The sequence below is a fragment of the Panicum virgatum genome, chromosome 2K (assembly GCF_016808335.1).
Source record: "Panicum virgatum strain AP13 chromosome 2K, P.virgatum_v5, whole genome shotgun sequence".
Lineage (NCBI taxonomy): Eukaryota > Viridiplantae > Streptophyta > Magnoliopsida > Poales > Poaceae > Panicum > Panicum virgatum.
The window spans coordinates 38,573,937-38,644,411 of record NC_053137.1 but is presented as its reverse complement, the minus strand read 5'-3'; the positions used below and the strand labels follow the sequence as shown (position 1 = coordinate 38,644,411).

The following is a 70,475-nucleotide window of genomic DNA, read 5'->3' as shown; positions in this document are numbered from 1 at the left end:
TCTATCTCATAATTATTTAAAACAAAAGGAGTGGACGAACCCAGCACAAAAAAAATAACTCCAGGTGATCATCCACAGCTAGAGATCAAATCAAGGAAAATATATCAGAGGGTTACATCCAGGCAAGGATCATCTTTCAAGCGCGAAACCCTAAAATAAAATCAGTTTTCCTCAATAGAAAAATTAAGAAGCGAAGCGCTAGAATTAATACAAGAAGAGAGCAGCATCGTCCTTGTTCCGCTGCGTGTCCACGCCAAGAACGGGATCGATCTGATGCAAAAGCGGAAGGATCGATCGGAGGAGCGATTGATCGAGCCAGAAAAAGGAAAGCGTGTGAAACACCATCTGAAAACTGCTAAATATCATCCTTTCTCAGAGGAAATCCAGAAGCAAAGGCAAGGAGAGAAGAAATGGCGACAAGACAAGCTGCTGTTATGCGAGACCGTGGAAGAAAGGTATGCACGCAGACAAACACGCGTGAGCTGTGTGCATTTATTGTCATCTGGCGGCGCGCGCGTGCTTACCCTCCCCGCTCGGACGTTTCCAGGCGGCGGGGTCGTCGCATCACTACTGCCGCCGGCGTCGGCCGCCGCTGGCCCGTTGTTGTTCGCCGCCATCACGAACTCGGGCGCGTCGACCGAGAGGGCCTTCTTCACGATCACGGCGGCGCTCCCCATGCGCCACCACGGGACGAACTCCCTGGCGCCAGGGTTGAGCCGCACGACCACAGCGGCGGCGGCGGCGCCGGCCCCCGCCTGCTCCGCCGCCGCAGCCTCGCTCCGCGCCGCCGTCACGATGCTCACCTGCGCCATGGATCCGTACGTCGGTGGTGGGCGTCGGCTGCCGCGCGCGCTCGCGAATCGACCGCGCGACGGCGATCTTTCGGCCGGCAGGAAATGGAGATGGAAAGCAGGCAGGCAGGCAATAAAACGGCCGGAGTGTGTTCAGTAGTAGCCTTCGATTGATCACTGCCAAAGAGGCCTGCGGCCAGTAGTGCGCCGGCCAATGTTTAGACTCTCTCACTGACAGTGGGGTAGGGCCACAGGTGGGACCGGATGTCAGTGGAGGCGGCGGTTGGCAGATCGGTGGGAGAGCCAGAAGTGACTGGTAACGGTCTTCCAGAACCGGGGCATCCGTTCGACCGGGGCCCACTGGTCGGTGACATAGGTAGGGGTATTGTCCTGGCATGGTTTAATTGCCTGCCTAAGAACAAGACGCTCCTCCGTTAGTATGGTAAGATAAGATGATGAGCATACCAAATTTTGAGCCCGTTACAATAATGATTGAAATACGGTACTCTGCAGTCAAGTGTGCATATATGTAGAGCTTTTATGTACTGCTTGTTTTCTAATATATATCATTTAGAATAAGCTAATTAGTTCAAATGAGATGATTATCTTGTCGTATATATATACCATGTATTACGTTTAAAAACAGATGGAGTATTATATATCTCTTTCGAAGTGAGTTTTTTTTTTTGCAAAAGGGAGAGAGCTATATTAACTAGCATGAGAGTTTACATCTCGAGCAACAAGCTGCTCCACACAAAAAGGAAAACGATTGCACCAGACAGTGGTGGAGCCACCACTAGGGCGAGCCAGGGCGGCCGCCCTAGGTCAATTTAGGTGAGATCTAGAGTAGGTAGCGGGGAAGGAGAAGAAGGATGGATCTGAAAAACATAGGAAGAACATAAGATAATAGGGAATTGGCTTCCGCAGAACAGATTACTTAAGAAAGGAGTAAGAGTCCATACAAGTTGTTCGATACCCTTCCTCCTCGCACGCACTCAATATTTAACTAGCGACTCTCTTGTGTTTATATGGGATGTGCCTGATACGTGCGGGCAGACACATGTAGCAAATTCATTCGCGCCAAGACAGATACTATGTTTCCTATTGCAGCGACCACAGATACTATGCTTCCTGGTGCGGCGGCCCATAGTATAGTAGATGCTTCCTCTAGTTTGTGGGTGCTGACAATATCCCCCGTTCTCAACTCTGGCATGAGCTCATGACGGTGCGGCGGCGCCCCCCGAACGCGAGGTCGAGTGGGCTGCGGAGTGGTTCAACCTAGCGCCCCAGCCCAGCACTGCATCTTCTTGCCACCAGATGCCGCTGCCAATTTCGGCAGTTCACCATCTACCCCCCGCAGTCCCACTCAGGCGTTCATGTTGGCGCGTCGCTACCGTTGCGTGACGCCACTCCGCAGCTGTCCGTCTTGCTGCCCCATGTCGGCGCCCGTCGGTGGCGACAGCGGATTTTGTGCGCCGCCGGCGCGAGCGCCTGCAGCCCTACAGCAAGCCTCGGCGTCTCGCTTTGGCCATGCAAAAATTTTATCGTAGAAGTCCACCCTAGGTCATTTTCAAGGCTGACTTCGCCACTGGCACCAGACCGCACTATGAGATAAACGTCTGGCGAGCTGCGCAAGCGTATGAGCGACCAAATTAAACTCTCTCCCAGTATGGAGAAACACTACACTTGTAGTTTCCTCGCTTCTTCCAGCGCCTCCTGGATCGTAAACGCAGATGCTGAGCGTTGATGTTCCGGGTGGTGCAGATACTTGATGATGTTGGCGCAGTCACTCTCAAGGATCGAAGGGGACGCCGTCCACTCAGCCGCCAACGTCAGTCCTTCTTTGCATGCAAGCGCCTCCACCTCCTCCGCCGAACCTGCATCAGAGATAAATTTCCAAGCGGTTAACAGGACCGAGCCCGAACTGTCACGGATCACCACACTAATACTAGCTTCTCTCGAGCTTTCCATGTAGGCACCATCCACATTGATCTTGATCCACCCCTCCTTCGGGGATTTCCATCTCTCGTCAGCATTCGGCAGTTTTGCAATGCTTCTAACTCTGATGTCCCCCACCGGGCACTTGCCCTTCTCGTCCACAACGCCTAAGGCACCGGGTACAAGAACCGGTGCCTAAGGCACTCTTTGATACCAGGTGAAGGTTCCACCTGGTACCAAAATATTTTGGCCAGTTTACTAAACTACTTGCCACGTAGGGGCGTCAGTGCAGCAGATAGTACCGGTTGGTGCTACCACCCAGTACTAATTTCTTTCTTTTATTGTTTTGTTTACTTATGTTTCTTTTCTTTCTCCCTTTTTAGTTTTAACTAATTCATATTCGTAGCTGTTTGCATATTCGTATTCGTATCTAGCATTTGTATTTGTATCTAGCAATATATTTACACACACACATGCGAAATATTATAATTACTTCTAATAATATTTATATACATTCAAATCGAAATTTATCTATCGTATACATGTATAAAACCAAAATCGTTCCATAATCTCTCATTCCAAAAATCATAAATTTGTCTACGTACAAAGCATACCAACTACCAAACTAACCATGTCACTTGAAAATAATTAAAAAATCACTAGAAATTAGCCACATTCGAACTATCCAATAAACCTTCTCTTAAATTCAAGTCCTCGGTTCTATACATCTCAAATCAAAAAAAATTGTGCTCATTCTCAATCTTTCTAAAAATCACACATTTCTCTCACTATGAAGCAAGAAACAAAGCATAAAGATTATAAAAAAAGAGAGCGTGAAGTTACTAACCTTTAGCGCACTTGGGATGGGTGAAATCCCAACAAACTTGAGAAAAATGGCAGCACCTTCTCTCTAAAACGTCATGGAGAAGAGGCAGCCCGAGCTTGGTCAAATGCTTGGCTTGGGCTCGAGGATCAAGAAGGGCCCCTGATATAGAAGGCGCATTAGTACCCTCTGAGCCATTTATAAAGTACGTTTTCCTAGGGTACTAGATGCTCAAGATTTTTAAAGTGTGTTTTTTCATAGGGGTGAATGTATATTTGTGCATGTCAGTCTCTAGAAGATACTCAGTTTTCATGTATTGCTATTAGTAAAGACCACGGAACAAATTTGCTAATAAGCTTTTATGTCAGCATATACAAAATGTACAATGGATGCTGGATGCATACTGATAAACAGCTATATGATATGGTTTGAGATATGATGGACAAACCAATTAGGAGCAGAAGTTGCATGGTAATATCTACGTCCAAGCTATTTCTACCCTTGTTTGCAAAATCTCTTTTTTGATATCTATCCCTTTTCTACATATCTTTATCTCTAGTACTTAATCTTTAATGTATATCTATATGTATCTGTCTTTCGATGATAGCTCCAACCCTTCTTTACCAAATATATATCACTCTATGCTATCTCTAATTAACTCAACTAGTATATTTATTTATTTTGATGACACACCCATCTGGCAAATATTTAAACCAATTTATGAATGCTATTGCCAAAAAAAATGTTTCATTACGTGGAAAATACCGAATTTATTGCAACAAATTAAACCAAAAAATTATGGCCTAAAGTTTAGACCACGCAAGTACTTTCCACGGCTCCCAATGACCATGTCGTGGCAATTGAGGAAAAATCGCAATGATTTGGCCCCTATTGCCACAATTATTTAGCATTGCAAAAGCCCAAATTTCTAGTATAACAAAAAATATTTCATCACGTGGCAATAACATTCATATGTTGCACCCCTACTTCACTCGTGGCAATAATAACTTTTTTGTTGCAACCGTTTTTTTTTTTTGAAATATTACCACCTTAGTTTACCGTGGCAAAACAAACACATCAATGCAACAACATAAGCTAATATTGCAATAGACGCTAATCCTATTGCAACAGAAGTTGAACATATGGCAATGCAAAAAAATTTGTGGCAATATAATAGATATATTGCCAAGAAATTTTAAATTGTGGTAATATCTCCTACTTATTGCAACAATTTATATGGTGTTGCAATATTTTTTGTGGCAAAAGACTATTTTTGTAGTAGTAAGTCACTTGGGGTACTGGAACAACTGATAGAATGTATCTAGAATGTTCTAGATATGGAATTAAATCATTTGTTACTGTAATCAAATCGCTTCGAACGAATAAGGTATAAACTACAAAGTTATAGATATCATGTAAAGCTGCAATTTTCATATTGACTTATCTTCATACAAGTTCATATAAACGTTAAAATTCTAAAACTATCTTGCCCCAATGTAAAAAATAGCTGACGATGCCAAAAGTCAAATGCAGAAGTTTGCGACATGGGATGGGAGGACGACAATGGTAGGGAACCCACCTTCTCACTCTTTTAGATGGCGATTTTTTTAATAAAAACGCTCACTAGATTTTGCTATTTTTATAATTTTTTAGGACCGGCATATAAATTTTGATAAATTACAAAATATAGAAATCTGTTTCTCTTGCTGTGAGACTGGTTGGACCGGAGTACCGGACTGGGCCTTGCGGAAACGCAGCTACGAAAATGATGGAGCCCAGCCCAGTTTGATCTTGCGGATTGATTGGGGGACGACGGCACCGGGACATATTTCCTTCCCGGCGGCGACGGCTGGGCGAGCGGCGGCGCCCTTCGCCAGTTCTTCGTCGGACCCTTCTCTGGCGAGGAGTTCCACCAGGTACGCCCCTTCGCTTCCCTTCCCCTCCCCTCCCCTCCCCTCCCCTCCCTTTCTTCCGCTGTGCGCTAACTCAGATTTAGCTTAGTGTTGAGGTGGTCAAGCCCTACTACTTCGGCTTGTAATAGTTTATTGTTGAAACTTCTTTAGCCCGTACTCCCGTCCAAGGTGCGGCTCTGTATTATGTAATTGGACCAAACTCTCACTCTCTTAATACAAAGATACGCAACTCTCCTGCGTGTTCGAGAAAAAAGAGAACCACGAACCCTAACGTAAGCTATATGTATTCGGATCTGACCCAATTTACATGGACATATATATGTAAGTATTGCACCCGCTAACATTGATTTTTTGCAAAATGATTATTTGGTGTACATTTTGTACCATGCCCATACCGATCCGCCCCTGTCTGCTGCTTGTTGCAGTTAATTTATTTTCCAAAAAAATGAGTTCGGAAATTTTAGAGTTTTGGAACCTCACTAAATCCTCCCTCTTTAGATTTTAGGCTCTTTAATCACCATGGATCATCAAAAGCGTGAAGGCAGCTCCGCCGACGATGATTGTGCATCCAAGCGCCTGAAAGGCGCCGACACTGCTTCTGAAATGAGGGGCAGTGTAGAAGCTAGTGTTTCACAAGAAACGGGTTCTGAAGCAACGAGAACCTGCCAAAAGGAAAGCGAGGTGCCATCGGAAAAATGTGTTTCGGATGGGAAAGCCGCTGCGAACTCTAAGGTTTCAGGTGAGCAAAACATGGTACTAACTGCAGTCGAGGTAGATGCCGCGGAAGACAAGGGTTGCAGGCACACTATGGAGGACGCCTGGGTGCTGCTCCCCAGTGCTGGTGCAGAATCTCCAGGAAGTTTGAGGTGATTGTCTTTCTGTTCATGTTAAGTACACACTGTGTGATGCATGTAGTTTGAGGTGTGCTGCGTGCTGTGTGCTGTGTGCTGCAGGTGCGCACATTTTGCGATTTATGATGGGCATGGTGGTCGTTTGGCAGCAGATTTTGCACAGAAGCATTTGCATCAGAATGTCATCGCTGCAGGATTACCACGTGAGTTGGTCTGTTTACATTTTTCTTCTTCTTTTCAGTGTTTCAGTTAGTTGTTATGATGTTCCTCTTCTGTATTTAGTTTCTCTTATGGCTGATCTTTTTGCTAAGTTTTCATTGCTTATGAACAAGTTCCTTTATGTTCACACATTTTTTTTTGAGTAAAATGCACCATGGGTTCCTAAACTTGTCCCGCTGTATGAATTAGGTAACCAAACTCTCAAAATGCATATTTAGATTTGGGACCCAAATGTGCATTTTGAGAGTTTGGGGACCTAGCTGATACAGATCGACAAGTTTAGGGACCAGTGGTGCATTTTAGTTTTTTTTCTTTTTTTCTAGTAACTTGTTCTGTTTACACCTTTTTTCCTTTGCCTTTTGCTTTGATGTGCGAACTTTCCATCATATAATTGTTGGTTTTCCCATAACGTTCACAATTATGATTTTCCCAGTTCATTTCTAGATTCACCTGTTCTTAAAAGAATTGGAAAATTATGTTGTCAGTAGTTACCTAAATACTTCTCAATTGTTTTGCAGATGGATGTTAAAGCTGCAAAGAAGGCCATAATTGAAGGTGTTCAGTGCCTCAAATTTAATTACTTGCCTCTTGCTTTTTTAGACACTAATAGGCTCAGACTAGTATGAGATAAGATCCCCCTACTGTTTTCACCATCTTACTTTGCAAGTTTACATATGCAGTCTGACAGGTCCAGCTTTATGTTTAATTCATTCTCTTTTTATTCTGCCATACTTCAGATTTAAACTTTTATGCTTCTGTAGTGTTGAGCTTGCAATAGAATCGAGAAGTTATTTCACTAGCTAGCCTTCTAGTATATAATGCATCATTTCTGAAAAACTGCAATGGACATTTCCGTCTTGTATGCTGTGTTAAGGTTTCAAGAGGGACACAATCTAACTTGAAATATTCTCTCTATGTAAGCATTTTGAATCTGTAACCAATGCCTCTCCTGTGCATCTTTGATGCTTGTTTCTCTTCCGTTATTCTTCATATTGTGGGAATCCAATGTTCTGTATTTGTTGGTTGTAACTTTTCCTAATGTTTATTTCTATCTGCAGGTTTCCGTCGAACTGATGAATCCTTACTACAAGAAAGTACTAAAGGCAAGAAAGAGTAGTCTCCACTTACTATTTAGTATATAGCTTTGCTGTTCCATGAGAACTCGGGTGTAGTGTGGTCATGATGGTATACCTGGCAAGGCTTGTATGTTTGATGAAGTGTTTGGCATTGGCCAAAATTATTGCTGTCTATATTTCATTAACTCATTCTGTTGTTGTATCTGTAGGGAATTGGCAAGATGGTGCAACTGCTGTATGTGTTTGGATCTTGGGACAGATGGTTAGTATACGATCACTAGGAAAAAAAATTGTACTCATAACTGTTCCACATTTCAGTGCATTGGGCCAGGGGATTTTTTTTTTGTCTTTCTTGAAGAATATTTGGGACATGTCTTATGGCATAATTTTTAATCTTAAGTAAAGATGTGTGTTTAATTTCCATTCTCTTATTCAGTGAAGCTAGAATTTTTTTCAGGAGGGCATGCTGTTATTTTTAGCACCCATGTTAAAGTTTGCCATCTCAAATGTTATCTATTATAAAATTATTTGCCGACATCATAATCCACGTGTTGATTTCTCATGTGTAAGAAACTAGATCGCTTGTGAAATCCAATCAGTAATTGAATACTAGGTTATTTAAATTGGAAGTGGAAAATTAAAGTGAAAGTGTGAAACCCATGGTGTATAATAAGTTCGCTGTTGTCCTAAACAAATCCAGGTTGTAGTTGCGAATGCTGGAGATGCTAAAGCAGTATTGGCTCATTCCACTTCAACTGATGGTGAAGGTGGGGTTGATGACACCAAAAGCCAGCTAAAGGCTATTGTTTTAACAAGAGAACACAAAGCCATCTTTCCACAGGAGCGTTCCCGAATCCAGAAGGTAATATGTGTTATGTGTTTTAACGTGACTACCTGTAGCTGGACAGAAAGACCTATCTTTACTGTAACCTAGGATTGGCTTTGGGCCTTTCCTGCGCAGCTTCTGTTTGAACCACTGTTGCCAACTTAACTTCTGTTTCATAAGGATTCTTTTTTTAACACTTCTTGCCAACTTAACTTCTGTTTCATAAGGAACTTCCATATACAGCTTCTGTTTTACATACTGTCGTCTGTTGCAGCCAACTCCCTACTAGGTCTAAGGTTGCCAATGTAATTATGCTGTATCCATTTTATGTTATCATATCATATATATCTAATTTGGCTATTGTAAGTTTTATGAAATGAGTCTGGAGCCCTTAGTCTTCTTATTGTGTTTATAATCTTTATTGATTTTCAAAAGATTGTTAAATGACTAGTGAGATTAACATTTATAGGTCCATCCTATGCATATTCTATCTGTCAGTTTTAGTGCTAGGACTTGTGTAGTACATGCTTCGTAAAGAGTTGCCCCTTCATTATTTTTCTGTGTCCTCATTTTGTTCCCTCTATTATGGTTACAATATTGGTATGTAATATCTGAGATTTGTTGAACTTTTTAGCTCTGGGACTTAGATTTCAATTTGTATACTGATGTTGACTTATGGTACTGTTAACCTCGCGCTCTAACAAAGGCCGGAGGTTCTGTTGGTTCAAATGGAAGATTACAAGGTCGTATTGAAGTATCAAGAGCTTTGGGTGATCGCCAGTTTAAGAAGGTTTGCTGATACAAGCTTATTTGGCTACGACTTGAGTCTGCTGTTTAATCTGTATTTGGAAAGAAATGTTGTTTGGTTACTTTTCAGCATTAATAATTAATGGAGGTATAGTTTATGCTGAAAACAATGTATTTTTTAGTGCCAAGTATAGACCTGATCATAAATTTTTTTCTGCTAATAAAAGAAAATTATTGCAGCTCTGTGTCTTAGTATGTTGACCTAGATCAATCAGTGAAGTGACCCATGAGCTTTACTGTGCCTTTGCAAAAAATGTGAATAAATAAGTTACTTCATCAGCACAGTAGTGTGGAAACACAACAAATCTTTGACATTGATGAAAATCTGTTGTATTGTCACAATTTAATATCTTTCCTGTAGTTGGGACATGCACAACTCATATATTAGTACAAGAGGTCCATATCTTGACTTAGCAAAAAAGAAAACTTTTCCTTTTTTTGAAGAAAATGTTTTCCTTTTTGTACTGAATGATTTTTCGCACTTGTAAAAGGCCCATACTGGACAGAGGAAAATGCTGCCATTCATATTTTTTTCCATCAATGTGCATTTCAGTTTACACTTGAAAATAATATAGGTGGGGTTGATTGCAACACCAGACGTCCACTCCTTTGAACTTACAAAGAAAGATCATTTCATCATTCTAGGTTGCGATGGCTTATGGGGAGTATGTTCATTTCCCTCCATTTAATTTGTTCGGTACCAATTGTTGTTTCTGAACTGCTTCAGCCAAATGTTTATCGCAATTCTGACATTTGCATTATACCTGTGTACCCAGGTATTTGGACCAAGTGATGCTGTTGAATTTGTTCAGAATCAGTTGAAGGTTCTTTCTTTTTCAATATAGGCGAATCCAAAGTCTAGATTTAGTTGTTTCATTTCCCCAGTATTTGCCAGCTAATAGTTCTCTACTACTATGTTAAAAACCAGATAGACTATAATCAGAAAGACACTGATAGTAAATCTGTAGCCATATTTAGAGAACCTGATTATTAATTCACTTGAAACTAGATGTTTATCCAGTTTACATAACCTGTGTTTTACATTCTGGTTTTACCGATCTTGAACACTATGCTTTAGGCCCTCTTTTATTCAATATAGTTATTTTTCTGTTTTTAATCCATAGCTTTTCGTTAGTCGCAAAAAAAATAATATCCATAGCTTTTTGTTCTGTTTCCCCGCATTTAATTCGAATAACAAAAACTGCAGGAGACATCTTCAGCCTCACATGCAGTGCGCCGCCTCGTGAAGGAAGCTGTTCGTGAGAGGTGATGCAAGGACAACTGCACTGCTGTTTTGATCGTCTTCAAACACTAGAGATCTACCTAGTCCTCTTCCTGTTGACTCAAAACTATTAGCTGACGATGGCAATGTTCGAACTGAAGCTAGTTGAACAAGGAACTCTTGTTTTATTTGTTTTTATATGACCTATTAAAACACTATATCAACTTGATCTCCGCAGTAATATGGGTCTGGGGTTGAGAATTCCTGGTTTCTAGAAATTGTAGCGGATTCCATGCAAATACCGGAATTTCAGACCCTGCTCTTCTTTCTGTGTGTGTGGTTATGTTGCTATTTTTCTCTGTAGTAAAGCTCCTTTGCATACTGTCCTGATAAAATGATAGAAGATATCAACTTTTGTTTTTATTTTTTATTTTCCCTGCTAAGCGATCGTTTATAGCGCAACGAGAAATGGGCATGCTGATGCCATAAATTAAGTTATAAGCGAACTTTTATACAGTGAAGAGAAAACCTTGTGGTCATGATATATTTTTCATTAAGTAAAATCCACTGTAGGTCCTTGAACTTGTCCTGAGGTCTCGTTCAGGTCCATGTATTTAGAAAACCAGCTAAGCAGGTCCTTGAACTTGTGTAATGGTTCATTTAGGTCCAAAACCAAATTGGCCAAGCTGTTTTGTCCAGCCTGGACTCCATCGTGGCCTACAGGTGGCAAGGGTGGGAAATCTCCCGCCATGTTTTTGGTTGTTTTGCAAGCCCCCTGGACATATTGCTCTCTCGTCTCTCCCTCCTTCCCCATTTCCTCTCTTTCCTCAGCCCCACTCATTATTCTCCACCAGGCACAGGACGCCATGGCTGCTGCCCCTTCGACAGCCTTAATGGCTATGAAATGAATGTACTAAATCCCAGTACTATGTATGAATATTAGTGCTATAAATAAGATTTGTTGAAATGTCACTGATCATTACTTTCAAATAGCATTAAGCATCCATATAGAGGCCCATGATCAATTGACAAGTTAATATGATCTGTACCCTATCACAAAATGAAGACAATGGTGGGATACACTATTCATAATGCAAGTATAAAAAGACAATGATCAGCTACAAGTTATTCACCTATGATAACATCTGGGACAACATACTTTCTTGGACTATCAATGGTTGCACTGTGGGCTGTAGGTGTTCTGTCATCACTTCCACTACAGCCTGCTGTTCAGTTCCTTCTTCCTCCTCTCCTGTTGTTTGGGCCTGATGCCTGCCTTCTTGAGTGGACAACCCTTGCAGTTGTGGTTAGGCTCATGGCACCAAGAACAGTGAATAATGATGCCATGCCTGGACATTGTAAATCCATTTTTGCCCTGAATCTCATGTGGTTGCTTCCTCCTAGATTTGGGTGGCCTTCCTATCTTCTTCTCATATATTGGAGGCTCAATTTTAGGACCATCCATCTTCATCCAGTTGGTCTTGTCAGCACATGGCATCACATTGAATCCATACACAGCACTATAGGTTTCAGTAGTGTAGTATTGAGGTATGATAACTTCAGCCGGGATCCTCTCATGTCTCAGGCAAGAGATGGCATGACTACAAGGAATGTCAGTCAAGTTCCACCTCCTGCAGTCACAGTGCTTGTCATAGATGTTAACTGTGTAATGGTAATCTCTATCATTCACCTCAAAAACACCTTTGCCAGCAGGAGAAACATAACAAGTGTTGGCCCACTCTGAGTTTTGGAGAATTTTTTTTCCTAATCTTGGGACAAATAGGGCCTGGCCACTTGTTATGAACATTTTGCTGCTTGTTGTACATCCTATTCATTAGTTGGTCTTTGATCCTCACAATCATGCTGAGGATGGGCATTTCTCTTGCATTCAATATGTATTTGTTGAATACCTCACATGAGTTATTGAGCAACAGATCACACTTAGGAAACTCACTAAAATAAGCTCTGACCCAAGTATTGGGTGGCATTTGTTCTAACCATCTATGTGCATTTGCATGTAATGTCTTCATTTTCTCCATGTTCCTATCAAAGGCTGCCACAGTAGTGGACCTAGCACAAGCCCATAGTGCATTTTTGAGGATCTCACCTTTGAAGTGCCCTTGAAAGTTGGAAATATGCTCTTTGACTCCACTTCCACATAGCCCATTGCTATAGGAAATATGCAATTGTTTGGGTCTACTCCAACTGCAGTCAGCAAACATCCTCCAAACTTGGTCTTAATGTGACATCCATCCAAGCAAATGACAGGCCTGCAGCCAGCTAGGAACCCCCTTTTGCATGCATCAAGTGAGAAATACATGTGACTGAAATGTCCATCATTGAGACCAACATAGAAAGTGCTTCCTGGGTTTGACCTTCTCAGTTCATTACCATAATCCCACAACAGGTTGAACTGCTCAAGCTCATCACCATATATCCAATCCATAGCCAATCTCCTTGCCCTACCTAACTTGCTCCTAGAGGGTGTCAGGTTCCAGTCCTTCTGCACAATCCTTGCAAAATTAGGCAGTGTCATCTTACTATCTGCTCTAAAGGTCTCAGTGTATTTCTCTGCTAGCCACTTGGCTGTGCACGTCTTGAGATCCCATTCCTTCCTACAGTTGTGCTCTCCCACATAAGTTTTGACCATGAATGTCTTAGTTCTGCTGTCTAAAGATGCATACAATTTCCAAGGGCAGCCAACAGCACAATGAGCCCCAACCCTGCTCCTGTCATTCCTAGGCACCTTAATGTCAACTCTGTGCTTTAGGTTGTACTCTGTGATGGCTTTTCTTAGTAGCTCCACACTAGAGAATATCATGCCTACCTTAAAGGTTGGATTGACTAGATCCTCAGGGTTGAATGACTTGAACTTCAACTTCACTTGGCCTTCTCCATCTGAGTCATCAGGCAAATCCAAGTCACTATCTGAACCACTAGATGCCTCATACTTGGGACCAGATGAATCTCCTTGTGATGGGCCAGCTAGTGACTTCGCCTTCTTAGCCTTTTTTGAACCCACCTCTTCATCTACATTCTCCTCAAATAAGTCATCATCACCATCTTCAAAGTCATAATCACTGTCAGCATAATCCGATCCTTCTGTGTCAACTCCCTGATCTTCTTCCATCCTCGGCAACTGGTTGTCAAAGTCTGATATCTTCTCTTTTGGGTTCTCATCGACAGCAAAAAACTTCATTCAATACAACATCATCCCAAAGGTTGTTGTCACCTGCTATCTGGTTGTACTGATCAAGATACATCACAAAATTGTTCACCCTACGAACCATTTATTTCATGACTAAGGTTTCAACATCAGATTCAAGGATTCTAAGGCCGTCATGCAACTGTTTGTCCGGCAAAAGCCAATACACCTTAACCTTGCCAATCACATAATCAAGCTGCAATAGGAGGTCTTCTATCCAGAGATAGCACCACAATTCAGCTTCTATGTCATCTTCATAAGTGACTTTGCCATCAACATATGTTTTGTTCACACCTTGACCGCAGAAAAAATCGCCATGATGGACTTCTAGAGTGAACTTGTTCGAATTAGGACCTAAATTACAAAGAGCTTCAGTGAACTGTACAATTCTAACCAAACAACAACTCCATTGGAACCCTAAAAATTTCTTCTCAACATACTAAAAATCACTAATTTATCCAACAATCCAACCACATGACGATAACCATAGACAATAACATGAGTTAACATTGACAAAGAATCACCCAATCTAGCTAGGGGATTAGGGTTCGGACGAACTTACCATAGTCCGGCGCCGGCTCTCCAGGAAGGCGAAACCTGGCGACCATGGCTCCTGCAGCGCCGAAGACAGCCGCCTGTGGAGGGCGTGCCCTCTCCCGCCGTCGCCGGTCTTCAGGGCCGTCGCCGCAGCAGCACCAGTCGCCTCCGCCAGCAGCGCCGAAGGCAACCGCCAGCGGGGGTCCCATCCTCTCCCGTGGAAGCCGCTGCAGAACCAGCCGCCGGCGGGGGTCGCGCCCTCTCCCGTCGCCGCCGCGGAGCTTCGCCTCGTCGCGCGTCGCGAATTGCGACTCGGCCGCGTCCGTCCTCTCCACTCTCCAGTACTCTGGAAGGAAGCCCACTAAATGAAACACAGCACACACACGGGGGGCCTTTCTGCATATTTTGCTTGGGTCCAATTTGGTCACAGCGAGTCAACTAGGCCAGCATGGAGTCCAGGCTGGACAAAACAGCTTGGCAAATCTGATTTTGGACCTAAATGAACCATTACACAAGTTCATGGACCTGCTTAGCTGGTTTTCTAAGTACATGGACCTGAATGAGATCTCAGTACAAGTTCAAGGACCTACAGTGGATTTTACTCTTTTCCATTGATACAGCTTTGCCCTGGATCTGACTTGCTTTAAAAGTTCTCATGTGCCGGAGTCTTAGTCTCGCATGGAAGCAAAGTTAACCATTGTTTTCTCTGCACAAATTGCGTGTTCTATATGTATCTGAGATTACCCTTAGCTTCGATTTCGACGCTGCCAGATCGTGTATTACGAGTACATGGAGTTCTTTGGCCGAGAAGTTCAAATAATGGCGTAGTATTTTATTTTGAGGCTCACAGGTACCGAGGTCATTGCGATCTACTGTATGCAATAGTCAGTGACTTCGCTCAAGCAACGGCGGAACCAGGGGGGCTAGCAGGGGCCACGGCCCCCCCTAAGGCTGAAAAAAAAAATTGAACCTCCCTCTTTTTTGCAGTATATAACAAATAATTAGATAAGTGATTCTACAACAAATTCAATATCTAGTAGCTCACGTTGTATTTTCAATTAAAATCAAGTACATAGTCTAAGAGGCAATAACTACAAGCAAAAAGTAGTCTGTTTTGCATAGCTTCCTCACCGACTTTTGATGAAAGCTCTATCAAAATATCATTTTCAAAATGATTTTATCATGGGAGCCGTGAATAAAGCCATAAAACGGCTTTGCCTGCGAGCAAAAAATTGTGGCTTCTCGCGGCTACCATGATCCTAGGCGACTGAAGCCATTTTAGGAAACAATTTTTTAACACAACTTCAGTTTCTACTTCATCAAAAAACTGTACCAGAGCTATTTTAGGAGGAGCCGCAGCGGCGCAGCCAGGGTTAACGCTACATACAGTTTGCCTGGTACCGATGCACCAGGGTAATGAAAAATTTAGCACTAGCTAGACTTGCATTTACCATGTATTGTTAATTTTTTTATGGTCTTTAACGGTTGCACCATGATAATTTTAGAGGTAGCTTCGCCCCTAGCCGCAGACATGGCACATAGACTCTGAATCGTTTTTGCAATGGTATAACAAACTAACGGACGCCTCAGCCGAACTGAAGACGTACATACGTCGCAGTAACGCCACCGGCCGCCGCCATGGCCATATGTTGGCTTAGCCTCTTGGCCCCCCTTCAAAAATTTTCTGGTTCCGCCGCTGCGCTCAAGAACTGCGGAGGGCGTGGTTCGTCCTTAAAATAACAGACAGATTGGGAAGACAGTGTTGTGTTTCTTGATGTGGCATGAGGGAGGATGTGATTCCTCTTCCTCAGCCAGCATACTCTTTCCATTTAATAGTCAAGTGTGTTCAGGAAAAGCGTTTTTACTTTTTAGCATAATTTTGTTGCGTGAAATGCCAAGTCGCCGACTAAACATGACTGGAGGTAGTACGATTTCCAGCTACAAAACCTAATACAGTGTAAAACCATTTGACATATGGATCAAGTTGTTTGGTAAACGTACAAGTTTGACATTTCCAAAAGGATACTTTGACCGAGTACTTCATCATGTATGCTAGGGGAAAAAAATACATAGCAGAGACTGCAGTACTATTCTGACATAATGTGTTTCGTGCAAGTGAGCTCTAAACAATTTTGTTTCACCCTGTTCGTTGAAATATGCTAAGCCATTGTTGAAGAATATTACTTTAGTGTTGGAACCGGTGCAAAAACAGACACCATCGTGTTCTTAAAAAAAAGACACCGTTGTCAAACTTTTAACACCTTCCCTCTCCAGTATTTAGTCAGGGTGCTAGTCCCAAAAGATTTCCTAGACACCCTTAAAAGATACACCGGACAAAATATTCTCTCCGTTCTAAATTATAAGACATTCCAACAATTTTGGAGAGTCAATTTTTTTTATATTTGACCAAATTTATATAATAGAATAATGACATTTATTATATAAACTAAGTACCATTAGATTCTTTATTAGTTATATTTTCATAGTACATCAATTTAATATCATAAATTTTTATATTTTTTTTATAATTTTGGTCAAATTTAAGATTGATTTGACTCTTCAAGATTCTTAGGATGTCTTATAATTTAGAACGGAGGGAGTTGAATGACTAAATATATTAGACCGTGTTTGATCGTCCGGTAAAGTCGGACAGTCCGATTTTAGTTTGGACAGAAAGTGAAAGGAGTAATTGCAGACAAAGACCCGGCGCGTGGAATTGTGGATAGATCCATATCCCACTGCTACACAGGCATCGCTTTCATGACGTGCTAGTAATTTAGACCTATATACCCTGTGGCTGTGTGGCCCCGTATCACCGTCGTCGGATTTGAAGCTTCTTCTTCTTCTTCCGTCTTCCCACGCACGGTAATTAAACCAATCGATCGGCTGTCACTCTGTCAACCACACACACATTCCGGCATTGCACTTGCCTTGCAGTTGCAGAGGCCCCGGAGCCGGAGGCGAACTGGAATGCCGCTGCGCCTGCCTCTCCTCTCCCTGTACGCCGCAACTCCCTCCTCCCTCCCCCCACTCCCCACCCCGTTCTCCAGATAGTTTCTTCCTTTTTTTTTGGTAGAGATAGTTTCTTATTTTTTGAAACGAACCATTCAGATAGTTTCTTGGGACGGGCGGGCGCACTCGGTCTCTCTCTGATCTGGAAGGCGCCGCCTGCCTTCTCCCGGTCCGTTTCTTTCCTTTTCTTTTTTTTTGGACGGGCATTTCTTTTCTTTCCCTGGCGACGCGCATCCAAGAATTCCGCAGCAGTCAGGCAAATTTGGATTTTGGGGCCACGAATCTTTCCTGATACTAAGTCGGGAGGCGATTACCCCGAGCGCCGTTCTTCGCCGCCGCTTCTGCAAATCTTAGTCCGGCGTGGAGTGGAGGTTGGTACTTGGTAGCTAATGTTATGTGAAGCGGCGAATTGCTCGTCAAAATTTGGAGGTTTTACTGCCCGGTGAGTGAGATCGGACTAGCTCTGTCTCCGTCCATCGTATATCCTAGTGATTGATTTTCTGGTCAGGAACTAAGGATGTCCCCCAATTTGGACTTTTAGCCACTTGCGTGAGGTTTTTCCATTAGAGGATTGGATTTGTCTACACACAAAAAAATTGCTGCTACAAAATCGTGGCCTCAGCTCTGCAGTCACCAAGGTGCTCTCAAATTATTTCTCTTGCCAGTGTAAATTGGAGCACAATGCCTTCCTCCTGTGCCTTTGTTTAAGTAGTTCTACTCTTAGGAGCAAGTAGAACACCCTGGATCGATCATCCAGCCTAATGCAGCATGAGCCATACCTTATGTTACAAGTAGCGGCAATTAAATTTGTTTTTGTAGATTCCTGGTTATATGAAATCTCAGGAAGTGACCTGGAAACTGTTTTCTGTTCATCATTTCTAGTAGCCAGTTAGCAGTTCAAGAAAATGTTTTCATTGTTATGTGGCTAATCTTTTGAAGCAGACTGTTGAGTAGTTGGAAATTCTAGTATTATTTTTAATAATTTAGGTACTATTATTCTATTTGAATGTTTTCCTAACACTGAACCTGTTGCAGGTGAACATTCTATTCTCATGGCAAAGCAGTACTATGCAACTAGCAGCCTTGTAGTAGGGTATGCTCTGTGCTCAAGTTTGCTTTCGATCATCAATAAATATGCCGTCACAAAGTTCAGTTACCCTGGCCTCTTGACTGCTCTGCAATACTTCACATCTGCTGCTGGTGTTTGGATCCTTGGAAAGCTAGGGCTTCTCAGCCATGACCCCTTCAAGTTGGAGACCGCAAAGAAATTTGCACCTGCTGCTCTCGTCTTCTACCTTGCCATATTCACAAACACAAATCTCCTCTGCCATGCCAATGTTGATACCTTCATAGTTTTCAGATCCTTGACGCCACTTTTGGTTGCTATTGCTGACACAACTTTCCGGAAGCAACCATGTCCTTCCAAGTTCACATTCTTATCCCTTGTGGTCATCTTGGGAGGAGCAGTTGGTTATGTGATGACAGATTCAGCATTCAGCCTCACAGCATACTCATGGGCACTTGCATATCTGGTGACCATAACAACTGAAATGGTGTACATCAAGCACATAGTGACAAACCTGGGGCTGAATACTTGGGGCTTTGTGCTCTACAACAACCTTCTGTCATTGATGATGGCACCCATCTTTTGGTTCGTTACAGGAGAGCATAAGTTGGTCTTTGCAGCCATTGAATCAAGGGGTGATGGCTGGTTTCAACTGGATGCCTTTGTGGCAGTGGCATTGTCATGCGTGTTTGGGCTCCTCATCAGTTTCTTTGGTTTTGCAGCAAGGAAAGCAGTCTCAGCCACTGCGTTTACCGTTACCGGGGTCGTGAATAAGTTCCTCACCGTGGCTATCAATGTCATGATCTGGGACAAACATGCAACTGCATTTGGTTTGGTTTGCTTGCTCTTCACTATTGTTGGTGGGATACTCTATCAACAATCGGTTACGGCAAAAGGAAATTCTGCGGGTCAGCATGGGCCAGTATCTGAGCAACCTAAAGAGGACAATGATAGCAAAGAGCTTGATGAGGAGACGCAAGGCTTAGTTGCATCTGCTAAGTAGTCCAGTGCGTGAATTACTCGCACCCATAGTATTAGTCTATTAGATTTTGCAGATTTATTCTTTGGCCTTGAATTGGCTCTTTTGTCTTTCACCCTTGAAACAAATGACAAATCAAACACGAGGGAATACTAGAGGAAGTAGTAAAATTATAAGTTAGTTTCTCTGTTGAAAATTTTAATGTTTTGTTTTCGTTTTAAATTCAATATGTATTCCACACTGCTTGATGCAGTTCTGTGCCAAAAACATATGCTATATCCTATATGGTTATGATCCGTCTCATTGTCATATACATTAGAATGTGAATGCCTATTTCGGTGTAAATATTTTTTCCTTTACAATTAGATAGTACGTTGTCTGATTTGATGTTTTACATGAAAATAGGATATTGGAGGTATGCGGTACTATACAGGAATTTATGTACAAATTGTACAAAAGGAAATATAAAAGAGATAAAAGCTGTACAAGATTACTTTTGTGGCGGCAGCACGAGAAAAGCAGACAGGGATGTTTGCTTTTTATATATGTGTGCCTGATCTTCGCAGCAATTTGATATCAAGGAATAATACATCTGTGGAATTAGCCATTCTGCCTAAGTAAATATTGATCAAAGTTCACATAAAAGAAAGAAACATTTGCTGAAATTCATGAATGAACTATAAGAAATATTATTTCACATCGCACAAATGCCACCACACTACGAGCCCGATAATATACTTCATCACCACAAATAATAGTCATATTGCAGAAATCCAGTTTATTCAAACAAGATTTGCTCGCCCCAGAAACGAGACTCAACTGTGCTAAAATATTGGCCGTGTTTGGTTCACGAAAAGAGAATCTCGCATGCATGGAGTACTAAATGAAGTCTATTTGTGAAATCTTTTCAGGGATGGATGTAACTTTTCGTGACGAAGCTAATGATGGTAATTAATTGATAACTGACTACAGTAATGCTACAGTAACCATCATCTAATCACGTGGTCAAAAGCCTCATTAGATTCTTCAGGGTTCCTAGCGCAGGGTTCTGGAGTTGGTTTTGCAAAATGACTTTGTTTGACACCATAGTTAGCGGTCAAAATTACTACATTTCTTAGTCTTGTCCAAACCAAACAAGGACATTCACATGTCACCAAACAAAAAGGCACAACTGAGTAGAAATTTATACATTAACCATTTGACCAGTAAAACATCTGCAACAATTATCATCGTGTAAGCTTCCAAAAATATATCAAAATAGCAGAAACAGAGTGTGGGGATCCTAAATAGACACGTACAACCCAGACTTTGAAGAAAGAAAGAATCCAGATGGAAGGAACTCCACTCAGTTACTTCATGTTAGTAAAAGCGGAATATCTCAGCATATACTGCGCAGAAATGAGCATTGTGTCTCTTCATGTTTCTTGGTTCCCAGATTTGCAGAATGTTCGGCATCCACATACCGCCAGACCATTGGAGCCACAATTCAGAAGGAAGTGTTCTTTTCACATCAATGTACAGATCATGTTTCTGGTGGCATGTTTGCATAGAGGAATGTGTAGAAGAGTTCCACTTCAGGCATACTTCGGATAATTTGAATGTATTTGTTCTTGTTTGGCTCCTCAAGCAATGGTGAGCTCAAATGAGCAACTCTGGGCAAGAGCGTCGCTAAGGGCAATCCTGACGGAGCACTTGGAATTCCAGCCTGCGCAGTCAGGTCCTCTATCACCATTTCAGCTATCTCCCTCAATGACCTCTCCATGATATTTCTGAAATCCTCACTGCAATACCACAGTTGCAAATGGTTAAGTAGATACTGATAGGGGCTACTTTGTCGACGTTACCAAAAGAGTCAACCACAGTCAACAGACATACCATTAGATTGACAGACATAGGGAAAAAGTGATTCCACGCATAATATCCTTACACTAAAAAATTGTCCTCCCTGAGTTGCAACATATTAACCGTATTAAAAGAGGTTCATTGTATATTTGTATGCGACTGTTCTCATGCATGCATGAAAATGATATTCTTCAAACCATCATTTCATTCAATACTCTGAAAGGAAATGTAGTGCACACCAACCTAAATACAGAGCACCCTTTTTGCTCCATAACAGACTATATAATCTAATAATGGTAAATGCTACCAAATGAAGTTCAAAGTAGTGAGTTAATGCTACCAAATGAAGCTCAAAGTAGTGAGTTAATGCTACCAAGAAAGTTGCTTTGTCTCCTTAAAATTTGGATCCCCATATATAGTACAAAGATAATTAACAAACTAGGTCAATACAAATCACATGTCATATGAAATGGATTGCTAAGTGTTACAATGCAATTTATTAGATAATAATTGAAATAGTTAATCAATTCCGAGTTAATTCATGAAAGATAAAAGAAATGAAGACCAATCATACAACACACAGAGCAAAGAAGAATGCATTATGATGCAAGTTATCTCTTGCTATAACTGAACATAACACAAAATTACCTTGCCAGTACTACTCGTGTCTCGGCCATTAGTTGTTCGAGCTTTCTGAAATCATTTAGGAGTGATGAATCGTCAAAGCCACTAGTGGACACAGCCATCAACTGTGCTTGAACACTGGCATCGTCAGGCACAAGGTATTTTATCCATGAGTTATCTTCACACAGATTCATGAACAAGTCCAATATTTGTAATACTGTTTGCAATACTTCGTCCGTGCTCATAAGGTCTTTCAGTTGCTTCCTGCAAATTTTCACATGCAAGTACTGAGTATCGCTAAGGGGAAAGACAACTAGGAACCAATTTCTCAGTGGAAACCAGACCGTTACTGCTGAGAACCAACCATAGTGGCCATGTACAGTATCATTGATATTAGACGGATTTTAAGATACCCTTGAGCATTGGACTAAGAATCATAAGGTTTTAGGAGACAAGTTGTATATAATGGACCGAAATCTAAACTAAGAAATGAAGTAACTGGAAAGGCACCTCGTTAACAGACGATTAGAGGTATAACGTTCAACGTTGGATTTCCAAAAAAAAGGAAACAAGGCAGTGTGTACAACACTAGTTAACTAGTTGCTCTTGATGACTCAGTGCACAAGAATTTCAGCATGTAACATAAACAAGCATTTTGCTAGAACAATTTAGATGCATCTTCCTTGATTTGTTGGGCGGCGAACATGCTAGTAATAACTATCGTAAGGGCATAAGAAGAAATATTTACTCTTTTAGGACTTCTGTTGCAGCATGTTGCATATGCATTATGTATGCATTGATTTTGCCAGTGGGAAGATAATCAGCCGTTGTAAGGAAGCTCTTGTGTCCATTTTCACTGAAGGTATCAGATTCTTCCTACAATAGAAGTGAGATATTTCATGTCAGGAGCAGCTTGACCCCAAGTCATGTCAGTGTACTAAAATAATTTCATCAACTGTCTAGAGTGCAAGCATCAATGACTGGAGCAAGAAATAAATGAAACAGTCATTTGTATGGAAATGCTTGAGCATAGAATGTGGAGCCTGGAGCACAGATCTACCTGTAACTGTGCACCATGTGTAGCTCGGGCAAAATCTAAGTAGAGATGTCTGCCTAATATGGTGACCTGAACTCTAGTGTACAAGCTGAGCAACGTCATAGCCCACATTGAAGAAACTGTCTTTGTGAAACCTAAGAAATGGAGGTGCCGCAAAGACAAACAAAAACATGGTTACAAATGCATATTTATGATTAGACATGGAAAAGAAGAGAAAAGGCCATGCAATAGTTACGACAAAAAAATTATCGTACTCTTAATTTTAATCTCCTCCCAAGTATCATACTTTTCTTTTGGTGTCAGTGCCCTTGATTCTGCCTTCCCTTGCCGTAACTTGTCAGTCAATTTTGAAATATCCAGCTGACTCGTTATGTTTTCACAGAGCTGATGCATGGCCAAAGGCAATGTGGTAGTGTCACAAATGCTCTGCACCTTCTCAAAGTGTTCCTGTAGCCTACAATAAAATAGAAACAGCCAAATAATTATGAGGTAAGCTCCTTTACTAAATATAGTGCTTGTTTAATCTAAAACAACTACCTATTCGAATGATTATAAGTTTATAACTAGTACTGACAAACAAAAACTGGGCTAGATCTTTCTCCAGCATATTTTCACCCTGTCCAGTTAATATTAGAATTACGTGTAATGATGTCAAGTATGACCATGTGCAGCACTGATGGTCTGTATAACCTGAATAAGGTGGAACACACATCTCTCTGAGTTGGTCTATATTTAGGATGTGTAAAACATCTGAATTTGCTAAAGCAACAAAGTTATCTTCTTTCTTCCACAGTTTAGCTGCGCATTGAATCAACCCTCAACCCAATTGAGCGCAACCAATACGCTAGAAAGAAAATTCAATGCGGAGCACCAGTTTGAGCTTGGGAAGAATTCCCCTGTCAGGCATGGAAGAGACAGGCAGCTAAAGAAGACTAGAGCAATCAAGAAGAGGAGCACGCAGCCCCCCCAAGGCAAATGCAACAAGCAATCAGTAGTAGAACAAAGAAACCCGTGTAGTCCGCCGCCATGTAGGGTGCGGGAACGGGGACCCAGAACTATCTTACTGGTTCTTGACGAGGTCGTCGGCGGCCTGCTCCTCCCGGGCGCGCAGCTGCTCCACCCGCAGGAGCTGGGCGCGGTGCGCGTCGTATAGGCGGTAGGCGGCGTAGCCTGCCCCCGCGACGCCCAGCGAGACGAGGATCTTCCGGCGGTGCCGCGCCCAGAACCCCCTGCACGGAGAAAGAGAAGTCTCCGTCACGCGCGCAATCCGCCGAACGCCTCGCTGGCATGCCCAATCCACGGACCACCCCCGGCAGAACCACTCACCTCGCCGAGGCCAGCATGGCGGCGCGGCAGGGGGCGGAGCTTGCGCGGGTTGGTTAGCGGGCGAATCCGGCAGCAGCGGCGACCGGGATTGGATGGATCAGTGTGCTTGGTGGGCGGTGGGGATCAAGAAGGCATGGAAGGAGAGCCCCGGTTGGGGAGTGGGAGACTCTCAGGAGCCCTGGTATGATTACGAATGCGATTGCGGGGGGTAAACGCAAAAGAAGCGGAGGAGACCGTGGTCTTCCATGTGGGTCCAACCTGGACTCCCGGCCCTAGAAAGAGAGATTTGTACGTATGTGGCGTGGATTTATTTTTCGTGATACTGGTATGAAAGTTTCTAAGAACGAAGTTCGATGAACATCCAATGATCCAAACAGTAAAATTGAATCGAATCTATTTCTAAGAAATTTATTTCTTATTTAATCTAATTACTAGAATATGATTCCTATAATTAATTTCAACTCGTTTTCTTGATGGAAGAAGTCTTGGAGTGGGGCGACAAGCTCCCGGAGATAGCAGAACGGCACAGCAAATGAGCTCGTACAATTGGCCACGGCAAATGCGGCACTCAGCGGTTTGGCGGTTCGCGGCACCTACTTGTGTAGAGCATATAATTACTCAGGATTGTAATTCACTTTCTGAGTAATATAAGCCTCTCTTTTGCTCGGAAAAAAAAATCAACTCTAGGAAAAGGTCCCAAGGAAAAGAAACAACGAACACGGATTACTTAAAAACTGGTGTCCCTCCGGCCTTCTCCGTATTTCACGGCGCACGCTGCTCTCTACATCACCCCACATCATCTAGGTGAGCTCGTGACCTCTGGATGCTGCGCAGCAGGCTCCGGGCGGAGGGAAAGGGTAGGGTGTAATACAACCGTCTAAATTAAACTAGTTTAAGTGTGTTAATTATCATCTTAATAGTTAATCAAGCTACCATACACTTAAAACGGTGTAATCCGGTCGTCTGTCGGGATAAGGATCGAAGAACACTGAAAGTCTCGCACGAAGACGAGCACAAATGATTACAAGCAGACAAAAGTTCTCAAATTTAATTTACAACGTGGAGTTTTACAAACAAATTTACGTAAAATATCAGAGTTCGAAATGCAGCATAAATTAAATAGAAGTTTAGTTTAGAAAAACAACGATGACTACGATGACGCGAGGACGTCACATCTAGCCCACCGATATGAATCCTGGTTAGCTCCAACCAGCAGCAGTTACCTGAAAACAGGGTGACAACAAACCCTAAGTATACTAATACTCAGCAAGGCTTATCCGACATGACTATACTGAGCCCACTATCTAGACATGTAAGCTTTTTGGCTCTGGAGTTTATTTTTGCTGGAAAGCGACTAATAATGCATCTTTACTTTCAATATTTTAGCTCAAATTTAATGTACAAATAACAACTAGGTTTGCATAAACATCTAGAGCAAATATGGTTCATCACATTATATTTTCCAAGAGTACAATAAATATATATTCCATCCTCACCTTTCAATTCTTATTCTACTTCTTTACTACAATGTGACGCAGTGACCAAGGTTCTCTTAACCGAGAGAGACGGCGAATCGATCCGATTTAACCTTGTAAGGTGGACCTAACTCACACGACACATGCAAACCACGCCGGGCCACACGCGTCAACTGTTCTCATCATCACCCCGACGTCTGAATCACGCCTGCTGCAAACCTGGGTGAAGGGCCCCTCACAGCGAACTCCCAGAGAACCCGGAGGCGACATACACTCCAACACCCGCCATCATTCCGCTCCCAAAGTAGCAGGTCGCGATTCAAAGTATCGTTGCAAATCAGGTAATTAGCTTACCGGTTTCGACTACCTCCTACTTCCGGCATGTGGTTAGTACTGTTCAAACTCAGTCAGCAGGGCCAACAACAGTACAGTCCTCAATCGACACTGGCGGAGGCTTACTTTCCATCCCTTCCATATCCAAAACCAAAATCATCTCCGCCCGGTCTCCATTTCTCTTTTCTCATTGATTCATTCTCAAGCCACATTGTCATAAGTAACAAAAACCTATACCTCGCGAGTGACAGCAATCACTCGACTTCTACCGGATTCTAATTAAGCATGGCAATACTAACGACAACTGTGTACTAGTATAGACTCATAGATACCTAGGGAGAAACATGCATACTAGGGTTCCATACAACTCCTAAAAACGTAAATGCACAAATACTTAAATAAATATTGAATACTCAAATTAGGGGTTATGCTCCGGGGCTTGTCTGGTGTAATGCTAAATCAGTGTTTAGTTAGATGATACTTGTTGGCGAGCATCTTCCTTCGATCATGCACATCGGGATCCATCCATCTGTCTTCTGGATATGTCCACCAGCATCGTCTTCGGGTTCGGCTCCAATAGCACGTCCTTTATACGGTTCATCTATCACACCTAAATGAGATGCGACAATGCATATGTATGAATGCATGGAAGTGCAACACGCAAGACATTCATAAAAGTACAACATATTAGCATAAGCACCTAGAGCTATTTAACTTAACTATCACTCAAGCATCTCATAGGAGATGACAAACACATCAAGCATGCCACACAAATTAACTTAAATTAAATCATGGTAAGCATCCACCATTCAGAAATTATCCAAACCTTCTAGCTAACAAAATTTAACATGATTCACCCAAAAATGATATACTTGATGTATCGAACCATGCAGAAAAGAATGGCTTAGCAATATTTTTAGAAAGTGAAAGATATAGCTAGAAACTAAACAAATGCAAAAACTTAACTTGAGGACATGATCTAGCAACCAAAATTTACCAGCATGATGAGCTATTGATAAAGCGTGCAACAATATTTTGCTAACAGTTATTGACAACAGAAAACATTTAATTTAGCCCTAGCAAGACAAACAGAACAAAAATAGATTTACAAATATGCACATAGCTTCCGGTTCTGAAATTTTTACAGTGAACTAAACATGCAAAGAGTAAGCTACTGCATAAGTTTCATAATTTTTGAACATCCATAACTGCAGATATTAAATAGACAAGTGTAAACAAGTATTAACCATGATTAAATCAATAAATCATGAAAACATAAACAAACAGTAGGTTAAATATTTTTCCTAAGTTCTACATGCCAAAACAAAGCTAACCCAACAGGTTTTACATTTTTACCATTTTTCTACTATTTACTATGCATTTTCAAAGCTTGCAACCACTTAAACTAATATTTAAACTAGAGCAAAAACTATTTAAAAACTGAAGATCAACCTGTAAGGAAAGTTGTAGATCTTAGGACAAGGAATCCAACAAATTTTAATTTGCATTTTTCTGATTTTCTACTATTTACTATAATTTTCCAAAGTTTGCAGCTAAAATTTCAAAAAGGTCCAGCGCGACACTATTCATCTGAGTCACAGACTTCGCAGAAAACCCCCTGGAGGCTGGTGGTGTGGGGTGTCGATTCCGGCCGGGGTGAGCGCAGCCGGGCTCGGGAAGGGGCGGAGGAGCTCCGGGACGAGGCAATGAGGGTTGGGACGCGCTGAATCGAGGCGGGGAGAAGCTGGCGCGGCGCCGGCGACGGCTCTGCTCGCCTAGCTCAGTCCGAGCTCGAGGAAGAAGGAGAGAATGGGAAAGGATAGGACTTTCGCGAGCAGATAAGAGCGGCGCACGCGGAGCACGAGGTTAGCTGGCGCGCGACGCATGGAGTCGCCGGCGCTGTGCGTGGTCGACGGCATGGGCGGCGTACGATGAACAGGAGAGCACAGTAACCGCGGTTGACTGATTTTGATTCATTTTTGTACCCGATTTGACCAGCCAAAACTCAAAATTTCATATAGAAACTCGAAATTTGGCCAAAATAGAAGTTGTAGAGTTAGAGAAAATGTACAACTTTTGTTTTGGGCAAAAGTTGATTTGAGGCTTAGATTAGGGAGAAAAACGAGATCGAACTCAGCTAAACAGAAGTATACTATGCAAACTTAATTAACACTAATGACAAAAATAGGATCATGATTAGCAAATTAAGCACAAAATTAACACCGGGGTGTTACATAGGGTTCTCATTTGTCTTGATCTCCGTGCATCCCAAACTAAAAAATACTCTACTTTACGAACCGATTATCCAAATTAAATTTCAATTGCACCGTTGTGTTTTTTACGACAAAATCTTCAAAACTAAACCACATTTTTGACTCATCCTTAGGGCGCTCTGCCATGTCGTGGGCCTTGAGGGCCGCCGCCGGCTCCACGGCCTCTAGCAGGCGTGCCAGACCTCCTCGATTCCCCCTAGGTGCCACCTGTTCATGAACATCTGGGAGCGGTGGCGGCTGGGCACCTCCACTGATGCCGCCGAGCACAGTACGGAGCTTGTACGTGACTGGTAGGGATGGATCTAAACATCCGAATTCTTAAAACAAATTTGATATTTTAAAATAGATATGCTTAAAATTTTATACTAATCTTTTTTTTATATTATCAAGCATATTATTGCACATAAGAATAAAATTTTGTATAAATTTTTTTATGTATTATTTGCTCCCTACAATTAAAAAGGTGAAAAAAGATTCGTATCCGTATCCGATCCGTATTCGAATTTTTATATCTATTATTTGAGAATATATATGATAAATTTGAGGTTTAGTTTTTATGAATCTTTACAAGATCAATGTTAAATACAAGGCTATGAATTTACTATGTAAATTCTATATCTTATTTGTCCATAATCGAAGAAAAATGATCAAAAATCTGAGATTCGAATAGACATCCGAATCCATCCTTAGTGACTGGCGTGCATCGTCCATCGACAGGCCGTCCACATTGTAGCGCGTTGCCGCCCGCTCGTCGCCAGCCTGGTGTACTTTGACAAATTGATGACTTCTAGCACTTCATTCCACACACTTATAAATGTGCAAGTTGGGCCCTGTTTGGTTTGTTGTAGCATGAGTAGTACAAAAAATTTGACCAATAATTAGAGGTACTAAATAAAGGCAATTTGCAAAACTAACTCCACAATCCTGCACTACTTTGCGAGACGAACCTAATGAGGCATTTGACCGCACGATTAGAGCATGGTTACTGTAGCATCACTGTAGCCAAACATCGATTAATTAATGTCATTAGATTCGTCGTGAAAAGTTACGCCCATCCGTGAAAAGGTTTTACAAATAAACTTCGTTTAATACTCCATGCATTAAAGATTCTTTTTTCGGAAATTGTACGTGCTACCGTGCTAATGCAACCAAACAGAGCCTTGGTGAATGCATGCCCAGCATAGCTAGCTAGCCAGCATTGGTACACCAGCCTCCAAGATGTGGTGCAGGTACACCGGCATTGAGGCTGTGTTTAGATTCGGAAAAAGTAGTAAAAAGAGTCGCATTAGATACTGTAGCATATTGTAGTATTTTTCGTTTGTTTGTGGTAAATATTATCGTACCATAGGCTAATTAGGCTCAAAAAATTCGTCTCGCAACATACATCAAAACTATGCAATTAATTTTTTTATTTACCTACATTTAGTATTTCATGCATAAGGCAAAAGATTTGATGTGATAAGTAAATAGTGAAGTTTGGAGAGAAAGATTTTGCAGCTAAACACAGTCTGACTCTCGTTTGACTCCAAATTCCACGCGTGCAATTAATTTGATGATTTGATGTGAATGAAAGGGCAGTTTTCACGACCACTTCTATATTGGCTGTGTTTAGTTCCAAAATTTTTGTCTCCAAACTTCACAATTTACCTATCACATCAAATCTCTTGCCTCATGCATGGAGCATTAAATGTAAATAAATAAAAAAACTAATTGTATAGTTTTGATGTACACGACGAGACGAATCTTTTGAGCCTGGTTAGGTTTTGGTATGACAACAATTAACACAAATAAACGAAAAGTGCTACAATATGTTACAGTGTCCGATGTGACTCTTTTTATCACGGATCTAAACACAGCCATGGACAAAGTGACTCCCGACTCCACGGCATGCAGTTAATTTGATTGGACGTGAATGAAAGCGCATGCAATTCTACGACCACTCGTCCATGCATTGACCAAAAATCCAAAATGAACTAGGCAGCTACTAAATTAATTTTGCCGTGCAAGCTGGTGTACTTTGACAAATTGATGACGTCTGGCACTTCATTCCACACTTAGAGCAATTCTAATAATCGACGAGTAGCCGGCGAAAGCCAATGGAGAAGAGAGAGAAACGGAGAGAGAGAGCGGGATGGGCGTCCCGCGAGTCCGCGACGCGGCTGCGCTCAGCCGGCGAAGACGAAATAGAACGCTGCGATTGGATGAGCTCTCTCCTATCCATTAAATACCAGCAGGGTCCACCATCCTCACGCGCTCGATCACCGCGCCAGACGCCCGCAGGCAGGCGTGGTCATTCGACCTGCTCTTATAAATGTGCAAGTTGGTGAATGCCCAGACAGTCAGCATAGCTAGCCAGCATTGGTACACGGTACACCTACCTCCAAGTATGCCCGCCGCCGCAATCCGGCACGCGGTCGGCGCCATGACCTCTGTGCACTGCCTGTTCGCCGCACTGGAGACTACACCGGCGGCAGAGGCTTCCGGTGTTGCGAGAAGGCAAGAAGGGAGCACTGGTGACAGGGCGCCCTCTATCACTCAGGGTTCACCTTTTCATTTTTCTATCGAATCCCGCCAACTTCCGAAAACGAAATTTCGGCCGAAATTTCGCCGAATTTCGCTAATTCCGAACGAAAAGAGAATTCAAATTCAAAAAACGAAATTTCGGTGATTTCGACCGAAATTTTGGTGATTTCGACAGGAAAATAATGTCCGTTGTGATTTTCGTACTGTTTCGGAGGTCAAATGAAAAACTTTTGAATACCAACTTTGTTCAGTTTTTCGAGATCTACAACTTTTGTTTCAGGAACTTTTTCATTTGAGCAATGGTTTGAAAGTTATTTAATTATTTCAAAAACTACCAATTAAAAGTCTTGTCATTTCATGTGACAACTTCCATTTTCTCTCTTAGGTCTCAACTAGACTTTTATTATTCTTGTTATTGCGGATATGCCTATTAAATTTCAGGGACATTGGTTGATCCAATTGAAAGTTGTTTTAAATCCAGGACAAACATGATTTGAATTGGTTATCAATTCATGTGACAATGTTTGAATTTTTTTTGATTCAATTTATATAGAGAATTCCTAAAATGTAATTTGTATAGAGCGAAGAGGGGTCTGGAGAAATGCCAAGCTGCGTCGGATACTAAAAAGCTATAAATTCTACCTCATTAGACTACAAATAACCTTGTTTTTCAACTAAAATGCAATTTTAGCCTAGCAAATGATCTTAGATTTGAGTGTGTTCTAGTCCTATTTGCTCAGAAGAACACCTAGTTTTTTATCATATTTTTTTCGAATTTTTTATAAATATTTTTGAATTTTTAAATTTGAAAACGAAAAATAGCGAAAAATACTGGAATTTCACTTCCTGGTAACTAGCAAAAACGAAAAAAACACCGAAATTTCGGCGAAATTCGACCGAAAAGTTGAACCCTGCTATCACCCCTGCCGCCGGTTGCCCGAACAGATGCGGCGATGTGACCTTCGACTTCCCCTTCGGCATCGGCCCCGACTGCGAGCTCACCTGCGACAACACCACTTAGGCCCTGTTTGGAACCCAACTTTTTTCAGAAGTCCCTATCACATTAAAAAAAAATCTTACTATTTTATAGTATTAAATAAAATCTGTTTATAAATGTTTTTTAACAGCTCAGTGCTTTTTCGCGAGACGAATCTAATGAGCCTAATTAATTCATAATTTGCTACAGTGATACTACAGTAACCATTCGCTAATCATAGATTAAGATACCTCATTAGATTCGTCTCGCAATTTAATCACAGGGTTCTGCAGTTAGTTTTATAATTAATATTTATTTAATACTTCTAAATGCTAAAAAGTCCATGTGACTTTTTTTAAGTCCCTGTTCCAAAACACCCCCTCAGCCTCCCAAGCTCTTCATGTGTGATGGCACCACCCAGCTCATCAGCAATATCACAATTGTTACCACGGAGAATACGGACACCAGCTCAGAGCATTTGGTTAGCATGAACTTCGCCCATACCATCCCCATGAAATCATCTGCACAGGTTTTCTGGTCTTTGTCTCGGAAATCTCCAGGGAATTCTTTCAATGCCTATTACCCAGGACTGAGCTTTTCCGGCTGTGATTTCCAAGTACACTGGGTAAACCCTCCGGAGAATACAACGGCCGGCGGTCGCGTCCAGGTCCAGGTGCACATCTATCTGCCCTGACAGTGAGCTCACAAACATTGCTGCTGGTGATGCTGCCCAATACTGTAGTAGCTCCAACGGCACCGGATGTTGCAACATCTTGTTTGGTGACGAGGACCTGGGTGTACCTTATGTATCTCTTGCCAGACTCAAATTCGTTCGCCACGGCAGAGCCGATCCCAGATTGCACCATAACCTGAGCTTCTTGTGGGATACAATTTATGGGGCCTCTGCCAATTGGAAAATTATTGATCAAACAACCTGCGCAAGCGACATCAGAAACAAGGCAACCTATGCTTGCGTTAGCAGAAATAGCATTTGTCTAGATTACCTTCAGATCGGGGGTTATTATGGCTACAGGTGCAAGTGCAGCACGGGCTACAGAGGCAATCCATATATTCTCGGCGGCTGCAAACCAGACAACGGTAAGGCAATATGTCATCCCTATGCCTTATACTATTCTGCAATAGTCACAATCAGTTGCGTATTTCATTTCCAACTTTAGTACCGGACCAATGTTAACCCGTACTAACATACGCGACGAAAGTTCATTTTTCTAGTAGTGTTGGTACGCAGTTAGATAATATGAATGAAATTTCACTTGTAAAATAACATAAACCTAGGAAACAAAACATTAGGACTGTGTTGCCTAGGTATATATTGTCCAAATTTTGCCTTAGTGAAAGTCATCCCTTTCTTTGAAAACCAATGGAAAATCTTGATCTTGAGAGGAACCCTTAATTTCCAAAGATGGCGTTTCACAACTTGAAAACGCATTTTAGGTAACGTGGTATTGGAAACAGGCATTAGATACCCATTACAAGAAGAGAGTTAATGGCCATTGTTTACGCCCGTTACTAATAAGTCCCACCTGACCTGGCAACACTGACGTCTGTTACCGTTGACTCGTTATTGCATTGGTAACATACTTTAACATCAGTTACCAATGTGACAAAGGGTGTTTGATTCCCGCTACCAATGTTGTGCACATATTTTTTTTTATTTTCTATTGTTTTTTCTGATATTTTTCCTTGAACTACGAACAAATAAGTGACAACCATAAAAAAAACCAGACCAATGGGACTTAAGGTGTGACCTATAGAAATTAAAAAATTAAAAAATGTTAATATAAAAGGATTGCATCCTTCTTTCAACCACAAGTGATTGTGTGGTGTAGCAGTGTAGTGATTGTCTGGTGTTTTTTAGATAATGGAAAAAATTATGGCTTCAAACCCCTTTAGAGAGAGGCATCTCAGTCCGTAATTATTACAGTCACACACTCAGAGTTTAAACCAAACTGAGTTTAAAATTAAAGACCAATACGTAAAATAGAGGGCCACCCATGGGACACGAATAACTGCAAAGATGAAGACTCTAGAAGCTGGCAAGCTTCGACTAGCCTCTCCCTTTGGTCATCAGTGTGCTGCAACAGAGCCCACGACCGGAGCCAATATGCCCCCCCCCCCCCGAAAAGCACCTGCAAAAAAGTTTTTGGTCTACAATTATTAAACACAATATCATTCCTTGTGAGCCAAATTGACTAGCAAATAGCTGCGGCTCCCGTCAATAACAATATATTGTGCTTGTGCCCTCCCTGTTTAGACCAGTTATTAAACAAAAGTTCAATATTTACTGGTGGTGGTATACCTAACACAAGATGAATTACACGCCATAAAAATTTCACATAATGACATTCAACAAAGAGGTGTTGGATAGTTTCCGGCTTACTACAGAAACATCAAGCTTTATTCCCATTCCAATTCCTTCTAGCTAAATTGTCTTTTGTTAGGACCACTCCCCTTTTAAGATACCATATAAATATTTTTATTTTGACGTAGTGATTGTCTGGTGTAGTGCCTGCAGGGCAAAAATCGTGTCTCTTGGTGGACGAAAAGAAGGCTGCTCTAGCTGGGGCGCCACTCTTGGAACTAGTTTCAAAGCTAGCTATTGGTCCTCTAATGTTGTGCACATAACCAATGTTGTGCACATAATCAAGGCTCTAATCTGTCTCCAACTAAAGCTCGCTGGAAAGGAACATTTTAGAGGCTTTGAACTCAATACACTTTCCACTGTTACGAACTTCTTTCTGATGTTTTTATACAACATGGGATAAGGTAAAGTTAAAGGTTTATCACCTAACCACCGATCCTCCCAAGTTTTTGTTTCTCGCTTCGAATCTTGAAAGAGCCAAAAGATAGGAAATCATCCTCACCTACATAAGGCTAGATATATGTGTAATGGACTTATGTTATTCAAGTGCTTATTTTTAAGTATATCCCCATACCAATCTTCACTTAAGAGTTTAAAAATCCATTTACTCAAAAGTACATTTATTTTGAATCTGCCATTTCAAAATTGCTAAACCTCCTTACTCTACAGGTCTGCGGAGTGTACTCCATTTGGCCAATCTATATTTTTTCTTGTGCTGTATTAATCCAAATTCTTGAGGACCCCTTTAGGCACTTTGAAGAATGAAAATATAAACATAGGTAAACCAACCTTTCCCCACCTGAAAGAAGTTTTCCTTCCCCACTACCAAGCTTCTTCTGAAATCATTCTTCTACCATGAGCCAATCTTTGTTGGTTATACTATCTTACAATGATAGTATAGGAATTCTCAAGTATCTAAAGGAATGGTATTCCCATTTACACCCCTGAAAGTTCCATATATTCTCTTGGTTTTGCTTGTATCCCTTGCCATATAAAAATATACTTACTTTTATTGAAATTGATCTTGAGGTTTGATAACCGTTTGAGAGTGATCTATTGTACTAATTTGAATTTCTTTGCCTCCCCTAAGTCATGCTCCACAAAAAAGAACAGTGTTATCTGCATATTTGAATAACCCCCCATCTGCCTAGTGGGGTACGACTTCTCAGAAATGCCCATGATCCCTAGCTCTAGCAATAAGAATTGAAAGCATATTAGCAACATGATTAAAATGAAACGGTGAGAGAGGATCCCCTTGACGTGATCCTTTCCTGGTGTGGACAGTTGTTGGACGTTAATGTATCCAGCAGGTAAGTAATCTTCGCTTTAAACAATGCACTACGTGCACTCCCGCGTCTCTCCTACCAATCTTGTTGATATGTCAATTTTACTTTGCACCTGCTATCAGGCCATCAAAGTGTATATGCAACAAGATTTATCATAGAGAAGGTGTATAGCTAGGAACGAACATATTTGTTTCTAAGACTAGAACAACAATGATCATGATAAAAAAAATAAGATAAGATCTATAGTCAACAATTTTATGCAAAATGCTGATATGAAAGGAATAAGCTAGCTGTAAGAACCTAAGAGAACTTAATTGTGTTACTAAATCAAAGAGATGTCGTGGTAATGCTTGTGATACTTATCAGCTTTCATCTCACTGCAATCAGGTTACAATCCATCTCAACCAAAGAGCAACTGTACTCGCCGATGTGGGAGTATAAATGTTACATTTCCCTTTGGCTTGGAAAAAGGTTGCTTTGCAAGAGAACAATTTCATCTCCATTGCACAAACAAGACATCATCAGCTCTCTTATACTGGTCAATGAATAACTATCAGGTGACAAATATCTCTGTTGAACAAGGCCTTATTGAATACATTAGCCCGGACGCAAATGCTCAAATTGATTTTGGTTCATTATTTGACGGGCCAAGTCTTTTCTTTTCATCTGCGGCTGCCGTTTCCATGCAATGGGTAGTTGCTCAATTATCATGCGAAGAGGCAAGACACAATATGTCTGGGTATGCATGTGCAAGTGCTAACAGCGAATGTAAAACAATCCGACATACAGGTGGTTACGTTGGTTACAGATGCAATTGCATAAGTGGGTACCAAGGAAATCCATACATCGAAAGTGGCTGTGTTGGTATGTTCTCTCCCCCTTCATGAAGCCAGACAATATAGATGATTTCATTTTTGTATTTGTGTTCATGTTGTATAAAATAAATATATAGTCTATGCATGTAGCTCAATTTGTATACATATTTACAAAATGTTAACTTGGCTGTATATAATAGTCTATGCAAGTGTTAGAGCGAATGGTTTTAGCACACAACTCAGAAGTGTTGTCAATTTTCCTTGCTCCCATCTCAGATTATTAGAGATGGACTCGATAACCACCTCCATTTCTAGGGATACTAATTAGACACATGAGAACAAAGCTTGGGCAATTTGAGAAATTCTACAATGGATAATAGTATCACGAACAGTTGCAAAATATGAACCGCCAATAAGCTCTAATTGGGATATATCATGAGTGATAATATACCTCTAATTGCATGGAAATGTTTAAAATGAGATTTTGAGCTGTATGAGATGACCTTCGTTTTCGTAGTGCTTAGGTGAGAGTGTAACTACGCCTTAACAGATCTGTATATCCAATGGCGACCATATCTTTTCTACTATGTGTCGAAGTGTATCTTGTGGTAGTGGCATATGAAGGCCGAGGGCAATATTAGCTGGCAGTTGGCCACTTTTTGAATTGGTTCCTTAAAGGATTGAGGCATTGTAAAGCTTGGTTTCACAACATGATATGAGATTCTATATGTAGAAAATAATATAATAAAGAACTCGTGTTATTGTTTTGAACGTAAATTTCTTTCTATACTATAAAGTTGTACCAGGCGGACATTTTAAATGAGGTCTTTTATGGTACACAATATTGATCTATACTGGTGTTTGAAAAGGACTAATATAGAAATATTGGATGGTTCAGATTAATTGTGTAGTACTAAAAAGTTCAATAGTGGTGTATATAATATACATGAGTAGTAAAGGTAGTATATAAGAGTACTATGGAAATAATATTAGTGACATCAGGATCCATTTCATTTGAACTATATTTATAATTCCATCTCTTTATTTTCATTTATAACTGAAAAATAATTACAAAATTACCCTTATTAATGAAGGTTTAGATCTCATCTATACTGTTGTGGGGGTTCTAGGGGTACCCACAGCCGGGTGGCGGAACGCACCCGCCTATTCCCCGTGAGGGAGTACTCGGGGAAGTACTAGGCGATGGGGCTGAATCTACGCTGGGACAAGGACTCAAGCACACACGAGATTTAGAGTGGTTCGGGCCGCCGGAGCGTAATACCCTACGTCCACTGGGAGATGTATTGTGCTTGGTGGTGTGTATGAATCTATCCTCTGCCGGCCTTGGCTCTTGCCCAGCCTGAGGTCTTCTAGCGGCGCTCCCCCTTTTATAGATCAAGGGGGAACGGATACATAGGACGTTGATGCCCCAACAGGTGGGCCCAACGTGACTGTGGCTACCGCGGTAGCGAATCTTTTCCTCCGATAGGCGTACTGCTGCTCTTCTGACTCAGGGGGGTCTTCTCTTGTCCCGTCAGCTAGGTGCCCGTTGGAGTAGCGTAGCTTGCGGCGTGGCCTGCTGAGGCTATTATGTAGCGTCATAAAGAGCGAAGCCGAGCCGTCGTATCCATCTGTTACGGCAGACTGGCAGACGCGGCGTGGGCGGCGCCAGTGCCCCCACTACCTTGGTAATACGCGATCAATAGTGTCCCCTGGCTAGTCAAACGCCTCGGCTTCTGCTATATCAATGCGGACGTCCACCTACCGCAATGAATGCGAAGGTAGGTGGACCTCAATATGGAGACCAAGGGCCTCATACACGTGTCGGCCCCGGACCATCCTGAGGCGGGGCGTCGAAACCTTCCCTTGGAGAGGGGTCCGATTGCTATGCGGGGGGTCCGGGACCCTATGAGGGGTCCGGGACCCCGCGGGGGTCCGGACTCCTCGGGAGGTCCGGAGCCCTGGCTGCTTGCGCCTGAGCGCCTGTCTCTCCTGGGACACGTGGCGTCCCCGGACCTTCCCCGGCCGTGGAACGGGTCCGGACCATTGTCGGGAGGACAGGACTTCGGACCGCAGGGGTCCGGCTGTTTGGTTGTAGTCAAGGATGACTACTAAGGCTCTTGCCTAGACACAGCAAGAGGGGGTACCCCAGTCCTGGGGTACCGACATATACTATGTATTGTGCACAAAAAAGAGCACTATTAAATTCCTGCATTCCAACAGTGCTGAGAAAAAAAATATGAACTTGAACAGATTTATGGATCATTTTTCACATTTTTAATTGTATTTTTGTATTTTTATTATTTTGTTTTTCTTAGTAGTCATTTGGCTTTGGCTTGATGAGATTGACAAAAGAGAATATCGAACAAGCAGCATAAGGGTAAAATTATGTAACATCTCTTTTCAACTGGTACAACATAAAATATTTTTTCTCTATTACGTTTTCCAATATTCTCTGTTAGCATGTTAATTTGGCAGGGAATTTGATTTCTTCACAGAAATCCTTCTTTTTCATGAATATTTGTTCACAGATACCAACGAGTGCCTTCAGCTAAACATCTGTCCTGAAATATGCAACAATACCATAGGAAGCTACGCATGTAATCCATGCCCTTACAAGACAGAGTATGATCCTGTTAACAGGCGTTGCGTCATCAGAAAACACCAAAACCTTCTCCTAGGTAACTCTTTCGTATCAAAAATGAATTGTTGGTGAAATAAAAAGGAAACCAGTTTGGCTGAAGAAAAGGAAAGCAAACTTATGAGTTACAATTTTGTAGGTATTGCTATTGGCCTTAGTGTTGGCCTTGGAATTCTACTTCTCTGCTTATGTGGGGTTTTCCTTATCCGTAGATGGAGAAGAGATATCCAAAAACAATTGCGGAAAAAATATTTTCAGAAAAATAAGGGCCTTCTTTTGGAGCAACTAATATCTTCAGATGAAAAACAAAGTGATAACAAAATTTTCTCCTTGGAAGAGTTGCAGAAGGCAACAAACAACTTTGATCCTGCACGTATTTTTGGTAGTGGAGGACATGGTATGGTATACAAAGGCATCTTATCGGACCAACGTGTTGTAGCCATAAAGAAGCCGAAGGTACTTGCGGAAGGAGAGATTAGTCAGTTTATCAACGAAGTTGCAATCCTCTCTCAAATAAATCACAGAAATATCGTAAGACTTCTCGGATGTTGTCTTGAAACTGAGGTTCCTCTACTGGTGTATGACTTTATCCCTAATGGTTCACTATTTAAGATTATTCATGACGATCAGAGTAACAAAGAATTTTCCTTGTCATGGCATGATTCCTTGAGAATTGCTACAGAAGCTGCTGGAGCTCTCTGCTATCTCCATTCTGCAGCATCAGTATCGGTTTTTCATCGTGATGTGAAGTCTTCTAATATACTCTTGGATGGAAGCTACACAGCTAAAGTTTCAGATTTTGGGACCTCAAGATTGATTCCAATTGATCAAACCCATGTTATCACAAACATACTGAAGGACCGAAGCCGGCGACCAGAGGGGGGGGTGAATGGGAGCCGATCAAAATTTCTTCCGAAATTCAAACCGTCGGTCTATATCCCGAAAATCACCCAAGCCCTCAAGCGTTCTGGCCAAAGTTTGGAATAGCAATGTGAAAGCTAAACCAACACAAAAGGCCTCGAACGAGCGAGCGAAACCACGAAGCAAATCGGAAGCGACTCGGGAAAACTGCAGAACTGATCTGCCTGGACCGGTCTGACCGGTGCGCTGGACCGGTCTGACCGGTCTTGCCTACCGGTCTGACCGGTGGCACCCAGAAAACCCCCGAAAACTTAGATTCAAACGGTGAATCTCGACCAAACGACCACGAAAAGCGATGAAACTTGGGGGATTGCTTCGCCCCTACCCCGTGAACATATCCCCAAAAGATCTCGTCCTAAAGATCAACGAATCGAGAGAATTATGGGGGAGATCAAAAGGGATTGGGGTTTTCTCAAGAACTCAAGAAATCGAATTCGAACACGCCAGTGATTCCAGAGGGTTTAGGACAGGGTTAGAAGCACGGGAATCACAGCAAAGAACTCATGGACTCCTCACAATCAAGTGCACCAAAAACGAAATCGAAATTTCATCAAACAAGGCACAAAACGAGGAGATGGATTGATTCAAACTGCCCAGAGGGCACGAGGAGGTTAGGGCCTCCTTTCCCAATCAAATCCACAAGAGTTCTCACACAAACACCATTCAAATCTACCCTAAAGAGATGAACTGAGGAAGAGGAACACAGGGGCGGCGGCCTGGGGAAACAGAGAATTCACGGACACAATACAAAAGCCGCACTTGACCTAACACAAGTGAAGGGGTATTTATACCCGCGGGACCGGTCAGACCGGTACGCTGGACCGGTCAGACCGGTGCCACGGACCGGTCAGACCGGTTGGCCTGCAGCACCCCCTGTACACGATCTCATCCGACGGCCGAGGTTTTTTCTTCGAAACGAAGTCTTCTCCGCGATGCCGCCGTCTTGATGAAGATCCAGTCCGTGGTTTTGGAGGGTCCGCGAAACCCGGGTAGGTGGCCGGTTTTGAGAAAACCGCCAAAACCTCACGCGCGGGAAGATTCCCGCCTCCACGCCGTGGCCCTAGACGCCGTTCCCGCCTCGGCCTTCTGACGGCTCTAGACGCCGCCCGACGCCCGTCACCTCCTCGCCCGCAGCGAGGCCCTAGACGCCGTCGACGCCCGTCGCCTCCGTCAGTCCCGAGACCGACGCCCGTGCCTCCACGACTCAGCGTCTTCAACCGCCGTCCGCCTCCTTGGTTTTGTGGCGCAAACCAAGAAACCCGCCTTCCGTCGCCGCTTGCGCCCTCGATCCAGGAGTGGACGCCACAGCTGCCGCCCGGTTCGAGCTCCGGTCCCGGCTGTCCTTCACCGCCGTCCACCGCACGGTCCATCGGCCACAGCACCTCCACGGCAGCTCCCCGTCGACACTCGACGCCCGTGTACCTGCAATCCAAAGACCAAGCGCACGATCACACCGCACGGTTGACAATTCACTCATCACAAGCAGGATAGAGTACTCTCGTTCCTCAATCTCCCCCTTGATGAGTGCATTGTCAACACACCACAAATGAACCAAGAGAAGTGAAACCAGAAAAGAACAAAGAAGCACAAGCAAGTGACAAAAAGCTCAGAAAGGCAGGAACAGTCACTTACTCAAGCAAAAATCAATCCCCTAAGACAAGGGCAAAAGCTCGACACAATCAATCAAAAGCCAAAAACATGACTCCTCAAAGACAGAGGTAATGCTCGACGCAGTCATGCAGGAAGCAGAGGAAAAACGAGGAAACCAGGAGCCAAAACCAAAGCAAAAACTTCCCAATTAAAGTTTTTCCCTCTCACAAGTGCAACTCTCCCAAAATGATGCACTCTCACTCTCAAAGCCCTGTGCACAACAAGTTTTTCAAAAATCAAACAAGTCTCCCCCTTGTTCAATCACTTCTCTCAAAATTCTCCCCCTTGTTGGCACATGCACACATCAAGCCTAAAAAGACCTAAAGCTCCCCCTGAAGCTGAGACTCCCCCTGAACAGATGCTATGCAATGAATGTAATGCAGGAGGTGTAAGTGAAAGCATTCAGGGATACAAAGATATGAGCAACATCTAGTCTCAAGCACGTGTGCATCCATAAACCAGACCTGCATCTAGCTCAACATGGTATATCAAATCAGTCTAGAGCTAGGCAAGTTTAGTTTAGGAGAAATAAAAGCATCACCCATGATTTAGCACTAACAGGTAGGAAAAGGAAAGCAGTGCTACTCAAACTCATACAGGTGAGCCAAACCAGCCAGAAGCATATTGTACACATTCATTTTTCAACCAAATTTATCTCAATCAATTCTTAATGCCAGGGGTTGAAAGCTTGTCATGCTTTACTTAGCAACGAGGCCAAGCCTATGCCAAAAGACAATCAGAAGCTTAAAGCACTCGTTTTAGTCATGCACAGCCTTGCCCGGGTTCTCACAAGTGCAAAGTGAGCCATCCCGAAAGCTCGATCAGTGCGATAAGCAATCCCACCTGGATCTTTTCAATCCATTTCAAGAATAGTTCAAGCAACTTTATCAGATTTAGATCATTTCAAGTATGAATTGCTGAACGAAAAGGCACACTAGCATGAATAAAATAGCAAAGCACATCAACACGCCCTAACATGCTAGTAGCCAAGACAGGGTGAACATGTTTTCAGATTTTCAAATCAAAATAGCTTAACTCAGATGATGTCATATACACAATGGAGCAACCTATACATGATCAAGTTTATCAACTCACACTAGCAGGCACTAGAAGATCATAGCAATGTATTCAAGAATGCTAGTGCAAGTGAGACAATGCAAAATGCAAACATGTACAATGCATATGCACAATGCAACTACCAAACCTAGAAAACAAAGAGAAGCAAAACAAAGACCTACCAAGCTAACCAAAACAAAAGTCAGCGATCAAAAGGGGTAACAAACCCCAAGCTCCCCTCACAAGCGAGCAAAAGTGTCTTGCTCTAGCGGTTTGGTAAGAATATCTGCGGTTTGCCTCTCTGAAGGGACATGGATCAGGTCTATGTGTCCTCTCTCATGGTTGTCTCGCAGGAAATGGAATCAGATGTCTATGTGCTTGGTTCTGGAGTGTAGGACAGGGTTCTTTGCAATGCTAATGGTTGACATGTTGTCTACAAAGATGGGAACCCTACCGAAACTCAAGCCATAATCCTGCAAGGTTTGTTTCATCCAAAGTATCTGGGAGCAGCAGCTAGCAGCGGCAACATACTCGGCTTCTGTGGAAGAAAGCACTACGCTAGCCTGCTTGCGAGAGGACCAAGACACCAAAGATGTACCGAGAAATTGACAAGTGCCGGATGTCGACTTGCGATCCAACTGACACCCACCGAAATCGGCATCAGAAAAGCCCACCAAAACCAGAGAAGAATCCGCAGAATACCAAAGACCAAATTCAGGGGTGAATTTCAGATACCTGAAGATGCATTTCACCACCTGCCTGTGGGAGGTGCGCGGAGAAGCCTGGTAGCGTGCACAAAGGCAGACGCCGAACTGGATGTCCGGTTGCGTCGCCGTCAGGTACAGGAGCGGGCCGATCATGCTCCTGTACTCCTTCTGGTCCACCGCCTCATTATCCAAGTCCTCATCAAGCGCCGTAGATGTGCTGATCGGAGTCGGCTGAGGAGACAAGTCACTCATGTCGAACTTCCGCAGCAAGTCTCTAGTGTACTTGGCTTGATGGACAAAGGTGCCCTAAGGAATTTGCTTGATCTGTAGCCCGAGGAAGAACTGCAACTCACCCATCATGCTCATCTCGAACTCCCTGGACATCTGCTCAGAAAACTTGGAGACAAGAGCGTGAGAAGAGCCACCAAAGATAATATCATCCACGTATATCTGAACCAAAAGAAAATCAGTGCCAGATCGCATGAGGAACAAAGTTTTATCAACACATCCCATTTTAAAGCCCTGAGCCAGCAAAAAGGTTTTCAATCTATCATACCAAGCTCTAGGTGCCTGTTTCAAACCGTAAAGAGCTTTCTGAAGTTTATAAACACGGTTTGGAAACTTGGGATTTTCGAAACCAGGGGGGTTGCTTTACATAAACCTCTTCTTTGATAAAACCATTCAAGAAGGCAGATTTAACATCCATTTGGAAAACCTTAAAACCCTTGGAAGCAGCAAATGCAAGAAATATTCGAATAGCCTCCAAACGAGCAACAGGAGCAAAGGTTTCCTCAAAATCAATACCCTCTTTTTGGCAAAACCCCTGGGCAACAAGACGAGCCTTGTTTCGAACAACCAAACCATCCTCACCCTGCTTGTTTTTGAAAACCCACTTCGTTCCGATGGGATTACAAGCAGGTGGAGGCTCGACTAAGACCCAAACTTGGTTTCTTTCAAAATTTTCAAGTTCCTCATGCATGGCATTGACCCAATTAGAATCAGAAAGAGCGTGTCCAATATCTTTGGGCTCAAAAGAGGCAACAAACGCTGAATGAGCAAAGCCAGCGATACTTGTTACCTTGGACCTGGTGACTCGCTCGTTGAGATCACCTAGCATCTGTTGAGGTGGATGGCGACGCTAAATATGTCGCAGTGCTTCCCGTGTCGAAGTCGCCTCCTCCTCAACCAAAGTTGGTACCTCCTCAGGTGCAGCTGGTGTAGCCTGAGTCACCTCCTCGAACAGCCCCCGGGAAGTAGACGTAGTCGGGTCGGGGCCGTCGTCATCGTCCGAGCTCGTAGCAGAGATAGCTGGGTCCACAGCACGCGTGGTAGCCTCAGCCTCGCCATCTGCAGCTTCTTCCTCCTCATCTTCAAAGATGGAGGTGCCGAGCTCATCATCTCCTGCAACATCAAAGACAGAAGAATTGCACGTTGCAGTCTCGTCGAAAGTGACTTCACAAGTCTCTCTGACGATGTTAGTATCAATAATCAGCACACGGTACGCTCTAGAGTGAGAAGCATAACCGAGAAAAATACCGTCAGACGAGCGAGACTCAAATTTATCAAGATTTCCATCTTTCAGCACAAAGCACCGGCAACCGAAAACTCTAAGATGGTCAACACGGGGCTGGCGTCCAAACCGCAACTCATAAAAAGTCCTATGCATGAAAGCACGCAAGAAAATGCGGTTGGACACGTAACAATGCGGTGTTAACCGCCTCAGCCCAGTATTTGCGAGGAGTCCTATGCTCATCGAGCATCGTCCTCGCCATCTCAACCAGCGTCCGATTCTTCCGCTCTACAACTCCATTCTGCTGTGAAGTGTAGGGAGAAGAATACTGATGTTCAAGCCCTTGATCATTGCAAAAGGCGTCAAAACGAGCGTTTTTGAATTCTGTGCCATTATCACTGCGAATCGCTCGCATGGCCTGGGGTAGCTCGTTTTTCAACCTCAAGATCAAGTCTCGAACAAATTCGAAAGCCTCATCCTTGGTTCTCATGAAAAAGACCCAAGAATAGCGAGAAAAGTCGTCCACAATCACAAGAACGTACCACTTCCCACCAACAGAAATCACCCGAGAAGGACCTATTGGTCCATGTGTAACAATTCTCCAGGGTGAGCGGTCATCGCCTGATTAACAGGCGGATGAGAAGCGGCAATCATTTTCCTGTGGCGACACGGATGGCAAACAAGGTTCTTCTCAAACTTCAATTTGGGCAATCCTCGGATCAGGCCAAGTGAGCTCAGTTTTGACAACAAATCGAAGCTCAAATGTCCTAGTCTCCTATGCCACTTCCACAAATCAGAAGAAGAACCAGCCATCAAGCAATGAGAAGGGCCAAAAGGAGTTCCAGAGAAGTCAACCAAGAAAACTCGATCGCGAGGTGTAATCCGGCAAACCAAATCTCCCCTGGAATCCATAACACGCGAACAACCCTCCTTGAAGCGAACCTCAAACCCCTCATCAAGAAGTTGTGAAACAGAGAGCAAATTAAAGCCAAGATTCGAAACCAAAGAAACTTCTCTCAGGGTAAAGCGATCAAAAACTCGAACAGCGCCAAGTCCACGTACCTTTCCTCTTCCATTATCCCCGAACACAATGTACTCCTTTGAGTGCATCGGGGTGAAGCTGGAGAACCATTTGTCATTTCCGGTCATGTGGCGCGAACAACCGGAGTCCATGATCCACCTGTTCTCCAAGCCTCCGACCTGCACATCAGTAGTGAGACAAAGGGTGAGCAAATGTCTCAACAATGGGGTTAGCAAAGTGAGAAGCAAACCAGTGTCGAGCCATTTGCTCTACAGAAGGGTTAGCAAAACCAGACAAAGCGTATCCCCCGTCCCGTCTACCGCGTGACTGACGAACACCACCTCGAGGAAAGCGTGGAGCCTCAAAACCTCCTCCAAAGCCTCGGTCTCGTGGTCCATAGCCGTACTGAAAATGACCAGGAGCACGGCCGGCAAAGCGACCAACTGCTGGAGCACGGTAACCACCACCGTCTCCCTGACCTCCACCTACTCGGCACGCCCTAGCATCTAGCCTACCGCCACGCCGAGAAGCACCATGCACCCGAGCAGAGTACATGTCCGCGTTCTGTCTCTTCTGCTCTCGCCTCACAGCCCGCTTCCTCCTGAAGCAAAACTCCTCCAGGTGACCTTCCCTGTCACAGAATTCGCAGTGGTACCTCACCTCACGCTTGGGAGGTGGAGGCCTAGCCTGCGGACGGGGAGGAGCAGCCCTCTTCTTCTGGGCAACCTGGGCTGTGGCAGCAGGGAGCGTGTCGAGGGGATTCCTCAGCTCATTGGGCTTTGGAACCCAAACCTGCTTCTGCGGAGGTGCTTTCGGTGGTTCTTTAAGCACACCATCCGCGGGGTCAACAAGCGAAGGCTGCGTGCTCGTGCTAGCAGTGTTTCCAGCAGCCTTGCCAATCTTAGCATACAACCTGTCAAAGTCTGACTTCGTGTATGTGTAACCGACCCCAAACCCATCACCATGCTTGAACTGCTTGATCATCATGCCCAACTGCGGCTCACTAGCAGAAACCCAACTAAGAATCGCCCTAAGATAGGTATTCTCATTCTCCAGGTTGGCTTTCTCTACCGCAAGATTATCCATATCAGAAATCAAACCAGGGCAAACATAGCAGTCAATAGGTGGGATAGACTCTACGACCTTAGTCTTTCCAAAAGACTTGATCAAAGCGTTCTTCTCCTCTAGCTCCGACCTAAGCGTGGGACAAAGCTTACAAGCGCCAAGCAAAACTAGCCTAGACTTCATCTCCTCTAGCTCGCACACAACAGTAGCAAACTTAGACTGCAACGAAGCTAGATCAGACTTAAAGATAGGACACTCCTCGCATTCAAACACATCACTAACAATAGGAGCATCCTTAACCAGTTCTAGTTCATGCTTGGCCTTCGCGAGCTCATGAGACACATCAGCAAGCGAAATCTTAGCAACATCTAAGTTCGCGACGTTCTCATCATGCTTGGCACGGAGAGCAACAAGATCATTCATGTGAGATATGCAGCCAGCGCACTCATCCTCACTAGACTTCTCCCTAGCACAAGCCAGCTCAGCCCTAAGCTTTCTACGCTCTCTAGCTGCTTCCTTAAGCAGCCTCTTCTGGTTGTCGAGAGCGGCGTACAACTCCCTAATCTCTGTATCAAGCAGATCGATCGTGGAGTTTACCTCTGAATCGCTCTCGGATCCAGGAGAAGAGCCGGAGTGCGTCGGTGTAGCATGTCCACCCGAAGACGCAGGAGCACCATCGGCTTCACCCGCCATGGTGCAGAAGCTGTTGCGTCGACCGGCCGCCAAGCAAAGGCCGATGAAGCCGGTGGCTTCCTTGTCCCGCTTCTTCTTCTTCTTGTCATCGTCATCGGAGGTCGGTGAAGAAGAGCAGTCGGTGTCGGAGCTCTTGTCGAGGTCGCTGAGCTGCGCTAGGAAGGCCTTCTCCCGCTTCTTGGCCTTGTACTGGAAGCGCTTCTTGAGCGACTCCTTGTCGAAGCGTCCTCCCCGGTCATGACTGCGGTGCTTGTGACGCCGACGCTCCTTGTTGGAGCCTCCCTCGTCACGGTGGCGGTGGCGGTAGTAGTCGAAAGAGTTGTTCTGGCCACCGCCGGACTTCTTGGGGCAATCGGCGATGAAGTGGTTCAGATCGCCGCAGTTGTAGCACCCGGGGTTCTTCTTCCTCTGCCTATTGTGGTAGACGCGCTGGAACTTGCTGAATGAGGAGGCACAAGTCGTCGTCGCCCAGCGTCTCCAGCTGCTCATCTGAAACAGAAGGCAAAGAGGCAAGAGAAAAGCCAAGAGCAGAGTTAGCGTTAGAGCTCGATCCACCTGGGCCAGTCACAAGAGCGACGCTCTTGGAAGGAGGGGCACCATTGAGCTTGGCTCGTGTCTGGTTATCCACCTCTGTGGCCTTGAGCTTGCTGAAAAGCTCGTTCACGGTCAGAGTCTCATAGCCAGCAGACTCAATGATCATGTTCACCTTGAGATCCCACACAGAGCGGTCAAGTGCGTAGAGCAACTTGAGAGCCTTCTCGTGCTCTGTGTACTCAAGGGCACCAGCAGATCTGTTCGCATTGACCTTGTTCACAATCGACTGAAAACTACTGAATATCAGGTCAATGCTCTCACCCGGCTCCTGTGTGAAGTTCTCATACTCACGCCGGTGAGTCTCGAACAGTATGGCCTTCACCTGAGGTGTACTCTCGTGGTAGTTCTCAAGGCACGTCCAAATTTTGTGGGCTTCCTGAAAACCCTGGACATGTGAGAACTCCGCACGAGAAACGCCAGCGAACAAGGCATTGACGGCCTTGGCATTAGCCTCGTGCTGGGTCACCTGAAGAGGCGTGGTCCGAACAGCCAGCACCTCGTAAAGCTGGTTCTTGGTAATTTCCCAGACCTCGGCTCCCATGCTCTGCAGGAAGGCTCTCATGCGAACCTTCCAGTAGGCATTGTCCTCGCCGGAAAACACCGGGATCTTACCAAGACTCGCCATGGTCGCCGAGTGGTTTTCGAACCGGTTAAGGTACTGAAAACCTCAACCAGGCTCTGATACCAATTGAAGGACCGAAGCCGGCGACCAGAGGGGGGGGTGAATGAGAGCCGATCAAAATTTCTTCCGAAATTCAAACCGTCGGCCTATATCCCGAAAATCACCCAAGCCCTCAAGCGTTCTGGCTAAAGTTTGGAATAGTTATGGGAAAGCTAAACCAACACAAAAGGCCTCGAACGAGCGAGCGAAACCACGAAGCAAATCGGAAGTGACTCGGGAAAACTGCAGAACTGATCTGCCTGGACCGGTCTGACCGGTGCGCTGGACCGGTCTGACAGGTCTTGCCTACCGATCTGACCGGTGGCACCCAGAAAACCCTCGAAAACTTAGATTCAAACGGTGAATCTCGACCAAACAACCATGAAAACCGATGAAACTTGGGGGATTGCTTTGCCCCTACCCCGTGAACATATCCTCAAAAGATTTCGTCCTAAAGATCAACGAATCGAGAGAATTATGGGGGAGATCAAAAGGGATTGGGGTTTTCTCAAGAACTCAAGAAATCGAATTCGAACACGCCAGTGATTCCAGAGGGTTTAGGACAGGGTTAGAAGCACGAGAATCACAGCAAAGAACTCATGGAGTCCTCGCAATCAAGTGCACCGAAAACGAAATCGAAATTTCATCAAACAAGGCACAAAACGAGGAGATGGATTGATTCAAACCGCCCAGAGGGCACGAGGAGGTTAGGGCCTCCTTTCCCAATCAAATCCACAAGAGTTCTCACACAAACACCATTCAAATCTACCCTAAAGAGATGAACTGAGGAAGAGGAACACAGGGGCGGCGGCCTGGGGAAACAGAGAATTCACGGACACAATACAAAAGCCGCACTTGACCTAACACAAATGAAGGGGTATTTATACCCGCGGGACCGGTCAGATCGGTTGGTTAGACCGGTCAGACCGGTGCCAGGGACCGGTCAGACCGGTTGGCCTGCAGGACCCCCTGTACACGATCTCATCCGACGGCCGAGGTTCTTTCTTCGAAACGAAGTCTTCTCCGCGATGCCGCCGTCTTGATGAAGATCCACTGCGCGGTTTTGGAGGATCCGCGAAACCCGGGTAGGTGGCCGGTTTTGAGAAAACCGCCAAAAACTCACGCGTGGGAAGATTCCCGCCTCCACGCCGTGGCCCTAGATGCCGTTCCCGCCTCGGCCTTCTGACGGCCCTAGACGCCGCCCGACGCCCATCACCTCCTCGCCCGCAGCGAGGCCCTAGACGCCGTCGACGCCCGTCGCCTCCGTCAGTCCCGAGACCGACGCCCGTGCCTCCACGACTCGGCGTCTTCAACCGCCGTCCGCCTCCTTGGTTTTGTGGCGCAAACCAAGAAACCCGCCTTCCGTCGCCGCTTGCGCCCTCGATCCAGGAGTGGACGCCACAGCTTGTGCCCGGTCCGAGCTCCGGTCCCGGCTGCCCTTCACCGCCGTCCACCGCACGGTCCATCGGCCACAGCACCTCCACGGCAGCTCCCCGTCGACACTCGACGCCCGTGTACCCGCAATCCAAAGACCAAGTGCACGATCACACCGCACGGTTGACAATTCACTCATCACAAGCAGGATAGAGTACTCTCGTTCCTCACATACAAAGTACATTTGGGTACTTGGATCCAGAGTATTACTATACTGGGCAATTAAATGAGAAGAGTGATGTCTACAGTTTTGGTGTTGTTCTGTTAGAGTTGCTTCTTAGAAAGGAGCCTATCTTTACTAGTGATTCCGGTTCAAAGATAAACTTGTCAAATTACTTCCTCTCTGAGAGAAGAACAAGACCAACCACAGAAATGGTTACCTCTCAACTTCTGGAGCAAGCTTCTGAAGACGAGCTTAACACTGTTGCATCTCTTGCGGAGGAGTGCCTGAGGCTACAAGGTGAAGAAAGACCTACTATGAAGCAAGTGGAGATGAAACTGCAACTTCTGATAAATAAAGGTTTGAGATCATGCAACGGTTTCCCACAAAGCAGTTGCGAGATACAAGCACCACCACCTGTAAGACTTGCAGCTCATCACTGTCAACCTTTGTCAACTGACGGAGACAATAGAGCTAATATAGCGTCTTCAAGCTGCTATGCGTTGGAGCAAGAGTTTATGTCATCTGCTACTTTACCACGATGAATTAATCCTTGACCACCTTTCTTACACATGTTTACACAGGCATTTTAATGATCATCTTATTGTATACTAATGATGACAAACCCTGCACCGCACTTGTCCACTATTATCGTGTTATTAGCTCAATATTATTGTAATAGATTTGTTTAATGTTATCAGACATTCTCTATTTTTTTTGAAGGCAGATGGTTAAAGTTTTCTTTGTCAGATAATTGAAATTTTAGGCGTGCTTCCTTAACAGTTGGATTCGGATCCATACCCGACTGCTTCCATGCTAACCTTTTCGTTGGACAAGTATACCCCGGCCCTATCTTATTTTCCATTGCAGAGTTGCATGTGGTGTGTGCTTGATATTTGTAAACTTACGTTTACTTATCATTATTGTCAACTCTATTATTAACTTTGATTTGTAATTTTTTGAACAGCTGTTGTGCCATGACCACGTTATTCTCACATTATTATCTTCTCTGCTCTGGTTGGTTACATCTAATCATCTAGAAGACCTTTCTCCTATTAACTCCATCTGTGTGCGCGCGTCCCTTCAGGCGACAGAACACGAAATCGTAGCGCCCCATGGTAAATATAGTCAGTTTACACTTGCAAGAACCCGTTACTATACAAAGTGAATAAATCAGTTTACACCCAACTAATAAGTCGACAACTTGAACTAGTATACATTGAGTATGAATTATTTTCCAGTTTGAAAAAAAAGTTTTCCGATAGTAAAAGAGACCATAGGTTTACTAACTTCCAATTAGATAAAGAATTAAAATAATTATTTGAATTAATAAAATAATTACAATACAAAAAATATCTTATTAATTTTAGAATAAAAATAGAATGAAAGAGAAAAATTAAATACTATATGTAGATGATTAGGACAAAATAAAGGAAGAAATGGCAAGGGAAGAAATAGAAAATGAGGAATAAAGAGAAAGAAGAAAAAATATATGATCAACTCATTCATTTGGAGTGCAGGCATGAAACAGAAATATTAAGAAAAGAAAAAAATGTAAACTGCTATCTGTCCTCTAGATGGGAGACTTTTACCTGTATACCCTTATATTAAGTGCGTTTGACCTCTATACCCCTGTTTTTTTAGTCGCACGTGTATGTCCTTCCGCCAACTTATCTTTACCCCTATACCCTTCCGTCCATGTGTCGTTATAAGATAACGGAAGTAAAACCCTGACAGGTGGGGCTCAACAAAGGAAATGACTCTATTGCCCCTGGTACCTCTTTACTCATATTCCAAGTCAAAAAAAACAGGCCTCGTTCTCCGACGTCAGGTACGACGCCGTCCCCTCCGCCTCGTTCTCCGATGCCCCTTCGGCCGCCGTCGTGCTGGACGCCCCTGCCTCGCCGCCCGGTCCGCCGCCACCGAGATAGTCCATCACCTCCAAAGCGCCAGCACCAACCGCCCAAGGTGCCTGCACTGCTGCTCGTGCGAGCTCAGGCCGGCGAGCACGTACGCGCGCCCCGACCCCCTGTAGCTCTCTCGGGTGGCCACGCGCTTGCGCATGCGCCGCAGCTCGGTCCCCAGCGCCGCGCTCGTGGGGTCGCCTCCGCCTCGTGCCGCTGACAACCGCGCCACGGCTCGCCGCCTGTACCCGAGTATCGCCGCCGCCTCCTGGTGCGCGCCCCGCTCCGCCGCCGCCCTGGCCGCCGCTATGTCCTTGATCGCACCCGCGTGCGCAGCCACAGCCCCTCACCAGCGTGCGCGCCGCCGCAGCCTCGCCGGCCTCGGACTCTGCGGCGGCGCCATCACGCGCTTCGTGCGCGAACTCGGAGCAGCTCGGCGGCGTCGAAGGGCCCAGGCACACCACGCGTAGACGAGGAAGAGCAAGAGGGCCAGGAGCGCGGCGGCCATCACGCCCGCGACGACGGCCCCGTCCACAGCCACCGGCGGCGGCGGCCACATGTCCTGGCGCGCTGCCCCTGCCCCGGCCGAGCGGCGGCGAGGGACCCTGCGGCCTACTGGCCCTCCGCTCGCAGCGGCCCGGCAGGAGGGGTGGCGTCGCTAGCTCTACGCGTGTTGCGCGTGGCGGCCGAACGCCTCCCCAATTGCGACGAGGAGCCAGCCTCGCGACTCGCGGTGGCGCGCAGCGGGGGAAGGGGAGGCTCGCGGTGGCGAGCGGCGCGGGCGGGGGCGGCGCAACGGGAGTGGCAGCGCGCGACGGTCGGCCGTCGGAGCTCCGTTGGCGTGGATGGCGAGCCGCCGTGGGCGCGACCACCTGGCTGGGTGCGGGGTGAAGCTGTGGCAGCAGCGGAGAGGGGCAACCCGACGAGCTTGGCGGTGGCGTAGAGGGGCGAAGCTGTGGCGGCGGCAACGCGCATCTCGCGGGAGCGCTCCGGGTCGTGGCGCTCGGCCACCTCGCGGGCGGCTGCAGCGAGGCTGACGGAGTCGTGCGCGAGGTGCGCCACGAAGAGGAGGACCCACGCTAGGCCGCGCCTCCCGCTTCCGCCTGGCCGGCCGCGCGTCCTCCTCCGCCCGCAGCCCGGCTTGTCCCAGCCTCCGGCTCTTCTGCGACGAGAGCACCCCGTCCCGGCGGCGCCACGGGCCGGTGGCCTCCGGGTCAAGCATCGCCGGCGCCGCTGCCCCGGGCCATGCTCCTCCGGTGCCGCCCCCTGACCACCTAAGGGCAAAATTGTCTTTTTCTGTCTCCGTTAGGTACTGTTAGTGCTCATTGCGTCCAAAAGGGTACAAAGGTAAAGATAAATTAATGGTAATACATACATGTGCGACTGAAAAAAAAATAAAGAGATCAAAAGCACTTAACGTAAAGATATATAAAAGTCTCTCTAGACAGTGACTGTGCCTCCCACCATCGTACCACATTCATCAGATTCAACCATAGTTCACACCACATTCATCAGATTCAACCATAGTTCACACCAGTGTTAACACTATTTTTTTTCAAAACACGGTACAAACACAGACGGTCACAAATGCACGCGCAGACACCAGTGCCGAGCCGAGGACTGAACTTTAGTGGGTAAGTTCCATCACAAGAAACCTTACCAGCTGAGCTACGCTCAGTTCGCACCGTTAACACTATTAACCAATACACATAGCGAAAATCCTTGAGTAAGACATGAAAAACTGTATAGCTCAACACCCGCACCGTTAACACTATTAACCAATACACATAGCGAAAATCCTTGAGTAAGACATGAATAACTGTATAGCTCAACACCCAGGAATCTGGCAAGACTCGACGAGTCGCTTCTTCAATCGTCGGTGCCTTGCAACAATACCCAGAATATAAGCCAACATGTCCCCCTAAATAGCACCGGCAGAAATATTTTTGGTGTACCATAGCTAAACATAGAATAATTTCTTATGAGCTCAACTGCCCAGCAAAGAAGATGGATCATTATATTCAGGAGTCTGATTTTTATTTTTAATTCTCATTTTTATGTTTTATGGGGCGAGCTAGATCGCCAATAGTGATGTTTCAAAAACCAACATAGAGAGGGAAAAAGAGTAACCAGAAGACGGTTATACCTTTGTGACCGTCGGTGGTGTTGTCAACTAGTACTAGTTGAACCTTTTAGTACCGATTGGTGTTACTACATGATACTAAAGAGTCCTCTACGGATTATTCAAAAGGAAAGCATCTCACGCGTGTGTTTTGGCCACGTGCCGGTGGTAACGAAGGCTTGGGCATGGCGGAGGTTCCGAGTTCAGATCCTCGCACCGCACATGCGAGTTCAGGTTTCTGAGGGAAAAATGTTTCTGGCGGAGGTTCCGAGTTCAGATCCTCGCACCGCACATGCGAGTTCAGGTTCCTGAGGGAAAAATGTTTCGTTTCTTTTCTTTCCCTGCATGGGGAAAAATGTTTCGTTTCTTTTCTTTCCCTGCCATGCCATCTGCCTCCCATCTCGAGCCCCCCTCACTCTGCCACCGTGGCTCCCTTCCCCGCTGCACGTTCTTCCCACTGCCAGCGCTCGTTGCTCTCCTTCCGACCTCGACTCCCTCCCCGCTCACACCTCCCTCCCCCCTCGGGCACCCTTCCCATTGTTGCCGCCCTTCTCCCCGGTCGCGGCTCCCTCCTCGGCCTCGGCTCCCTCCTCTACCGCCCCTCCTTTCTTTGCCGCCTGCCCTTCCTGCCACCATAGCTTGTAGTTCTCCTCCCTGGCGCCGCCCGCCATTCCTGCCGCCGCTGCCTGCGGCTCTCCTCCTGTCCTACGCGGGCGGCACATCACGGCTCCTCCGACTAGCTGCCCCGTAGGCTACCCTTTCGGCCAGAAGTCATCTCTCTCCTACGTCACATCAGCTCTCGGCCCGCTCCTCGCCAATCATGAGTGTGTTTAGATCCCAAAAACCTCACAAAATTCAAACTTTCCATCACATCAAAATCACATCGAAACATTAAATATAGCAAATAATACATGCATGGAGTATTAAATATAGGTAAATAAAAAAACTAATTACATAGTTTTGATGTACGTTGGCCGGGAGTACTATGTGGTGCAGGTAAAACCATTGACTCCATGCATGTGTTAGAAGATTTGATGTGACGTGTACTGTAGAAATTTTTTTGGGAACTAAACAGGCACTACTGGAAAATGGTAGTTTGCCGTGTGTGCAAGATTTTGCCGTGTGCACAAAATCGAACACACGGAAAAAGGTTTTTTTGCCGTGTGCCGCCCGCGTAACACACAGCAAAAACAAAACACAAGGCAAAGAGACTTTTTGCTGTGTGCCTGCCTTGGCATACAACAAATCAGAAACTTTGTCGTGTGCTATACTTCTTTGCCGTGTGTCTAAAGTCCAGCACATGGTAAAGTGCTTAAAATTTTTTTGATTCCACACTCTGAATTTTTTCTGGTATCCACATATTGTACATGGTACTCCATGTTAACTTGTGGTATTTTTCTTGGTCTTTTTGCTAAATTTAATCATTTTATTTCATTAAACACATTTCTTGGGGATAAGTCAAATTTGAACTACAAGTGTTTTGAATAACGGAATATAATGAATCGAAAAATAATATTCACATTATGGAGTCCAGTGTGAGGCCGCATCCATAAAATGGAAGGGAATTTCGAACATCTTGCTCACAAATCATGACCACGAACATATGGCTGAATCGTTTTAAAATTGTATAAAAAGCAAATAAAGTTTGAAAAATATAAATTTGTCATGATATCATGATTTCATACATCAAGGCTGTGGTAAAAAATTAACAAGGTTTCACACAAGTTCTCACATACATTCCTTAAAAATCGAAGCATCTCCGGAGAAGATCCATAGAGTTGAGAAGGAGTCGTTCAGATTTCGAGTCAAAGTGACGGGCGAATTGGGGTTTGACTTCAAAACTTTTTGTATATGCAATACACAACTTAGATTCTTTCATGCCAAATTTTGGTATTTTTTCGGATCTGTTTGATAATTATATTTTTTTGCAATTAAACAATATTATGTGATATACATTGAAATTCAACTATGACGGCATGAAATATTGGAATATTTTTCATAGAATCACCAAATATGTATTGTTGAATGCCAAAAAAGCAAGGTATTTTTAGAGTTGATTTACACTAATTTAATCATGTGCAAAAGACATAAAATTGGAAAAAACTCATTTGCCATGTGCTGGCACACGGCAAACTAGTTTGCTTTGTCGTGTGCCGTATCAAAGGCACACGGCAAAGTAGACTAGTTTGCCGTGTGCCGGATCTATATACAACACACGGTAAACTCGTCCGCCCCAATACTTATCCTCTCCCCGGCCGACTCACACACGCACACAACACCACACACCGTCCGCCGCACCGCGCGTTGGCCGCCACCCCTCCATCCCCTCCGGCGAGGCGCCCCGCCCTCCCTCCGGCGCGGCCAAAGCATCGCACCTCCCTCCCCTACGACGGCGGCGCACTTCCCTCCCTCCGGCGCGGCCTAGGCGGCACCCCTCCCTCCCGTACGACGGCGGCACCCCTTCCTCCCTGCGGCGCAGTCCAGGTGGCGCCCCTCCCGCCCCTACGACGGCGGCGCCCCTCCCTCCCCTGTGATGGCAGCGCCCCTCCCTCCATCCACCCCTCCTCGAGCAGTGCCAGCGCGCCCACGCCCCTCCCAGAGCATCTGCGGCGCCATCCTCGACCGGTAGCCGCGCGGCCCCGCCTCTCCCTCACCGGCGATGGCGCGACCCCTCCCCTCCCCGGATCTGCGACATGGATGGCCGCCGCCGCTCCCGCACGTGGATGGCCGTGTGCGCTACCACTGTCGCCCCTTCCCTGTAGCACGGCCCCGCTCCTCCTTGGCCTGCGGCGGCGCGGCATCGCCTCCCCGAGAGCCGCGGCAACGGCGCGGCTCGGCCTTCCCTCGACGGCTTGCGGGCGGCGTAGTGGGGGTGTGGCCGGTGCTGCTGCAGGGCGGCGCGGCGGTGTTGTGGCGGCGGCGGACGTGGTGGCTTTTTTTATTTATTCCAAAAATTCTTTGCCGAGTGTCAGTTTACACACGGCAAACACTCTTTGCAATGTGCCCGAACAATGACCCAAGGCAAACTTGTCTTTGCCAGCCGATCTATGCTGTGTGGGGTTTGCCGTGTGTTACACACGGCATACTCTTTGCCGTGTGTAATATGGCCTTTGCCGTGTGCCTTTGGCACACGGCAAATGTGAGGGCTTTAGCCGCTAGGCACGGGTCCATCCCGTATCTGGAGGCCAGGGGATTGTGTCAACTGTCAATACTGGTTGACGGATACATGTGCTATACTCAGCGTGCATAGTACCAACTGTATTTGTCTAATTTGCATTTTTATCGAATAAACGATTTTGTACCCGACAACCGTGGGCGATTCAATCGTGAAACTTTATGTTTTGTGGATGTATTCACATGTATTTCTATTTTTTTCTCTTCGTATTTCTGCTATGGATTGGCCGGGGCACAGGCGAAGTGACATAAAGTTCTCGTGGGCCAAGATAAAGGCTGCAGTGTTCGCAGCCTTGGAGTCACCGCTCCGCCCTTCTAATTCTTTTTTTTTAATACTTTCTCGGGTGGTAATGTGTGGTCGTGGTGTAGCTGGTAGCATGTGATCCTTGTTTTCCCCCTTTTTTGCGATTTCTTTTTTTGTTGCGTGAACCGTTATGGAAGATGGTGAGGCTCCGGTTACCGCCGGGTACATCTGGTCGGTAAGTAGTACAGGCTAGTACAAGGTGTATCATTTTTCATCATTTATTCGTGATGTTGATGTGAGGTGGATAGGGCCCGCGGCACCGCCTGGTACAGTTGGTCTTTGTAGTTGGGTACTATCAAGGACATGTCTTGTCTCAACCCTTTTTTGTTTTCCTTTTTTACCTAGTGGCTATATAATGGCTAATCTGTAGTGAACCTTTTCTCACCTCGAGACTGGATTTGGGGGGATTCTGGACATTCCTTGCATTAGCAAGCTGAATCTCAAGCTTTCCGCCTTGTTGCTTAGTAAACTGGACAGTGAGGAGAGTTGTTTGGTTTTCGGACCCTCTAGGCGGATTTATGTTCACGAGGATGATGTTGGTATTGTTCTCGGTCTCTCCAATGATGAAATTGATGTGTCGACAATGTCAGTTACTGATGAACAATTAGATTTGTTGCATTCTAGCGTAGGTTTAGCTGGCTCAGAAGCATGGAGTATAAAGGGAATTGAGTATGTTCTGGAGAAGCATCTCAATGACCAGTCTTCAAGCCAAGAGATAGATGACTTCAAAGTAGCTTTTGTTGTCTTTGTTATCTGCCATCTTTTAGCACCCTGTGTGAAGCACGATCAGGTGAATCTTGATTTTTGGGGGTCCTTTAAAGAATCCAGGGTCGCTTGACATATATAATTGGTGTCGTTATGTCTACGGACATGTGCTTGAAGTTGTGCAGAAAGTTCGAGCTGAAATTATTATTAAGGGCCTAGCTACATCACTATCTGATTGCCACTATTTCTTACAGGTGAGCCAATTGTTATCTGACTGTATTCAGCTTGGTATGGTTTATTGGTAGCTGATGGTTTGTTCATTATTTGTTAGATTCTATTCCTGGATAATGTTGATCTCAACAGGCATTCTTTGCACATCCAATCTCTTAAGCAACCAAAAAACTAGGTGGCGGTTGTTATGCAACCCACATTTAAGGTGTTGCAATCCACTCAATCCTACATTACCCAGGATCTCTAATTTCTTGGGGTCAAAAGTGGAAATTATATCCTGAACCACATCAGATAAAAAACATCCATGAAATTTTAGTGGGCAGAAATCATCCATCCCATCCTGGTCGCTATCAGTGTTTACACAAAACTTACTTGCGTTGTTCTGGGGCTCGTCTGTCTGCTTCTTGCTTTTCAATCTATCCAACAATCTAGTTCTGGCACCTTAATTTCTTCTCCCTCTTTGCTTCATTCGCTGATTCCTCTTGCTACGGACGACAACTGCTTCGCGTCACGCTTCTTGTCACTACGCAATGCTGGACGACGCCTTGACTTGGGTGTTTCGATCGCTGACTAGTTTTCTGATTTTCTTCTTCCATCTTCCGCCCAATCCCTACACATAGATCTACTTATATTACAATCCAGCACAACAGAGACTAGGATTGGGATGATTCAGTCCTAATCGATCAAATGTGAAGTAAGCGCCCACGAGTGCATCTGATTCATACCTTCTACCGGCCCCGATTTGTTCCAAGGGTTGCCGGAGCAGAAGGAATAGCGCCTCGTCGCTCGGTATGGTCTGTCCCCAGAGCGTCTCTTGCTCTTCTTGTAACGATACAGGCGCACATTTACTCCCCCTCACACACCATTGCCGTGGTTTCCATTGGACCGTCCCCAATAAAGCAGTCAACATCTTTGACCAACAAATGCCGCACCATTTGGTAATCACAGTAATTAGAACGTGTGCATAGGAATAAGTTCAGATCACAGCCGGTACTTAATTCTATGCTTACAATCATAGATCTTGGAAACTTATATATTTATTTATACTACATTGGACATTAGTACACAACTACTACAGCTCATAGTCCAATTACCTGTACTTGCTGTTAACACCACTACCAAAATAAAGTCTTCTATCTATAGAGATCCTGAATATGCCATGAAGCACTACAGGAAATAGCTTACTAGCTCGGATTAGTACTGACTACCTCTTATGATGAACTGGCTAACTGTGCACCAAGATCAAAATCACACATCGCGCACAAAATAAGAACTGTTTGAAACGGCGCCCACCGAATCTAAGCAACCCTAGGCTTCTTTGTTGCAACGCTGCAGGCGTCGTCCTCGTCCTCCTCGTGAGTCCCTTCTTCCGATCTGTACCCAATGGTACGCGATGTAGCACCGGACTCCTCGAGCTCTAGGTTCTTGATTGGACTCATACCTCCGCCTGAGTCGTCCTCCCCCTCCTGTCCATCGCCTACTCCATTCTTGTCGACCTAAAATAGAACTAATAGTAATGCTGTGCCTTATTTAAACAAGTGGATCAACACAATCAAAATTTATACGCACCTCAAACATGGGAGCTCCCCTTCCATTTCCACAAATATCTGACATTCCAACCTGTGCATTTACTGACCCCTTTGACACAAAAGTAAGAACAAGCACAATTAAATTGTGAGTTACATCACAAAAAATAGGACAGGGCAACAGAACTCGAATAAATACATACCGGATCAGAGGTCGATACAACACCTGACCTGCTGCTTGTCGCGGATTTGGTCGGCATCACTTGGTCATGCCCAGGTACAGCGGTAGTCTGTACCCCGATTTGGATATCAGATCCCTTTTCACAAGAGTACAGCTCCAAATATCAGCATGATTCTTGAATCGTAACAAATTCTCAAATTTTGTTTTACTTACCACGGAAGAGACACTGCCAGGGTGATCCGCCGACATAGTTCCTTGTTCTCCCTTCGCGACAGGACGAGCCCAGTACACACGAACGCTGATTAACCACAGAAAACAAGACGTCTTCCTATTATATAGCGTGCTTCCTACGCGGTTTAGTCTCTGACTCAAAATTTGAAACATCGAGCAGCAAGGCATGGCCACACGAGTCCCAAAAAATATGGACACCGATCATGTATCGCATGGTGCAACCTGAACAACTACAAGCCGAGATCTTCTACGGTTGTGCCACCTAGATAGGTGTTCGTAACTGCCAAATTTTATAGCCAGCTGCTGGCCTTATTATCCACTAGAACATTTGGCGCGCGATGCGCGCCCTACCATTTAAACAATCAAATATAAGTAAATAAAAGATAATAAAATGTGCAATTAAACATAAGTGGGATAAAATCAACACAAAATCAAAGTACAGGGTAATATACATCGTTAATATGCAAACATTTGAACAATGTGGGTGCACTATCCATCATAGGTGATAGGTGTCTCATATCCGGAGTGTTGGCCGGCGCTCGTCGCTGTGCTGTGCTTGAGCTCATGCTGGAGCATGTTGCCGCACCGCCCTCTAGCCACCTGCCGGGACCGACCCACCACGATGCGCCATGTTGCCTTGTCTGCCACCGCTCCAGGCCACAACGGCTTGTGCTGCGTCCGAGCTGGGATGTCGTGCCCGGTGTCGGCCGGACCACACTACAACGGCGTCCAAGCTCAAGGCGCGCACAATGCTCATCAGCTTTTCCCGGCCGATACATGAACTACAGACGGATTCATCACAAGATAGAAATTTCGCTAGCATAATTCAGTTAAGGTCTTTCTTACTGTGAACCTTTCAATGAACAAACAGACCCCAGTTCACAAATTTATAAGTTCAAGCTGAGTCCAACTCCTACATATTATGCTCTTTTATGGCCTAAATAATTGACCCCTTTGTTCCTACGACCTTTTGCTACATGTAAATTATAATCTGATTTGATCTCATGCATAGATTGGAACGGTTGTCAAGCTAAATGCATAGATTGGCTCTACAAATCTGATTGGTTGGAACAGTTGACAAGTTAAATGCATAGATGACTTACTTTAGTCAACCAATAATTCATTGGTTCTCCATGTGACACAATGTTCAATCAACAGTACAGGTTGTAAAGAAGCAAATTTAATAATAAACATATATATAAAGGAAAGCATGATGTGCTATAGTGCTAGGTTACCATTGGAGCTTGATATCATGTCATGACATCATCTTGTGATTCTTCTATCTTGGAGTTTGCCGTCGGTCTTGACCTCTTGATGCTGCTAGAAGACAATGCTCAAATTAGAAAAGAAGAAAAGAAAGAAGAGCTCTAGAAAATCACAGTTAGCTTGATCAAGTTTCCTTCTTTTTTCAATCACCTCAGTGGTGCTCTAAAAATTTGATTGGAACAGGAGGAAAAGACATACTGTCAACGCAATCTGTGGAATCAATTCCATTTGTATGCATATACATACACTGGATTTATTGGGCAATAAGCAAATGATGATCCAATTGCAAATTAGTTCTCTAATTTTTAAATTACTTACCATATCATTATCCAAGAACTTTTATCTGTACTTGTTTGCGGTATGGATAAAAAACTTGGCATGCTCTTTTGCAGGTATAATTCCATCCTAAAGGGAAACCTGTCGCATAAACCAAATACAATCAGTTACAGTACAGTATAAGAGGAAAACATAGAATATCAGCAGGCAAAAGAATGATTCGATAGGGCAGGAATTATCATAGATTGTATCACAGAAACAAGTCTAATCTCACACCTCTCACCCAAGGTTTGGGGAAACAGAATTAATCATGCAAATGATCAAGCTAACATCAAGTACACTATCGATCTAGAAGTAAAACGGTAACTTAGGCCAATTGCCACTAAGCTAGAAATTGTAAAGTCAATTATTGATGTTTGTTTTGAGTTTTTGACCATGTTTAGCTCAGCTAGCTTTAGAACGACATGCATTGATTAACCTAACAATCCTGAGTTTCCTCATAGCATAAACTTCAAGTTCATCTAGATTTACATATACTGACGAAAAACTCATGCATCGCCACAACTCCTTAGGTATGTTGACGAATAGACTAAGAAGTTATATATAACATCATTACTGCAGTGCAGAAGCAAATGGCAACTGCATGAAAATGCACTACTGTCCCCAGCAGAAAACTCACGCTTTTGTGGGCAGTTGTTACAAGCTAACAGTAACTAATAATAGTATGAATACAAGTAATGCCCCATAGGAACGGGTATCAACTCAGTATACCATCGTCAAGACTTACTTGATTCAAAGTATTTTGGGGAGTTTCACACCCAGCCGCCACAAAGACAAACACCTACAATCATCCAACGAAAGAAGTAGTTAAGCAACAGAAGCAGGAGAGCATTCTTATGTTCTGTCTGGATAGGATTGAGATCAAGTGAGTTTTTATTTCAACAATGCATTATTATAATGGATTTATGATGGCAAATTTCCATTATATTTTCCACAGTATCATTGCATGAGAACAGAAAACTGATATAAATTACAGTTACCCCAGAAATCAAAGGCATAGATTCTCACATGATCTTGGACACTAAAGAGACAAGTACTTCCAGTGCTTGAGGATTTTTATTCCCGTTACTTTTCAGTTTCCAGTAAATCCTATATTTCAGTAGACCTTGTACAAGTTGATACCATACTTTTTAGTAGACTAAAGGGAATGAAGAACTCCAAATACACATTACCTGTTTTGTGTTCCACGTGAACAGAGACGAAAGGTCCGCCGAGATGCTCAGCGTCATGCTAACCTGAAAAACAACAAAGACACCAGTTGTAACAAATTCGTGGTATAAGCAATCTCTTGCTAGTTTTGGTCAATTTGCAGAGCACAAAAGGGTGCGGAGATCAGTTACCTTGTCGTTGCCGTTTGCCTCCTTTTGGAACCAATTTATTTTGAGTTGAAATGAACGGCATCGCGTAAGCACGACAAATGAATTCGGACAAGGGCGGACAAATCAATCACCAACACGGAGGCGGAGACCCCCCGGCGTGCACAAGGCGGGTGCGGGTTGGCGACGGACGATCGACGACGACGAGGTCGCAGCGATGTCGATTCTACCGAGGGCGAGGGCGAGGGAACGGATCGGCGGCGCAGTTTCGATTCCACCGAGGGCGAGGGCGCAGGCGACGGCGATGGAGCGGGTCTGTGATGAGGGGGCGCGGGTGAGGTAAGGGTTGTGGATCCGGCCGCGCGCCTCCTCGACGAGCCACCGCCGGTTGCCGTAGGTCTTCTTTAGGCAATGCTGCAGCTCGGCGGAAGCTCCGCCAGCGCCTCTGTGAGCCGCGCTCGCGCCGCCGCTAGCTGCGCGTCCGCCGCAGCACCCCCTGCCGCTGCCCACGCCAGTTGCGAGGTCTGCTAGCTCCATGGCCGACCGCGCTGTGAGCAGGTCTGCTGGCTCCACAGCGTCCCGTGCGATGCGGAGGGGTGAGGTGGGGCGCCGCCGGGGTAGAGAGAGAGGAGGGGTTGGGGAGAGGGCGGCGTAGATCCGCCGTGGGAGCTGGCGGTGGCGGAGGAGAGCAGGAGGAGCGCCGAAGGGGAGGGGCGACGGAGACGGGCGATGTCGGTGTCCCGACCTGGGGGCCTGGATCCCAACTAGTAAATGCTGCGTGTTTCCTTGTCCCAGATGATGATGCAAGAGGCAATCTCAGTAACGCACGGTTTATCCTGGTTCCGGCCGCGGGGCCGTACGTCCAGCAAAGGGGGTGTGCGAGGGCACTGTATTATCTTGCACCCGGAGTGCTTGTAGTAGGGGGTACAAGCAAGGCGAGAGAGGGAGGGAAGCTCCCAGGTTTCTGCTTAGAAGTGGAGTTGGTTGAGATGAGTGCTTAGTAGTCCCTGAACGTCCTCTTGGAAAAGAGAAGCCAGAGAAGGACCAGCCAGAGTCCAGAGAGGCTTAAAGGGAGTCCGCCTCCTCCTTTTATAGACACAAGGAGGGGCGGTGCACATGAGTGGGGGCATGGAAGTCGTCGTTTTCCCCTGAATCGCGGGGTACGGTGGTCGGATACTGTAGGAAGTATACTGTGGGAAGGCGGCGCGTGTCGCTGTCATACTGGATTTCGTCCTTGGTCCTGCAAAGATTGTGCCGGTCATCCAGCAGTGTCCCTGCAGGTGGCGTGGTCGTGGCTGATGTATGGTTTTCCATATACGGCGCGGCGGCGTTCGGTGGGCCCTGCGGACTAGGGTCCTGCACGCACCAGCGGCAGTGGGGTGCGTGGCAGCCCCGGGGCCCCTGGTCAGAGTCCGGGCGTGCATACTTGGAGGTCCGGGGGACGCGCGAAGGTCCCAGACCCCACAAGGGGGGAGGTCCGGGACTCCGCCCGGGCGTGCTGAGTGCCCCTCTCGGAAGGACACGTGACATAGCCGGACCCCTTCCCCAGTGGGAGGTGAGTCCGGATGGCCGGTGTCGGCAGAACAGTAGCGGGAGCAGTGCCGGGCCTGTCTTGTCCTGCGTTGCAGATCCCACAGTGTTGCTACAGCAACTGGGGCAGCGGAGCAGTGACTGAAGTCAGCGGATGGGACGTCGGTCACATCCACTGTGGGAGTGGCAGTCTGACGCCGCCCGTCCTTTGAGCCGTGGCGAAGTGGCTGGCTTTTAATGCCTTCGTACGGCGAGTGGTTGGGCGGCGGGGTTGTTTGTCCCTTGTGCCGAGGGGTGGCCTCGAGCGAGGCGGAGATGAGTCACCTGCTCGAGGGTAGATTCGCTACCCTCGAGCGAGGCGGAGATGAGTCACCCGCTCGAGGGTAGATCTGCTACCCTCGAGCGAGGCAGAGATTGTCCAGCGGGCCCAAGAGGGACTCTCGAGCGAGGCGGAGATTGTTCCGTGGGTTCGAGGGGGATACGAATGGGCCGCACGCTGGGCTTCTTTGAGTCCCTTCCTTTCTTCCGGATGGGAAGCAGGCCGTGGACCTTCGTGGGCCTAGTTGCCTTAACAGGTGTTTGCGTTTTAAAGCGATCTTAGTACCCCGATTAGGGTGTCCCTCATTGTGGTACCCGACAGTAGCCCCCGAAGCTTTGGTCGAGTCAGGGGATTCGGCCAAAGGGTGATTCAGCGATTTTTCCCCTTTTGACGTGATCAGTCAATGCCGCACATCCGCCAGATGCGCCTGGGCGCCAGCCCAGCAGATGTGACAACACGCCGGTCGGGGTAGTACGCCCATGGGGGGAGTACTTCGAGGCGCGCGCCTCTTTGTTTGTTGGTTTAAAGGACAAGACGTGTCCGCGCGCTGAGGGGGGCCAGGGCGACGGCGGCGCCCGCTGCTTGGCAGCTGGTGCTTTCACCGTGCTGTCCCGCACGTAGGGCTTTGGCCCCGGCGCTCCTGGTTGCTTTGCGGCGCGCCGTTCGAAGGCGGCCGGCCAGAGCCGACGCTGCACCGCTTAGCGTTCAGGGGCTCAGCTCCGCTTTATTTCGTTCGGTCGTGTCTCGGCGCGGTGACCGAGAACCTCCTTTGCTCGTGGAGTGCCGCGTCGTCACGGGTGATACAAGCCTCCGCTCTTCGCCAAACTTGAAGCTTTGTGCCCGGCGCAGCTATAAATAGGGGTCGTGGGGTTCCCTCTCCTCTCCAACCTCCCAACTCTTTCTTCCAGCATCGCCCAAAGCTTGTAATGTTTCCTTTTGCCTTTTTGTGACCGGCCCCCAGATGGGGTGGCCTAGCTTTTTTAGGCTTTTGGCACTAGAAGAATGCTTGCGAGCGGTAGGGGAAGACCGGAGCGGGCGTGCACTCCATCCCTCAGGTTAAGTGGGATCAGCAGAAGAGCATTGGGCCCGTGGGGTCCTGCTCCTGCGATGTCCGCTAGCCTGAAGGGGGATGAAGACGCCTGACCGTGGCGCTGGCGCCAGGTCCGGCGGCTGTTTTTCGCATCGTCCCCCCCGGCGACAAGGTTGTTCTCGGGGAGACGGTGCGGAGGGCGCTGTCCGCCAGCTCGACCCCCCGCGTGGTCTTCGGCGGAGGAGACGCTAGAAGAAGGCTTGCGAGGAGAGCGTCCCGCTGGACCCGTGAGGTCTGGGGGCTGCTTCTCGCATCCCAAGCAGCCTGGCCGTTGCGTCAGCCAGGGGCTTGGTGCCTTTCTTTGTCGCTTGTTCCTCCCCAAGACAGGGAAAATTGCCACGTAGGTGGCAATGTGTTTGTATCTTTTGATGGCTTCGCGCCGGTAACCCTCTGTAATCTTTATTTGTATTCGAGCAATAAAGTCTCCTTCCTCCTCTACGGGGAGGATTACCGAGGGTATAGGTGTGTACAAAGAGTTACGACCCTCGAACATGCGTGGAGTCTCCTCCGTGGGGGCGCGTCAGCGCACCCGCGGGTGTAGCCCCTGAGGCCTTGGAGGAGCATTTGTGCTCGTCCAAGGGCTACAAATGTTGTCCTACTGGCGCGCTGGCGCGTTTGGCGAAGAAGGGGTTGACGGCGGCGGCCGTCATCGCGAATTTCCACCGGCAGAGGGTGACAATTCTCGTGGAGAGGGCCCTGCCGATCTTCCAGCTCACTCCCGGGAGCCAGGTTGAAGGCTCGAGGACGTCAAGCAAGCTTCTCTCCCACACCACCGCCGCCCGAAGGGCGAAGTACGCGGTGGCGGATTTCCCCCAAAATCCTGAGGATCTCTGGAGGATCAAGATGCGCCCCGAGCCGGGGTACATTTCTCTGGTAAGTTTTGGCTTCAAACTTGGCGTGCGTCGTGTAGCCCTCTTTTCCTGATTCCATCTCGGGCGTGCTTTGCAGGGGTTGAGGAGCGGTATCTCGAAGCTCCCGGTCCCGGAACAATGTCTGATCAATCGCCTCCACGCGGAGAAGATGAAAAGGCGGAAGGACGCGGCGGAGGCAAATGTCGAGAGGAAGAGGAAGAGGAAGGCGAGGCACGTCAAGGTGTGCAAGCTCGCTCGCGCGGAGGGGAAGCCGCAGCCCGCCACACCCGAGTCCTCGGAGGAGGATGAGGAGGAGGCCTCGGATGCCGAGGACCACGCTCTGAGGGCGACGGGGAAGGTGCGGGGACGAGCCCCCCACCGTTCTACCTGTGGGACGAGGACGAGGGGGAGCCAGCGGTGCCGGAAGGGACAAAGGCCGTGGCCTCAGCGCACCCATCCCTCGAGGGGGCTGAGTGGGAGTCGTCGCCTCCGGCAGCCGGTGAGGAGATGCCCGGGCCCGAGGTGCCGATCCGTGGCGACGAGGCTGCGGCGGGCGCGGATTCGTCCGCGCTGCCAGCCTTGAGTCACCAGGCCGACACGAGGGGGGCGCCCTCGGGGCAGTCTTCGAGGGGTGGCTCGGTGACTCGGGCTCGAAGAAGCGCCACGAGGAAGCGGAGCATGAGTGCTCGATCTGGGTAAGTGAATTGGATTTCGTTTTCGGTGCGTGTTTGGTGGGTTTCTCGATCCTGTTGTCCTCAACTCGTGTCTCTTGATTTCCAGCCCGGGGGCCGTTCCCAAAGATGCGGTGCAGCTTGCCCCGGCCAAGACTCTCAAGACCGGGGCACGAAGCACACCGCACACGGCGCCGCAGCCCCTGCCTGCTATGGACCTCGAGGCGGCGGCCGCGAGGCTACGGGAGGCCATGGCTCGAGGCGCCCAGGCGGCGCAGCAAGCTCGGGCACAGGAGGAGGAGGGTGACGCCGGCCAGAGCGGTGCCGAAGCAGCCGCTCCAGCCGCCGACGCCGAGGAGACCGGCCAGGGTGGCGTGGACGGCGCCACCCTGGTAGTTACTGAAGTTGAGGCCGGTCAGGGCAATGCGGCTAGCGCCACCCATCCGTCCACAGGAGGAGAGACTGGCGGGGGCGCGCAGGAGCACCCTGCCGACCATGCTGAGGAGGTGACCCTCATCTTCGAGCCCTCGAGGGCCGAGGGCGAGGGCGTCGCAGAGGAGGACACGGCGCAAGAGGTGCCAGGGGTGGAAGGAGCCCCCATCTCGGAGCCCACCGAGGCCCGGGACGAGGGTACCGTCGCGGTAGTGCCCGTGCCAACGGCGCAGGGGGGCGCGACGGCGGTGGTGGAGCTGCCGGACAGCAGCGAAGAGTACGAGGACTCGATGGACATCGACCCCGCTGCTGTGGCAAGTGCCGCCGCCCACATCGCCGAGTTCGTGTCGGCCAGCGCGGGCATGCTCGAGGCGGGCACGTCCGAGGGGGGCCCTCTCGGGGCGATCGTCCCGTCCGGGGTCCCCTCGGAGTTCCTTCGCAAGGAGCAAGAGGAGGAGGAAGCCTGGAACAAGCAGATGGCGTGGGTTGCAAGATCTTGCAAGCCCTCGACCGCGCCTTCTAGCTCCACCAGAATGCGGACTACCAAGTCAGCCAGGTAAATACTCCCCCCCCGAAAATTGCTCGGATTCGATTTATCTTTTACGCGTCTTCACCCACGTCCTCCCCTTTGCAGCAGCTGAGGGAAATCTCGTGCGAAAAGAGCGTCGAGATGACCCGGCTGTACTCCCAGATGAGCCAGCTCGGGCAGCACAACGCCGAGCTGGTGCCCAAGAATATTGACGCCAATACGAAAATGGCGGATCTGGGGGCGCGTCAGCAGGCGCTGGAGGAGGAATTGGCGCGGGTTGCCGATGAGCGGGACGCCCAGAAGGCGGCAGCGGAGCAGAAGGCTCGGGACGTCGAGAAGCAAACTGTCGAGCTGCAACGCCTTCGGACGGTGCTCGAGAGAGCTCGCGAGGCTAAGGTGCAAAGCGCTGAGCTGCAGCGCCTCAGCACAACGCTCGAGCAGCAGAAGGCCGAGCTCCTCCATAAAGAGGTGGCCGTGGTTGCGCTCACCGGGACCCTCCAGGAAAAGGGCGAGGCCCTCGAGGGGAAGGAGGTGGCTCTCCAGAACATGGGGGCCGCCCTTAGGGTGAAGGAAGCCTCCTTGTCCTCGCTCAAAGAGGCTGCCCGAGCCCAGAGGGAGGAGGCGCAAAGGAACATCACGGGTGAGTACCTTCGATTTTTCGTCGATTTGTTTCTTTTCGTAGCTGACGTTGATTTCCTTTGCTCAGATTTGAGGCAGAAGGTGGCGGATGAGACCGCGGCGAAGGAAGCGGTCCACACCGCGCTGACAGCGGCACAGGCGGAATTTGCCGAGCTGGAGCAAACTGCCGTGAGCGTGTGTCAGGAGCTCGAGGGGAGGGTGCCGTCTCGGGCAATTCGGTGATCAGCCGCCTGCGCGCGCTAGGCGGCCGGATTGCCGAACACGCCAAGAGCACCTTCCGTCTCGGTGTCCTGCGGGCTCTTGCCGTGGCCTCGACGCATTACATCATGGATCTCCAGAGGGTGTCGTCGGGGTACGTCGTTCCCGATGATGCGGATGCGGACGCCGTGTCGGCCATTATGGACGAAGCCGATGCAGCCGCAGAGGAGTTCGCCACCGTCCTCGCCGAGAAGCTCGAAGCAGACATCCCTCCCCTCGTTGAATTCGACACCCCTGAGGGCCCGCAAGGGGGGATGATAGCCTGTAGGAAAACTGGGCCTCGAAGCCCATGTAAATAGATTAGTGTTTATATCATAGTCGCGCTTTGTAATCGCATCCTATGAATATAAGAGATTTTATTTCGTAATTTGAATGTGTGGCCCGTCGAGGCCTTGTGCGTTCGAGCCTATGATTCTTTACTTTATTTCCGTGTTCTTCGTATGCGACTTAGATAAACATCTGCGAGGAAGTTTGCGTTCATAAGCAACGTAGGCATAGGGTGGTGAGGGGGGTGCCGTATCCCGGAGGCGTAGGCGGCCCCACGACTCGGTCGGCCTCGTACCGTAGTT

General features: G+C 46.1%; 5 protein-coding genes across 12 annotated transcripts in view; 3 read left to right on the top strand and 2 right to left on the bottom strand.

The window, feature by feature from the left end:
• The window catches only part of LOC120695272 (polyadenylate-binding protein-interacting protein 8-like), a 5,655-nt gene extending 4,978 nt beyond the window's left edge, over positions 1-677 (bottom strand). Inside the window, exon 1 of the mRNA XM_039978561.1 lies at positions 525-677. Coding sequence (XP_039834495.1) covers positions 525-677 — 153 coding nt within the window. The remainder of the gene's footprint in view (positions 1-524) is intronic.
• Positions 678-5,313: 4,636 nt separating this feature from the next.
• Positions 5,314-10,861, top strand: LOC120675583 (probable protein phosphatase 2C 67). Of its 2 annotated transcripts, XM_039956785.1 has the most exons (11): positions 5,315-5,468; positions 5,964-6,331; positions 6,419-6,527; positions 7,054-7,090; positions 7,594-7,638; positions 7,821-7,873; positions 8,312-8,473; positions 9,144-9,227; positions 9,820-9,909; positions 10,021-10,068; positions 10,452-10,861. In XM_039956785.1, the coding sequence occupies exons 2-11, from the start codon at positions 5,985-5,987 to the stop codon at positions 10,512-10,514; spliced, it is 1,038 nt and encodes a 345-aa protein (XP_039812719.1). In that variant the 5' UTR covers positions 5,315-5,468; positions 5,964-5,984; the 3' UTR covers positions 10,515-10,861. The 2 variants fall into 2 exon arrangements, with proteins under 2 accessions (XP_039812724.1, XP_039812719.1); XM_039956790.1 differs by lacking the exon at positions 9,820-9,909 and having other exon boundaries at positions 5,314-5,468.
• A 6,163-nt stretch (positions 10,862-17,024) lies between these two features.
• LOC120675535 (GDP-fucose transporter 1-like) lies at positions 17,025-19,580 on the top strand. Of its 7 annotated transcripts, XM_039956748.1 has the most exons (4): positions 17,063-17,207; positions 17,320-17,662; positions 17,729-17,858; positions 18,256-19,580. In XM_039956748.1, exon 4 carries the CDS (start codon positions 18,273-18,275, stop codon positions 19,287-19,289), a length of 1,017 nt encoding a protein of 338 aa, XP_039812682.1. In that variant the 5' UTR covers positions 17,063-17,207; positions 17,320-17,662; positions 17,729-17,858; positions 18,256-18,272; the 3' UTR covers positions 19,290-19,580. The 7 variants fall into 7 exon arrangements, with proteins under 7 accessions (XP_039812693.1, XP_039812682.1, XP_039812701.1 ...); XM_039956767.1 differs by lacking the exon at positions 17,729-17,858; XM_039956733.1 differs by having other exon boundaries at positions 17,320-17,858.
• An 849-nt stretch (positions 19,581-20,429) lies between these two features.
• LOC120675522 (peroxisome biogenesis protein 3-2-like) lies at positions 20,430-24,297 on the bottom strand. Its single transcript, XM_039956727.1, has 7 exons — positions 24,115-24,297; positions 23,853-24,017; positions 23,043-23,242; positions 22,792-22,922; positions 22,480-22,607; positions 21,756-21,995; positions 20,430-21,046 (listed from the first exon to the last, which is right to left on the bottom strand). Exons 1-7 carry the CDS (start codon positions 24,129-24,131, stop codon positions 20,788-20,790), a joined length of 1,140 nt encoding a protein of 379 aa, XP_039812661.1. The 5' UTR covers positions 24,132-24,297; the 3' UTR covers positions 20,430-20,787.
• Positions 24,298-33,885: 9,588 nt separating this feature from the next.
• LOC120675511 (putative wall-associated receptor kinase-like 16) lies at positions 33,886-50,988 on the top strand. Its single transcript, XM_039956718.1, has 4 exons — positions 33,886-36,227; positions 38,710-38,859; positions 38,959-39,668; positions 50,303-50,988. Exons 1-4 carry the CDS (start codon positions 35,906-35,908, stop codon positions 50,834-50,836), a joined length of 1,716 nt encoding a protein of 571 aa, XP_039812652.1. The 5' UTR covers positions 33,886-35,905; the 3' UTR covers positions 50,837-50,988.
• Positions 50,989-70,475: the final 19,487 nt, after the last annotated feature.

What these genes read in the sequence shown, in the direction of transcription:
- LOC120675535 (XM_039956759.1), top strand. Translation starts at nt 18,273, where the DNA reads ATGGCAAAGCAGTACTATGCAACTAGCAGCCTTGTAGTAGGGTATGCT.
- LOC120675511 (XM_039956718.1), top strand. Translation starts at nt 35,906, where the DNA reads ATGAATAACTATCAGGTGACAAATATCTCTGTTGAACAAGGCCTTATT. An exon ending in CATCGAAAGTGGCTGTGTTG is followed by an intron (nt 36,228 to 38,709) that starts GTATGTTCTCTC and finishes ATTTGTTCACAG; the next exon opens with ATACCAACGAGTGCCTTCAG. An exon ending in ACACCAAAACCTTCTCCTAG is followed by an intron (nt 38,860 to 38,958) that starts GTAACTCTTTCG and finishes ACAATTTTGTAG; the next exon opens with GTATTGCTATTGGCCTTAGT.
- LOC120675522 (XM_039956727.1), bottom strand. An exon ending in CACATGGTGCACAGTTACAG is followed by an intron (nt 22,608 to 22,791) that starts GTAGATCTGTGC and finishes CTTCTATTGTAG; the next exon opens with GAAGAATCTGATACCTTCAG. An exon ending in GCAACAGAAGTCCTAAAAGA is followed by an intron (nt 21,996 to 22,479) that starts GTAAATATTTCT and finishes GAAAATTTGCAG; the next exon opens with GAAGCAACTGAAAGACCTTA.
- LOC120675583 (XM_039956785.1), top strand. Translation starts at nt 5,985, where the DNA reads ATGGATCATCAAAAGCGTGAAGGCAGCTCCGCCGACGATGATTGTGCA. An exon ending in CAGGATTACCACGTGAGTTG is followed by an intron (nt 6,528 to 7,053) that starts GTCTGTTTACAT and finishes ATTGTTTTGCAG; the next exon opens with ATGGATGTTAAAGCTGCAAA. An exon ending in GTTGCGATGGCTTATGGGGA is followed by an intron (nt 9,910 to 10,020) that starts GTATGTTCATTT and finishes CTGTGTACCCAG; the next exon opens with GTATTTGGACCAAGTGATGC.